General features: G+C 38.9%; 7 protein-coding genes across 15 annotated transcripts; 3 read left to right on the forward strand and 4 right to left on the reverse strand.

The window, feature by feature from the left end:
- Positions 1-4,065: 4,065 nt before the first annotated feature.
- On the reverse strand, positions 4,066-5,784 carry LOC103714164 (heat stress transcription factor B-2b). The gene is made up of 2 exons (XM_008801328.5): positions 5,149-5,784; positions 4,066-5,033 (listed from the first exon to the last, which is right to left on the reverse strand). Exons 1-2 carry the CDS (start codon positions 5,413-5,415, stop codon positions 4,338-4,340), a joined length of 963 nt encoding a protein of 320 aa, XP_008799550.2. The 5' UTR covers positions 5,416-5,784; the 3' UTR covers positions 4,066-4,337.
- A 6,373-nt stretch (positions 5,785-12,157) lies between these two features.
- On the forward strand, positions 12,158-15,524 carry LOC103714165 (uncharacterized). 2 transcript variants are annotated; one of them, XM_088718557.2, is made up of 3 exons: positions 12,158-12,591; positions 13,175-13,257; positions 15,028-15,310. In XM_088718557.2, the coding sequence occupies exons 1-3, from the start codon at positions 12,264-12,266 to the stop codon at positions 15,166-15,168; spliced, it is 552 nt and encodes a 183-aa protein (XP_088574683.1). In that variant the 5' UTR covers positions 12,158-12,263; the 3' UTR covers positions 15,169-15,310. The 2 variants fall into 2 exon arrangements, with proteins under 2 accessions (XP_088574683.1, XP_008799551.2); XM_008801329.6 differs by having other exon boundaries at positions 12,167-12,591; positions 15,016-15,524.
- A 5,378-nt stretch (positions 15,525-20,902) lies between these two features.
- Positions 20,903-24,402, reverse strand: LOC103714166 (uncharacterized). The gene is made up of 3 exons (XM_008801333.3): positions 24,081-24,402; positions 23,818-23,961; positions 20,903-21,222 (listed from the first exon to the last, which is right to left on the reverse strand). The coding sequence occupies exons 1-3, from the start codon at positions 24,279-24,281 to the stop codon at positions 21,079-21,081; spliced, it is 489 nt and encodes a 162-aa protein (XP_008799555.1). The 5' UTR covers positions 24,282-24,402; the 3' UTR covers positions 20,903-21,078.
- Positions 24,403-26,426: 2,024 nt separating this feature from the next.
- LOC103714167 (bifunctional UDP-glucose 4-epimerase and UDP-xylose 4-epimerase 1) lies at positions 26,427-33,588 on the reverse strand. Its single transcript, XM_008801334.5, has 9 exons — positions 33,210-33,588; positions 33,084-33,133; positions 31,409-31,544; positions 29,773-29,874; positions 29,357-29,584; positions 27,390-27,471; positions 27,220-27,302; positions 27,057-27,148; positions 26,427-26,766 (listed from the first exon to the last, which is right to left on the reverse strand). The coding sequence occupies exons 1-9, from the start codon at positions 33,408-33,410 to the stop codon at positions 26,682-26,684; spliced, it is 1,059 nt and encodes a 352-aa protein (XP_008799556.1). The 5' UTR covers positions 33,411-33,588; the 3' UTR covers positions 26,427-26,681.
- A 7,820-nt stretch (positions 33,589-41,408) lies between these two features.
- Positions 41,409-50,663, forward strand: LOC103714169 (putative trehalase). 3 transcript variants are annotated; one of them, XM_088718554.2, is made up of 12 exons: positions 41,410-42,105; positions 43,344-43,463; positions 45,176-45,291; positions 45,416-45,516; positions 45,612-45,721; positions 46,206-46,278; positions 47,364-47,531; positions 47,636-47,723; positions 48,426-48,537; positions 48,686-48,899; positions 49,603-49,685; positions 50,171-50,663. In XM_088718554.2, the coding sequence occupies exons 1-12, from the start codon at positions 41,498-41,500 to the stop codon at positions 50,376-50,378; spliced, it is 2,001 nt and encodes a 666-aa protein (XP_088574680.1). In that variant the 5' UTR covers positions 41,410-41,497; the 3' UTR covers positions 50,379-50,663. The 3 variants fall into 3 exon arrangements, with proteins under 3 accessions (XP_088574682.1, XP_088574680.1, XP_088574681.1); XM_088718555.2 differs by having other exon boundaries at positions 41,411-42,105; positions 49,603-49,735; positions 50,169-50,292; XM_088718556.2 differs by lacking the exon at positions 49,603-49,685 and having other exon boundaries at positions 41,409-42,105.
- A 3,412-nt stretch (positions 50,664-54,075) lies between these two features.
- On the forward strand, positions 54,076-64,473 carry LOC103714168 (putative trehalase). Of its 3 annotated transcripts, XM_039121973.2 has the most exons (12): positions 54,076-54,809; positions 57,724-57,843; positions 59,471-59,586; positions 59,712-59,812; positions 59,908-60,017; positions 60,506-60,578; positions 61,665-61,832; positions 61,936-62,023; positions 62,725-62,836; positions 62,986-63,199; positions 63,897-64,030; positions 64,416-64,473. In XM_039121973.2, the coding sequence occupies exons 1-11, from the start codon at positions 54,193-54,195 to the stop codon at positions 63,981-63,983; spliced, it is 1,806 nt and encodes a 601-aa protein (XP_038977901.2). In that variant the 5' UTR covers positions 54,076-54,192; the 3' UTR covers positions 63,984-64,030; positions 64,416-64,473. The 3 variants fall into 3 exon arrangements, with proteins under 3 accessions (XP_038977901.2, XP_038977909.2, XP_038977904.2); XM_039121976.2 differs by lacking the exons at positions 57,724-57,843; positions 64,416-64,473 and having other exon boundaries at positions 54,147-54,809; positions 63,897-64,401; XM_039121981.2 differs by lacking the exons at positions 59,471-59,586; positions 59,712-59,812; positions 59,908-60,017; positions 64,416-64,473 and having other exon boundaries at positions 54,140-54,809; positions 63,897-64,401.
- A 1,888-nt stretch (positions 64,474-66,361) lies between these two features.
- On the reverse strand, positions 66,362-68,644 carry LOC103714170 (short-chain dehydrogenase TIC 32 B, chloroplastic-like). 4 transcript variants are annotated; one of them, XR_016399908.1, is made up of 8 exons: positions 68,450-68,644; positions 68,141-68,372; positions 67,961-68,040; positions 67,719-67,875; positions 67,555-67,636; positions 67,253-67,475; positions 66,788-67,152; positions 66,362-66,674 (listed from the first exon to the last, which is right to left on the reverse strand). XR_016399908.1 is itself a non-coding variant. In XM_026807316.4 (8 exons), exons 1-8 carry the CDS (start codon positions 68,571-68,573, stop codon positions 66,961-66,963), a joined length of 1,002 nt encoding a protein of 333 aa, XP_026663117.2. In that variant the 5' UTR covers positions 68,574-68,644; the 3' UTR covers positions 66,705-66,960. The 4 variants fall into 4 exon arrangements, 3 of the variants coding, with proteins under 3 accessions (XP_026663117.2, XP_008799560.2, XP_026663116.2); XM_026807316.4 differs by lacking the exon at positions 66,362-66,674 and having other exon boundaries at positions 66,705-67,152; positions 67,253-67,299; positions 67,388-67,475; XM_008801338.5 differs by lacking the exon at positions 66,362-66,674 and having other exon boundaries at positions 66,705-67,152; positions 67,388-67,475.
- Positions 68,645-69,775: the final 1,131 nt, after the last annotated feature.

Raw genomic sequence — 69,775 nt, forward strand, 5'->3', positions numbered from 1 at the left:
TTTGTAACAACCTAGGATCTTACCCAAAATGGCTAGCCGAAAGGTATTATTTAGGTTCCTTGATCATGTATAAGTATCCAAGATCTACCAGCGAATAACCGATGTTGGACTAAATACACGCCCGTACGGGTCCTCACAGAATCTATCCCTTCTAGCAAGACAAATTCTATGCCTCCAAGTCTGCGTCATGCCCAAGCATGCAAGCAAATGAGATATCTTTGCAATGAACAAGTCTTTTGCAATCATAGAAATTACATACATCCTTGAAAGAACCATCCTCTCTTACAACCTTAAAACTGTGTCAAAATTACAATGACATCTCAAAATGTGAAACCATTTTCATCCATAAAATTTCTAAAATCCAACATGAGTTCATGCACTATTTGCACTACCACTTACAAAACCACAATGCAACAAACATGTCTCATAATGCTATATTGCATTTATGATATTCCAACAAAACCTGCTAGTAGAAAAATTACAAAAAACACACATATTCTAGCAATTAAAGAATATCAAGCATCCATGGACTAATGCAATCCAACCACAAACATAATCCTCCGAAACACCCATATACTTCCCACACCCTGATAGAGTATCTAACTTATCATAACGATATTATTATATTATATTATTATATTATACAATCGCATGATATTAAAATAATATTTTATTTTTATTAAATATAATTATATTACTATATTACTGTATCATATCACATAATGAAGAATTAGCATGGGTATTTTGCCTTTGCAGATTTTTTATTAAAATAGAAATAGCTTCCTATATTTTCTCAAGTAAAAATCTTGCCCACAAACTTCACATTGGAGTTTTCCTAATAGATCCTTTTTGTTTTTGAAGAGGACACAAAGCTATTTTTATTAAACACATTAAATTCGTTCAAAAGAGTTCTTTGCCCTCAGCCTCCATCCACAATACCAAATAGGGCTTTGGTATATTATTAATATATTATAGCCATATTGCTATAAGACAATTAATGTTATACTACATACTGTATAGAGAATTATGTTTATATTACTATGGTGCATATAATATATTGTAACTATCATATCACAAAGTTTAAATGTCTTATAATATCACATATTTATACCAACAAAAATGTATAAAGTAAACTATTATAATATGTTTTTTTCTAGATTTTGTTAATATGCCGTTCATCTTTGTGTGTACAAAATATTTGCATAAGTGATTATTGTACTGAATATGATATCATTGATGTATAATAATATAGTAACATAGGTATATATTTATATTACTAAAATTGCACTATAATATTAGTGCATATGTTCAATTTGAGTAATTGAAATGCATTTGATGATCCGATTTTGGTCGTCCAACTATATATCAATCTGTCTTGCAAGCTATTAACATCCTCATTCCTCTAAATGGTAGGAGTTTAATTCTATGCAACCTTATAAACCACATCAGATATTTAAACTTGCTAGTCCAATCTCAAAAACCTCATATAAATTCTTAAATTCTTTAAAATATTAAGTTTTAATATATATTCACATTCCCCCGAGGTATTGTTAAAGCCTTGGATTTGTCCTCACCCCAATTTTGGCTACGATTTCTCCTATTATAGTTTTAAAATAAAACATATTCTTAATTTTAACTATTACAAAATGTTACATGTGATTTAAAATCAAATAAGCTAGTTTTGCGGCCATCAATGTCTAACTTCTTGCATTTTAGTAAACTATACCGTTGAATTTATCGTATATCTTTCTTTTTCAGAGTACTCTTTTTGACTTCGTGGCTTTTTCGCAAATTGGATGGTCAAGACTACCAAAGTGGACAATTATATAATATATTGCTAATATATTAATATAATGAATACAATATATATTAATATAATTAATATATTAATTATTTAAGATAATTAATATGATAGTAATATAATATAAGTGGGAATATTCCCATCCAACAATGACAATTTCGGGCTCTTGGTAATCCGCCGTAGAAAAAAAATACCACATCTGAAGTGGTATCTGTTTTACCTCCTCTCTTAATAGAATAAATATAGAATCGACCATTTATTTTATATTTTTTCATCCTGTCTTCATATCAAACATGGTAATCTAATGCAGAATTTGTTTTCTTATGCTAGATTACCTCCCATCAAACAAACCCTAAATCTTTTGGTCATACATCGAAATAAATGTGTTAGTTTGATAAAAAGTTTTTGACTTTAAAGTATTTCTTAATTCAAACCTAACTATGGTCTTAATAAATAAAGATATCTTAAGCATTCTTTATGCTCTAAATCAATTTCCGTATGTGTTAATCTAAATCACTCTATTCGAATTTGAAAGAACACAAGTTCATGGATGGGGTCAACAAAATCGCTCTTCTAGCAAGTTACAATATGTCAAGCAAAAGATATCTCTATCTTGACTTTGAATAAATTATGGAGGACTAGGGAGTATAGGATGCTATCAAACTGCCATGAAGACATTTGATTCGGCCATATTTCATGTAGATGACACGTTTCTACATGATCAGTAAACAAACCATTCTTACAACGGATAACCCTCATGACCAACCTCCAACACAGAAGACATTTATGTCTATAAAATCAGAAAGTTTTGAAGGTTATATGTGGAGGTTGTTTGTTATCATATTATTATTCTTTTGATAAGGACGCATACATCTTGGCTTCAGCAGGACCACCTAGAACATTATTTTGCTAACCTTATCGCAGCCAATGCCCAACCCTTATCAGCCGAAGATAATCTTATCTAAAATGCGCTAAATATAATTGACATAAAATCTTATAAATCTGGTAAAATGGATATGCCCTTAACTTTAACATTCAAAGCAAGGTCGTATATAGAAATTCTCAATGGACCAACGGCTCATTTTTTCTTATCCAACTTCACTGAATCAGAACCATATCGGTTACTAGGGCTGTTAACGAGCCGGAGCCTGAAAGAGCTCGGCTCGGCTCGTTTCACAGAAGCTCGGGCTCGAGCTCGATAACGAGCTCTATATTGGGCTCGAGCTCGGGCTTGTTTGGCAAAGCAAAAGCTCGGACTTGAGCTCGTAAAGCTCGTTTCAATTACGAGCTCTAGAACGAGCCCGAGCTCGGGCTCGAACTCGATAACAGGCTATTTTTCTCTATGTGGTCAGATTTTTATGAATTATAGTGCTGAAATAAGATTTTTTAGTGGGAAACTAGAACTTATTTGGGCTAGTGAGCTGCTCGGGCTCGGATGTAAACGAGCCTCATACTACGCTCAGGCTCGGGCTCGTTTGACTAACGAGCCAAGCCTAACGAGCCAAGCCCGAGCCGAGCTTTTCCCGAGCCAAGCCCGAGCAACTCGGCTCATTAACAGCCCTATCGGTTACATGTAGATTTAGGTTTCATGAGACTTGACATGCACAAATTTCAAAAGAAAATTCAATCTACTAAAACAAATACCATACTCTCTACGAGCGACATGAAAAATTCCACGGTTACATGGAAAGAAGGTAATCTGACCGGTTCAACCCGAATAATCGGAGAGGACGTTAAAAGGATTGAAGCGTGAACCTCACCACCAATATATCTCAGAAAGAGCACCGAATCCACAACCGCGAGTCACCACTCCAGCCGGTAAAACTACGCAGTCAAAAACCAGCCCTTATCTTTTTTTCTCCCACACGACACGAACTGCTGGAAACCAGCCAAAGTCAACACTTCCAGAAGTTCCATTCCTTTCAATTCATTTTTTCCGCAATAAAGACATGCAAGCCAACAAAGCGAGTGACAAGAAAAGCCCGACATCCCACGTCCTGGAATGTCCCATGAACCTCCAATCCAATATTTCTTTAAGTTTTCTCCGGTCGCACGGTGAACGGGCCCATGCTCCTCCAAATTCCACCGTCACAGAGCTGATCAGATGACAGCCTACCCTTAGATAGCACAACAAGCTACGATTTGTCATAGAAAAAGAAACATCAAATAGGATCGCCAAAAAAAACTACGCAATAGCAAACTTTTCCCCAATCTCATACGACTAAAATTACTTTTCTGGAGTCATCACAGAGAGGGGAGAAAAATCAACCAAAGGCAGTCGTATCTCAGAATCTTTTTGATCAGATGCCAAAGAGGGAGCCTTTTCCGTTCTATCAGCGCGTCAGCGACAGCAGCATTTACCGCGACGTTGATGGAGTGCGGAAAGCACTCTGCTTTCTTGTTTCTTTCCAAGAAAGGTCGAATAATAATTCTACATGATGGGGAAAAAAAAAAACAAATTCCAGGAAGTTCTCTAGGCTTGTGATTTAGGAAGCGCGCCAGGCACGTGATTAAGTCCTTGGATCACGTGCTCCGGCTACCCGTTGCACACCCGCTGGTTCGGTCGAGGGCAGCAGAGCCACCGGCGGTGGTCGGCCGACGAGTCCTGCGGATCGGCTCCCGGATCCAACGGCTCAGGTTTCACCTCCGGACCCGAAGGGTTCGCCTCCTCGGCAGCGTCGCGCAGGGAGCGCTTCAGTCCGATCGGGACGCCGAAGAGCCTCGTGCTGGGCCCCACCTCCGCTTTCACACGCTCCTCCTCCGGCGACCGCCTCGCCGGCATCAGCTCCAGGGGCGGAGCCACCTCTAGCGGTGGCCCGCCACCGGCGGCGGCGCCCAGTTGCTGGCTGGAGGCGTACTTGGACATGAGGAGGAGGATGTTGTTGCAGAGATTCTTCATCTGCCCGAGCTCGTGTGAGAGCTGCATATTCTCTCTCCGGAGCCGCTCGTTCTCTTCCATCAACTCCGGCACGCTGCTGCACCCCGGCGGCGCCGCTGGCCGTCCCACCGCCGCGGGCGGCTGCTGCTGCTCCCTTCCAGGGGAGGAGTTTGAGGAGAGGGCCTGCTCGTCGCCCGAGTTCCCCGGCGACAAGCCCTGGTTCGCCGGGGCCGCTACCTGGACCGCCGCCGGAGTTATCTTCCGGCGATGGATGTCGCACAAAAGCCGCTTCTCTCCTCTTCTAAAGCACTCGTTCGCGAACTCCCATCTATCCGGCACGATCTTCCGGAATCCCTACAATCCAAATCAAAGTATACATAAAAAATAATAAAGAAAAAGAAACAAGGGGGAAAAAACGATCAAAACCAGAAAGCTAAACAACGCGCGATGACTGAATGAATGAACTCACGTAGGTATTGAGCTGGCGGACGAAACTGGAGAAGTTGTTGTGTTTGAAGTACTTGGGAAGAAGATCCCGGGCGAACTCGGCGGGGCGCCAGACGACGAACGTGTTCCCATCCTCGTTCCACGAGATCACATCGTCGATGGCCGGATCGTCGACAAGCTGGTACGTCTTCGTCAGGAACGGCGTGGGCATCGACCTCTGCCCGTCCGCCACCACCGTCGCCGACGCCGGCTGTTCCCCCTCCACCGGCGGCGGCGGAGGACGAGGCATCGCTCCCAGCGCCGATCCCTCCACGGATCTCAACCCAAGACAAGTCCTCCTCTTCTCTCGGAAAAAACCCTCCAGGGAAAGGAAAGATGACGGAGATCGGAAGATGGATTTATTTTCTTGGTCAAGGAAGTTTCTGAAGAGAGGAGGGGAAGGCGTGCGGTAGGTTCGAGGATTCAAAGATTCTGGAAGGTTCGGTCCAGGGTTATATTACATCGAGTTGCGAGAGGGGAAGCGGAGAGGAGGAAGAGGGAGGAATTGGAAGAAGAAAGAAAAAGGAGGAGGGTGGTGGGGGAGAAAGAAGGCAATCCGTAAGCCATCCCATCAACCGAAAAGGACGGAAACTGAAGGAAAGCGCGAGAAGCACCCCCCAGACGTTTTTTCCAGAACGTTCCCAGAAGGCGTTTCACACCATGCTCGTCGAGACACGTTTCGGTCGCCAAGTGGACGCTGGAAGAGATAAGGTTACTGCGACCGGAGTGCCGGAATTAAAGCGGAGAGAGAGGAGAACTGAACGTCGGGCGAGGCGGATGAACAGAACCGGATCAGCTCCCTTACCAACTATAATCCAAGTCTTACATGGAGGTCCGAGATTAGGAACACGAATCACGAAGTCCAGTTTGGTGGAAAATAGGCGCGAATGTTTTGTATTTGTGTGGGTCGGGGCGGAGATGATCCGAGACCGCAAACGGAGGTAAGAAAGGCAAACAGAAACGAACACGTGTAAAAATGCGATAAAAGGGAGGTGGGATCTAAAAGGCCGGCGCTTTCTTTGTTTCGGACTCCCGAGAGAGACCGTCTAGAAGTTTTCCTCTTTTAGGTTTCCAATCAGCTGGGTATCGCAAAACGCCAAACATCATTTTCTACGATGGGAATCATCGCACGTGCGACGGATCGTCAACGTTGCAAGCGTTGATTTGATGCGTAAGTTCTTCGGGTTTTTGATCGATGCAGCTGATCTTCGCCTTTTGCCGCGCAGGCTGATTGGCGTTTGTTTCGTCCTCACACTTCTAGAAGCGGTTCGTTCACGTGCACGTTACCTGAGAAAGGAGCTTCTGATTACGATCAGACGGGCACGGAGCGACGAATCCTCCCAAATATATTAAAATATATTAGAAGGCGGCAACGGCGACCGCCATGCTTAATTGTAGATTATGAACGTGACAAAAACGCAAGGTCGCAAGTTACAAGCTGAAAGATCACATCACACATTGGAAAATTCACTCGGTCTGTGACTGTGAGGAGGAAAGATTTATGTCGCTTGGAGAAATAATATCTAGAAAAGAGATGACTGAGCTACATTATCCTGACTCCATTAATATATCTGGAATAGGGGTTGGCATGTTTTATTCGTAGGGCTTTGAAGATCAAAATTTTTATTGAATAGCTTGAGATTGGTCCAGAGAATCTCTCATCTTGTTCCACTCTAGGGGCTGAAAGTTGTCTCATTTGCATTGAAATTAAAAGTAAGAGCATGATCAACGACTAACCCTCGACGAAATTAAATAGGAATCTATGTCCTGAATTATCCACATTGCTTTGTATGGAAGGACTGACCATCTTTGATGTGTAAAGCCTAGAAATGGTGTAACTGCCTCTCTTTAATCCTCCAAACAAGTTCTCTAATAAATACATAACTTGCCTTAACGGAAAGGAAGGTAAGTTACCAACAATTATGATTTTGTTCAAAGGAAGGTAAGTTATAGTTTGCTAAAAGGTGATGATCCATACTAATATAATGAGTATTTAAAATACAACTTGACTTGTTTGGTTAGTTGAGCATTAGACCGGTCCAAAGTACCACAAATTTAAGTCAAACGAGTTGAGGAAAGGGGGAAAAAAAATTGAATATATCCTTATATAATATGATATTGGTAGAGAGATTTTTCTGCCATATAAACAACCGGATGTAGTAGAGGAATAAGAACGTTAAGCAAGTGTTGTAGTTGTCTATTAGACCAATTGGATGGCTATTATTGGATACTTTCTGTTAGGGGGAAAAAACATCGCCGTAGTTCGGTGAGCAGACCCCCGAGCGGGGGCCGACCGAGCAGACCCCCTTTAGCTTGAAGTTATCTCCTCTCCAGACAATCAAAGGGTTACGTCTTGCGTTTGCCATCAATTAATGCGTGTGGGCTGCGCAGACACCTGATTCACTCAACAATTAAAGTGCATGGCCTCCATCACCTACGGACACCGAGCCTCTTACGGCAGATACGCATGCCTTCAAATGATGGCATGACTCTTCGATGGCTTAAGGCTCCGGCCTGATTTTGTACAATAATAGCATTGACTTACATGATCGAGCATTAATGGCCAAGTGAGCAAACGTACGACCTGCTCTGTCACAGTCACAGGTAATCCGGCCCTCCCTATAAAAGGAAGATTTCTCCACTCACAGGAACAGGGCTCTCTCCCTCTGGCTCTAATCTCTCTCTCGCTCCCCCCTCCTTCCTCATATAGACTTCTTGCTGACTTAAGCATCGGAGGGCCGGCGCCGGACTGTCCGGCCACCGGCTTCTTGCAGGCCTCTGGGAAGACACAGCTCGCCGACAAGCCGCCGTCCGCCACTCAGGCAGCGGAGCCTCCCCCTTCCAGCCGACGGTCGCCCCCAGGTCCAATTTCCAGCAACACTTTCGTTATTATTTATCCTCGGGTACACTCTTGGTGTTCATCTCTTGGTGTTGATTATTTGCTCCTCTTGGTTTCTAATTTTCGACGGATACGGCTGACCTTTCTAAAAGATCTCATAACCATGACTTACATTTCATAATCTTGGACAGAACTGTACCAACATGTGGAAAAAAGGATCAATTGCCTAGAAAATAAGTTAGTCATATGTTCGTACCTTTTGGACCATAAAGTGTGAAAATGAAGGGAGAAATCTCCTGAGCCATAAGAAGGCTATAGATAGAGCGCTACCAATATGACACCCACCTCCACTATCTTATTACTATCTAAACCTGATACGTCTTGAAACTAACCACACTTGACGTGGTGGCCCGCCCAACTAGAGCTTACCATGGTCCCCCAATCAACCAATCATAGCCTAACACATGGCTAGCCTAGAGGCACACGGAGAACCACATCGACCTCATCACCTTGGAGGTACATTGTGATCTTCCGCCAACCTCTATGGTATGAACATTCAGTTGTCAAATCCTTTAGCAACTTAATTAGCTCGGTGCCTCGATCAAACTGATTCCCAATAGCAACACAGCCCTTATATTTGTTTGATATTCAGATTAGCCACCTTCTGGGCTTCTGATAACCTCTTGTTATATATTTCACATTAATTATTATAAAAATCTTAAAATCTATTTTCACATGCGCTCTCATCATATAAAGTAATTGTATGATAAAAGCTGAAAGAGATGCGCCATTATATTCAAGAGTTTTTTTTGCATAAATACCTTCCTAAATATCGAATTTTGCATGAATACCCTTTCAAAATTAAAATTTGCATGTATATCCTCGTAAAACACTTATTTTGCTACTCTGCCCTATTTTTATTTTTGTTTTTACGTATATACCCATGCTATCTAACGACGCTAAAAAATTAACGATTTTAACTAAAATACCTTTAATGGGTAGGTATGCAAATAGAACACGATTCTAATAATAGAAGAAAAAGACAGGAACAATAGCATAATTTTAAATTTTTTATTTTTAATATATATATATATTTTAAATACCGTTAGAACAACTATTATATTAAGCGCATTTGTACAATAACAAAGTTTTATAAGGGTATACATGCAAATATCGATTTTGGAAAGGTATTCATATAAAATTCAATATTTAAAAGGATATCCATGCAAAAAAAAAACCCTTTATTCACCAACGAATCAACATTCATATTTTCTAGTAATTTAAAGCATCCCAATGGAGGGGTCAAACCAAGAAAACAAACTATCGCAATCGAATTTGCTAACTTTTTTAGCTTTGTTTAGAAAAATTAAAATAGATCGTGACCTTGCTTTGCAAGGGTGTTCGATTAAAATAAGAGGCAACTGGTTAACTGCCGGATATCCTTTTTTTTTTTAATTCAAAAATTCTCCATGACACCCAAGGTTGCGGGAGAAACCTGGTGAGATCTTTTCCGGCGAGGCACCATGGAAGGGAGGTGGAGCAGAGCTGATTCTAAATCATTTGAAACCAGAGAAGTTTGAACAAGCGGGCACCTGTGGTTCACACAATTTTAACAAATTATCCCAGTTTTATAGATGGGATGGTTTAAAGGCTTTAGCTGGACCATCAACATGGTGGCTGAAACCGACCACTGGTCCAATTTCTAAAATATTGCTTAGAATTTCCGGTTGCAGGGTAAAAGGGACAAGCCCCACTTCATATTTTTCATTCAGGCAAATTAAATTTGGTTTTTGGTGTGACCACCATTTTATGATTTATGTCCGGCCTTTTAATTTAACAATTAGTTTTTCACTGATAAATATGGTTTTTAGACACTCTTGTTTTTTTTTTTGTACTTATTATAACTTATTTAAAAATCAAATAAAAAATAATTAAATATTGAGAACAAAGTTGTTGGCCAATAAATCCGAAACATAAAACAGCAAACAAATTGATGGGACATACCTCATATTCCCCTAATATTTATATAACTATGTTTCTTACCTAGTAAATATCATGTGGGCTGCACTTACGCACGAGTGACATAAGATAGGTTACGTGGTTCTCTCTCTCTCTCTTTCTCTAGCTCAATTAATGAGATCCATGTGATTCATGTGGAACCTAGATATTTAGATAGATGAACTTAAAAGTATATAAATACTGCAAGAATTGTTAACCTATCCGATATAAGACTATCATTCCTCAACACTTCTTATGTGTAGAGCCTGAAAGATATGGATGGGCTTAAAAGTATATAAGTCCCACAAAAATTCTTAACCTGTATGATATAAGACCATTCCTCAAGACCCTCTCATGTGTAGAGCCTGAAAGTTGGAATCCATCGCTACAGCGATGGATAAAAGGCTTGCCAAATGATCAAGGCAATTCAATTCTAAGATATTATGTTTCTATTTTAAAATCTAGATATTTAGATGAATGAGCTTAGGAGTATATAAATATTGCAAGAGTTCTTAACCTATTCGATGTAGAACTATTATTTTTCAACATCCTCTCTCACGTGTAGAGCCCTCTGATTTCATTTTAAGATCCTAACTAAAAATTCAGGCATTTAAATGGATGGATTCAAGAGTATATAAATACCATAAGAGTTTTTAGCCTATCCGATATCATATAAGGAAAAGTAAAAACAAGCAATTCAAGAATTTCCATTTGTGAATTTTTGTTTGAGCCCTCTGATTGCAGGTGAAGATCCTAACTAAAACTTTAGATATTTAAATGGATGGATCAAGTGTATATAAATACCATAAGAGTTTTTAACCTATCCGATATGTCCCGTATGATGCAAAGAAAAGTAAAAACAATCAATTCGAGAATTTCCGTTTGTGAATTTTTGTTGTTGCAGTGGTATCAAAACTACCGTCGAAGCATGGGCTTGGGCCTTTCTTTTCTACCTTCCAGCTCAGTTCCCAACGAACAGTGCGTGGATTAAGGACGGCTTCTACCCGCTTAATTACACGATCAATGGAAATGCGACATCTCACGATTCCAATCTCTCTGATTTTTGGGTCGTACATCGCGGTTGGCCAGAGGCGCTTGATCTATCAACCGTGCGACCAAGTTCAGGTATGAGTGGTGTGCCTTGGTGACGTCTTTCTTACTCGGAATGGCTGGCCGATAAATATCGGATATCTCGGGAAGATGAAGCCTGAAAAAAAAAAAAAAAACTCCAGGCACCAAGGAATATAAACATCAAATTTTCTGAGGCATGGCGAACCATCTTAAATTCCTTTCTCGAGGAGTGCACGCCATCTTAAAATCTTAATTCCAAATTGCTTGATGTCGTTGTAGAGATTAAAATAAAGAGTGTCCAAAATGATCAATTTTTGGCCTCCGTAGGCTGGTCCTCGTAGCGAGAAAATGAAAGCCTAACTGCAGCATGTTCGTATAGCTACAGTATTAAGAGCTACAGGGACATGCCCGCTTCTAAGTAGGGGTGCCAAGAGTCTACCCCGCACGTAATGTTTTCTCGCCTTGGGCCCCAATTAGATCAGATAAGAATATCAAGAAATTGGACTTTGGCATAATAAGTACACTATAATTTTAGAAATCACGTAACAAACTATACCACTCAACCTATATGATTCTGTATCAACCTATATAATTTTTCTTTATTAGCATGATTTTATTAGAGTAATTTTAGAAATTATATAATAATTTATATCACTCAATAATATTTTTTTATTAGTGTGATTTTATATCAGTTTATATTATTTTTTTTGTATAGAGTCTATATACATGTATATATAACCTCTGAGATATATCGAATTTGATGGAATAGAGAAATGAAATATTTTTTTAAAAAAAATAATTTTTTTCTTTCTCAATAAATATTTTAATAATAAGGAACACAGAGTCCTGAGTTTTGGAAACATTGACCCAAGCAAGCCAAAAGAATAGTTAATACTCAATACAACCCAAAATGAGGTCCATTCTGGCCCAGACCTACTAAATCATGGGTGATGCCATCAGGGTCCAAATGTTGGGAACCGATCTGCACCCGCGCGCATTGGACCGATAAATTGGTCATCAGGTTCGGCCGCCATGATGCAAAGGGAGGAACGAAAAAAAAAATCTAGAGGACACGTGGCAAGAGACTCCCAGATATTTCCCTCCCAATGGACGCCATCGGCTCGTAATAATTATTAGTATCGCCAACGTTGAGACTTCGCCTAGTTCCGTAGCTCTTCATCGTCGGATCGATGGACCTGCAGGCGATGATGGACGGCGGCTCCGGTGGCAGGGGCGGTCCCTGGACCGAGGAGCGCCACTCGTCCTTCCTCAACTGGATGGAGGAGTCCTTCGTCCGCCGCATGCTCGCCGGCGCCGGCTTCCAAGCGTCTTGCTCTGCCACTTGTAATTGCCGCAGCCGCCGCTGCCGCTGCCGCTGCCGCCACCTACCGCTCGACCGCTACCTCCCCGACAGCGCCACAGAGTCCACCCGTGACTTCCATGGCCCACGGCGGAGCTCCGGCACCGGCCGGCCGATGCGATCGCCGGTGTCGGTGGATGAGGAGGAAGAGGAGCCAGGTAGGGCCTAGGAATCCCACCCCAACGCTCTTTTTGAGTTCTTGAACCTTCGATGGCTTCGAATGGATCCCATCACCGCCTCATCCTCCTCCTCCGTCGCGGAGCGTGGTGCTTTCCTACTGCATCGAGGACGGGGGTAGGGGACGGGATACTTTCCCGGGTCGCCTTACCATCCATCCGGTGATTCCGGTGGACAGCGGTGATCGATCCGAGCAAAAAAAAAAAAAGAAGAAAGAAAGAAATAGCAAAAATTACGAAACTAGCCTCAGATATTTTTGCGTACGTCGCCAGGCTTTCGCTCTAGGAAAAGATAGAAATGGGAAGTTTTGGGGATTTGGGAATTGAATTGTGTCATCCGAATCCGATAAAACATCCTACTCATTTTGAAATATGCACTCAACTTTTATCGTAGCTCACCCGCTGTGGGGAAGAGAGACTGAGAGAGAGTGTGTGCAGTTTAGAAAGCGATCAGGAAAAAAAGAAAGCAAAGGCTACTTACACCGATCTTTTTGATATTTTAATATTATATTGGAAGGAACTTTTTGCCTTATCTAGTTGGGGTATGCTGTTCCCTTTGTATCAGCATCTGGGAACCTGGCAATCACAGGTGACGGCAGGAGGGCGAGGAAGCGGCCTCTTCCACGGTACGATGCATCGCAGGATCAGGTTTGCATTGCATCTCTGCTCCTCTTCGCTTATCTTTTTGCAATTTGAAAACATTCGGGATAATTGACCCCAAAAAAAAACCAAGACGTTCCGGATAAGAACACGTCAGTGATCTTAGAAACTGCTTCGCCACCGTAGGCTTTTAGGATCGGATAAAAGAAAAAAAAAGGCAAAAAAAAAAAAGATACTGAGCTCTTGGGGTAGGGCCCATGGCTTTCCTCTCACCAGGAGAACAAAAAATATCCAAGTAGAAAAGTGAACTAATTTTCTCTTTCTTTTCTTTAATGCAGCCAGCTAACTATTCTGAGCTCTTCTGCTCAAGGAAGTGCCACCTTAAGATTTAAGAACAACCTGAGAGGGCTCTTAAAATATGCTATGTTGCAGCAAGAAAATATTGTTTTATTATCAAGTAGAGATTAAAAAAGGAAAAAAAAAAGAGAAATTGCTACAAGAGATAGATAGTACGTAAAGATGATTGCATGAGTCTTCATCAAAATAATGACACATATTATAGCCAAAAAATAAGGACACAAATCGTGTCACCAATTACAAAGCAATTAAAAAAAGGACCATGGCCCAGGGCAGCGGCCCTCATTGCACATTTGCACTTGGGAGGGAGCGCTGCTATAATTAGAAGATGCCTTTATATATGTAGCAGCTCCTCCTGTTATGCATGGCCTTGTAACTTATGATACTTTGTAACGCTAGACGAAAGAAATCCTTTTGCCTAAACTTTGTTGCAGTGATTTTCTTATTTTGCTTGTCTTTTTGTTTTTTTTTTTTTGGGGGGGGGGGGGAGGCTTGTTTGTTCTCAACGTGCATGCACAACTCAGGATTGCAATTTTATGGTATTATCCACCTTTGCTGCTTCCCATCATGCATAAGCAAAGCTATCGCATATGTGTAAAAGAAGAGAAGTCTTAAAAATATTGTTAAGGTGCGAGCTGGTGGTAAAGTAACTAGGTATATGGATCAGTGACCTCAGTTAACTTGGTTGTCACCTCGTTTTTTTCTGCAACCTACCATTCATTATATTCCAAATTCCCTGTACCACCCAGTGAAATTGTTGTTGCTTTAAGTAAGACAGTTTTACTGCCTTACATATGCATTTGAACCTGCGGTAAATAGATTGCTGGTTGTCTTTACTTCTTAAGCCTAAGCATTGTTAAATTGAAATTTTATGGATCTTAATATTGTTTGTGATGCATCACAATCATTGAGATAGATAAGACAAAATATAGAACATGAGGTCTGTGCTTCAACCCAGATGCCTGCGTCCAAATGGAGCAAAATATCCTCACCTCCTTAAAATTATCAACAAATTAACAATAAGGCTTATGCAATGGCCAAAATCAGAAATAACTTCCGTCCCTCAAATATCTGCTTTTTCCCAGTATTCTACCCTTTGCTCAGTGACTCCAAAAAAGTAGTCAGTGAAATACTCTCTCCATCCCTTACCCACCTACCTGGACATTACTTTGGTGGGAAGCAGCAAATTGTTGCCTATATATACTTCCTACCACTTGTAAGTTCTTGGTAAGCATGAAGGGTCAAGATATTGATATAACGAGGCTAGTTCGCAAATTTGAGTTGGCTGGACTAAACGCAAAGCATATAGCAGAAAGCCTGTTTAATCGAAGAGACTAGTCAGCAACTTTGATTTCTTTATTATCCTCATCTGGTATGGTTCTTTTTCTATTCTCTTTGCTGCTCCGTGTTATCTACTGCTTTGTTCTAATACATGGTTACTCTTTTAAGGTGGTCCCACAGCTTGGAAACGCCGAGGTAGATGACAGCAATTCTAAGAACCAAACAGAAGCGGAAGGAGGGATTCTTACAGTCTCTCCAACCAGCCACAGTTGGGGGAAGAAAGGGAGAGGACGACGTGATCACTCTCATGATGCCTTTTAGCAGTAGTTTTCTTCTCATCTCTGGACTATGTAGAGAAGAAAGAGGAGTTTCTGATGGCAGTTCCACCTCTGAATTTCCTCATCTTGCAGGAGGGATTTACATTGGTTCTAGTATATCTGTAATCAGTTGATGAGTGGGTCTGCACCTACGCGTACATAAGTCTAGTATCTTGTAAAGCTAGTCCTCGTGAAGATGAATTTGTCGTTCAGCATGCCGTTGTCCCGAGTAACGCAAGTAAGGATCGATCGGGCTATAAGAGGAGATGTTTTAAATATAGATTAGCACATTCAAATGAAGCCTGTCGATCAGCAAAGAACTGGAGGTTTTTAAGTGACTAAGAAGACATGCTTTTGAGACATTCCAGTGTGTGCAAACAATGCTTTTACTGATCTCGCTGTATGTTGGTGATGGTTTATTGGCGCCTGTTATTCTTCCACTAATTTATTCTGGTAATATTAAAAAGAAATGAATGCTATCATGCTTATAAAGGTGGCATCAGGCAAAGTCTTGCAGTACTTGGTTGCTTAAGCAATAGATAAATTCTATTAATAATATATGCACATAAATATAGTGCTAAAACTGGAATGATTTATGTAATTTTTTAAGTTCTAATCATTGATGAAGGCACTCAAAAATATTTGAGAAGTTTTTGCAAAAATTGGAAGGATTCATGTGCATTCACAAACAGTATTCTACCTGTTAATCTTGTTTTCTTTAAATTTTTTTTGGTTGGGGGGGGGGGGGGGGGGTGCAAAAAGCCACCCAGAATTTTTTTTTATTAAAAAGAAAAAATTATTACAGAAAAATGGGAAGGATTTGCGCATGTTGCAGTATTGTATCTATATCTTCCAGAGAGCAATTAAAATTTCTATCCAACAGGAAAAAAGTCCAATCCTACCAAATAAAATAACATACTTGGCCCACAAAACAAAAAAAGGTGAAAGCTGAAGGAGTCGTTAGGTAGAGATGATTTTGGTCAATAAAGCTAAACATAGGTGTGCTGATGGCTTTTTTTTTTTTGCTAAACATGCTGATGGCTTTTGAGCAGAGCATCCTCTCCAAGCAAGTTTTCAATATGAATATTTTTAAGCGTGCCAAGGAGACTTTGAGGGGTTGGAGTTGGTAAAAACTTTGGGAATGGTCTGAGTAGAATAATTTTTTAACCTGATTAAGAGCACCGATACTGCTGCCAAAGGAGGTTAGCCTTTTTACCAAAAAAAAAAGAGGTTAGCCTGAAGGTTAGATTTACAAACAACAGTTGATTCTAAAATGATTACTTCCATGTTAGATACGGTCCAAAATATTTAAAAATTGAGGGTGGATTGTGGTTTCTAACAATTCCATCTCTGCAAGTTTGGATTGGTTTGGTCGCAGAATAACTAGGATTTTTTTTTTTAATTTCTCCGACTTATTCTACCAAACATCATTCTAGCAGCCTCGAATTGGTTTGTCACGCCTTAGGTGATATCCCCTCATCCCATGGTATGAATTTTTTCTGCCATTCCCCTCAAATATGTTTATATCAGTGGTGCTCTGTATTGTTAAATATTATTTGGAGAGGAAGACATATTCATTTTTGTAGCACATGATAATGATTATCCTCCACGCTTTGCCATTTTACAATAATTGGAACAAGGGAATTTTGGAGCCAAGAAAAAAATCAAGCCCAAGATGGGGGAGTTGAGGGGGTGGGGGATAGAGGAGGAGCCTAGGAGAGAGGGAGGGTGAGTAGTGTAAGAATGTAGTAAGTAGGATAACGGCATGTTGTCATGAAAATATACGTGCATACGAAGATATGTTTTTGCAAAATTGGAACAATATTTTCGTACTAACTAAAAACTTTAAGAAAAATTATTGTTGGGGTACGTAGCTCTTAATCGGCAGTGATTAGGAAGGTAGGTGGGTGGGGTGGGGTGGTGATTATGCTGGTTGTTCATGTTTTGATAAGATAAAATTTTTATACTAGTTATTTTTTTCAATACCTAAGAGACATTTTTATTCACATCTATCCACTCTACTTGTTCTAGAAAAGGAACTCATGACATGAAATCCCTTCAAACCTATTTTTTTTCCGATCAAATATTATAATTTTTCATCCCATGAAATAAGTTTTATACTATACCTCTACTACTCCAATTGAACACATATACTAGCGCCCACAGGTGTCAAGATTCGCACATCCTTCCCCATAGCAAGTATGCACGTATACGGTTGTTTCTAGCATTAAATCTTAGACAATGCATGGTACGTTATTAGTGAGCAAGTATTCGTGCACACAAAACAAAAGAATCACCGCACCAATTTTTAGGGATGTTGCTATGTGGTGTGGACGACTATATCATTCATTTTGAAAGTTGGCAGCTTTTTTATATCGATATGATATATATTTCTGACGCTAAAAAATATTTAGATTTATTTATAAGAAAAAAATAAAAGTCACTTATCATTGAAGTAGATGATATAGTAGATAGTAGTAGATAATTGTATACCATAGAGAATTCGAACCCAGCCCGAGCCAATACATTTTGTGTGCTATTTTGAGCAGTCAAATACTTTATTTGTAGAGGGGAAGCTTGTTATTCCCGCTGGATGGTGGCGCTAAGGACAACCTACAAAGGAAATTAGATATCACACCTTCTTCTCATATCTACCTTTGTGCCACATGAAGTAAAGAAATTTAGTATAAACAAAGCAAGCATCATTTATTCAAGGCTTACCACAACCTCGTGAGGATCGTCATTAAGTTTGCCGATTAGTTCGCTAAAAAGATGAGAGATGTCAGAGAAGAGGTGCACATGGGATGTCCAACTTTTCCATTGAAAGCATCATGCACGAACAGTACTAAACACAGTACAAGTATCAATGATGGGACCCGTGATAAAATACGGATTGGTAATTCATTTCCCAAGAAACCTCTTACTAATAATTTCTTCTGCTCTAGAGAGATTGATTCAGTGAGAAAGCGACCGGGGCATTGGGTTCTAAAGATTTTTCTCTTGGGTTGATGTTTGCTGTTTGCATGGTTGTATTACTCCAGGACAATGATGAAATTTTCTTTTCTTGATGGAAAAGAAATAGACACCAGCTTGAAAGGTTTCATATATGGAGAGGCAAATGTAAATTTTGGTGCAGCTTGGTTTATTGCTTCCAGGTAGTTATTTATGAAATTATCAAAAAAATGACAGGTTTCCTCCCCAAGAACTCGTGAAAAGAAACTAAGCTCAATCTATTCACTTAAAATATTTATACAGTATTTACTAGAGTCAAAAAAATCATTCCCTCCCTCCCCTCTTTCTTGGAGGAACCACCTTGTGTGGAGGCAATAAACTACATTTGCCTCTGCACATAATTCATATATTTCCAAAATTATATGTAAAGCTGCCGTGTTGCTAAAAAATTAATTTGCATGGTTTTGGAATTTGGCAAGCAGATATAAAGAAGGTATCTATTAATTTTCATTCGCGTATCAATTATATTTTTTTTAATAGCACTTTTTGTCGGAGCATTTATTATTCTTTTCTATAAATAAATCTAATAAGTAATCTTGGGCTACGTGGAGGTTTTCTAGAACTTCCTCGCACCAAAGAACGTAGGATTTGATCGGTTTATGACCACTGAAAGACATTAATTATGTAACCAAAAAAAAAGAGGCATTAATTACAAGTTGTCCAAGTACCTTTAGTTAAGCAAGTGAATTAGTCTAATCAAAAAGAGTCAAAGTTGTCGGATTTCCGTTGCATTAATACTTCCTCCTCCCTGGTTAAAAATTAATAAACCTGCTAGAAAGGTTTTATAAGACGGCAGAATGTAATTTTCCTTACAAATTAGTCAACTCATTTCTTTCCAAAATTTATTTAGGAGATTGTCAGGATAGAGAGAGATTTATCTAAAGTGAAGGACTCACGGAAAGACACTAATTTGACATGCTGCCAATGGAAAAAACACTACCGCGACTACTTGGTATTAATACCTCTGCCTTCTAGATCTTCGGGCTTTTGCCTTTGAGCTCGTACAAGCCAAGTTACATGAGCTAATTTTGGTCACCTTTAGCTAATACATTATGATACTTGCTTCTTTTTCTCTCTCTCTCTCTCTCTCTCTCTCTCTCTCTCTCTCTCTCTCTCTCTCTCTCTCTCTCATTATTATTATTTTAATAAAAACGATAATTTATATAGCTCTAACATGAGTACACCCTGCCAAGTCATAAAAAAGTAAAAAGTACAATAAAAACAGTAAATCTACTGTGGATGTCCAAAAGATCTTTTTGGAATGCCGCGCAACATAGAAGGCGACCCAATCTGCTGCCCTGTTCGCTTCCCGAAATACATGTGTCACCTGAAATTCCTCTAATTCCATAACCAGCTTACGAGTCTCACGAATAAAAGGGTGACCATCTCCATACCTGTCCGCACCCAGGATCCAATCGATCACCACCGATGAGTCCCCCTCGAAGTACACCCGCTCGGCACTAAGTGCTCGCCTCGCATAGGATATACCCTCCCAAGCTACTCGCAGCTCTGCCCCAACTACAGTAAGTCCTGGCGTACGGCGACCCCCTGGCTGCAACCAGCCTACCAAAGTAGTCTCTGATCACAAATCCCACACCTCCGAATATTCCATCCATCGATATGCTATCGTTAAAGTTTATCTTGAGATGGCCAAGGGGTGGAGGCACCCAAGAAACAAGAACGAATCTGGGTTCGGCTTTTCTATAGGGCCATATTTCAGGTAGGTGCCTCCTTATCCAGGATCTTGCCATAACTTCATTTTCCCCGTTTTCAGCCCTGAATATTTACATATATACTCCATGATTCAAAACTTGGACCTACTCCATCAGACGGGAAAAAACTTCCCTGGATTTCTTGGTTTATGTGAATTATGTCCAGAGGATGGAGTATAGCGAGGCTTCATAACTGTATCCCGAGGCAACACATTTATGGCAAATCCTCGCCTCGCGTATAATTGATTCTGTTCTAGAATCCAATTTGAGATCCTAAGATTCATGTTAGTAGAGCAGCGTTGGGTCCAAGTCATATCTCCGAATGGTTAAAAAAATTACATACATAATGCAAGTTAATCGCCAAGGACAGCTATCTTGAGTAAAACTTCCCTAATCTTGGATAAAAGAAACCAGATTATGCTATCCCATTACCCTCCATACAAATATGGAAGACGTGCTAAAAACTTCCCTAATCTTCTATACTCAAAATTCAAGTTGAGGTTAATCAACATATGATTGACACTAAAATTAATGACTGGGAAAACGAATTGTTCATATTTGTCTATATTTGTATGCACATATTTTCATTGAAAGGGAGAGGGAGATCCCCAGGCAGTATTTACATCCGATGTTGTAACCAAATAAAACTGGTGACCGCCGACTAACGTATTATGTATTTATCTATTCGTTTATATTTCAAGTTATATCTATCCTGGTATGTCACAACCCAGTATGCAAATATTTCTTTCAACAACAACTGATAAACTTCTTGTGGTAAGTGTTAGCCATGAGGGCTTAAGGCCATATTTAGGAGTCAAGATACCCTAGCAATAATGAAATAATAAAAAAAAAAGATACACAGAGGTAACAAAGAAATTGGTAATATGGTAAGGCAAAGCTTTATGCTAGACTGGAGACATCAACTGCCATTGTTAACCATAAGAATGTGCGCTATAGAATGTAGGCAAGCAATGATCCATGGAGGACATTTTAGTTAGGTTTAAAGATAAGATGTTGCATAAAAAAGCAGTTCAAGACATTTGTTGTCATCAGCTTTATATGCTCAGCAACAATCATGACATGAGAAATGGCAAAGGCAGAATTCATATCCAAGAAAATAATGCATCTGCTCCATTGCAGTTTTACAGCTGCATATTTATACTCGACATAAATATCACCAACAAGTGAATTCATAGACTTGCAACGGGCATTACGTAAAAGGTGGCACGAGAAGCGTAATACAGCTTTCCAGTTTTCTTTCTCTTGAACTCCACAGAAGTTACCACCACACTTCTCCCCTGCCTCAGCATACATCCATCAACTTCCACTTCTTCCTGCGAGTAGGCACGTCTAACATGCATTAGTGACCATTTGACCAAAGTCATTTAGATTAAAACAAACCTAGACCTCTCATAATTTATGTTATAATAATATAGCATGGGAAAAGCAGGAGCTTGGTGCCATCACTTGCCAATACCATCATGCAGCAAGGATGAACAAGAAACACATGGCAAGAGTCCACAATGTCTTCAGTTCAATTCTCTGCAGCATACCCTGCCAAAATCTAAGATCTCAGCTAGCACAGTGTGAAGATCCTACCTCTTCTGACCTTTAGCATCCAAATGGTCTTCCAAACCCATGGCCTCTTCCAACATTCATCCACCATGACCTCCTTACTCGTTTTTGACCCCACTAACAAGAATCTCTACAATTGATCCACTTCATCTCTTCCATGCCATTCTGCTAAAGCATGGCTACCGTGCCAAACTATCAGATATCAGCTAGCTTGGTGTGAAGACCCTACCTCTTCTGACCTTTAGCATCCATATAGTCTTCCAATCCCATGGCCTCTTCCAACATTCATCAACCATTTGATCCCACTGACAAGAACCTCTATGTACGATCCACTTTTCATCTCTTCTTCTATGCCAAGCTTGTAGGCCATACCAATTGTGTCTTCGAATTCTCCTCTTATTGCACTACCTTGCTTCACCTTTGATGGCTAAAATAAAGTCTGCATTGCCTCCCAACTTATAACTCTCTCTAGCCATGTTTATTATGCTTTCTATTGTGTCTCTTATCCAATATGATACTGCTTCCACGAGAAGTCCTTATCTCAACCAAACTGATTTGAAATTAAGAAAGAAAATAGGAAGAACAATAAACAGAACACCCTCCTTAACAGACCATTTCTACCCTTTCTTTATCCAAACAATGCCTAGGATAAGTAACTGCAGATTTTAGTACCTATGGGATGTATCGGCATCCCGCAAGTTGGCTTCCTATGGATTTATAAAATATAGGTAATTTCTCCAAATTAGCCAAATAGATCTTAAAGAGTTTCCAATCACTAAAATTGGTCAAAAAAATTGAAACCTTTGTGACACAAAATATAAGGCTTGCAAGCCCATAGAAGATATTCAAGACCAAGAAATAAAAAGATGGTACATAATGGTTAATAAAGAAAGCCATATATGTTATGACATGAATCTTTGGACATGCTCATACAGAAATATCAAACCATAAATAGTGATAGAAAATTTGAACTTCCCTAGTCACAATATAAGCTCAATTAGCCATATTAGGCTTGTTGATGGCAATATCAATATGATGCTGCAAACCTCTAGTGTAATCCATTAATGCTCAGTTTTATAGTGCTTCAGAATTCCAGATCTTACCCAATTTGATGTTGAACATCTTTTTACAGGATTGTGATTGAATAGCTCTAATTTTTCAAGACCCCTGACCATGGAGATGCTATGTGACACAGAATGGCAAAACTAAGCAAATGATGCTCCAAAGCCTAATGGTATCCATCATTTAGAGGTTTCCTATGATTATTTCTTTAAAAAAAAAAATCAAATCGCACCTGCTGTTGCCTATTTATGTCTCAATTGAATAAGGGGGTTCCTTCTTAGTTTTTTTACTATCGTCATCATCAAGATCATGCAATCCTTGGCCCAGATGTTGCACACAAATAGAATCCGCTAGTGACTCTTATAAGTTTTTTACACTGAGGAACATATGCAAAAAGGTACTAGGATTGAGAGGGGCATTTCTTGCTATCAAGCTTTTCAGATATTCCATTCAACATCTAATGGTACCCACTACAGTTGAATAACTTAAGGAGAGTCAGTGAATAAACACATAATTTTGGAAATAGAAGAGACATTAGCAATTCTAGGTACCAAGAAAGTCTAAAAGGGAACAGGGCAGGCTTATTTATTTGAAAATAGGGTATTTCTGTCACATAGAAATAGGATCAAATATTATAAATATACCTGTTCCTAACGTCACCTTAGAATCCACATATTGGACATGGAAAAGATCTAGCATGCATATGAAAGATGTGACAATTCTATAATACATATCTCCAATCAGTCATATTTAAAAGCAGAAGACAAATTTTCCATGCAATACTTTCAAAAAAGGAGCGAAGATCCACTCCTGTCAATCCTCAAGAAACATTGGTAGAACCTCCATAAACCTCACCCACAAAGAATCCATATGAAAACAACCCTAGAATCAATTGCTTCTGTTTAGCATGACCATTATCAGAACCACAATCAACAAAATTTCTACTAGGTTTACAGTGACGAAAAGAACCTCCTCAAGCTATTCAAGAAGTTCCGATCTCATTTCCCATAATTAACCAATCAGTAAATCCATAATTGCCAAAACAAGCAAATCTAGCAAGAAATGAATCCCCATATCTTCCTTTGAACAAAAGGGTAAAGTTCTTAGGGCGATCCAGCATAGGTTTTCCCTCGCAACTATTACTACTAAAATCTTCGGATGCTAGCGGGTAACAAAGCTCAAATGGCAGGTATCACTCAGTCCACATCTAACCATCAAAGTAACAAAATATAGTATCTAATTCTTGAAACCAGATTTTGCAGTGAAGCATTTACTGGGGGAAATTTCCTTACATCCAATCTTGCAGCGGAGAGATAAGACGTGCTAAACTCCCCGAGGAAGAACTCCTTATCGCCGGCGACCGTCCTCACGCATGCCAGCGCCACCGCCTCCGCCACCGCCGCCACCACGCCCCCGTGCAGCGTGTTGTACGTATTCTAAACTCGCAGAAATTGGAAAGAAGGAAAGAGGAAAAAAAATTCTCAGACGTAATTGATCGCGGGAAAAAGAAAAGGAGGAGACGGTAAGGGGGAGAGGGGAAGAAAAGGAATAATACGGTGACGGCGGAGTTGACGGAGAGGGAGCAGGTGATGCGGCCGCTCTCGATGCGGTCGACCTTCAGGAGGCTGCGGATGAGATCGGAGTAGAAGTCTTTCTTCTCGCAGGCTTCGGGGAAGGATTCTTGGAAGAGGCCGAGCCGGCGGAAGAAGCGCTCGGTGTTGGCGACGTACGAAGATTTCTGCTGCTCCTCCGCCATCGCACGGACACGGACGGAGAGGGTTTCTTCGCCGTTCGAGATATCGGATTCGTCCGTAGAGTCAAACTTGGGAGCATCATAAATTTCTCTCTCCTTTTTTTATTAGAAAGAAAAAACACACCGCCCGGCGTCAACCGATATCCAAACCACGGCTAAAGCCCCGGGAATTTTTCCGGAAGTTCTTCGCGGTTACCGTCCGATTTGCACCCACGGCCGCTGGGATGCATCCGCCCCCGTATAATGCAGGTCCTCTGTACGGTGTACAGCATGGGCCCATACCTATCGCGCGAAAAAAAAGAGAAAGGTTCACTTTTTTTTTTTTTTTTTTTTTTTTTTTTTTTTTTTTTTTTTTTTTTTTTTTTTTTTTTTTGCGCTAGTGCGGGTCGATCATACCCGGCGAGAGCGGATAGACCCAATAAAGTCGAAAAATAAAATACCTCGGAGTGCCAAGGGCAACTCCCCATCACCAAGCCATAAGGTGTCTCCGGAGTGACAAGCTACAAACGCAGCTACCCAATCCACAGCACCGTTACCTTCACGGTAAATATGCGTGGCCTGAAAGGCCCATCCATCCCTCGCCATGGCCCAGATGTCCCGGAGCAGGGGATGGTCACACCCGCCACCCCTCGGACCCCTCTGGATCCAACTAATAACGGTGGCTGAGTCGCCCTCCAGGATGATAGACCTAGCCCGTAGGACGCATCGGGCATAGCGAACGCCCGCCCAGGCTGCACTCAGCTCCGCACATGGAACCGAAGTATCAAATAACTGACTGCCACCAGCAGCCACGACTCTAGCAGACGGATCCCGAATAACAAAACCCGCGCCTCCCCTCAAACCACCATCCAGAACAGACCCATCAAAGTTGACCTTAAGGAAACACGGGGGTGGGGGTTCCAAGGTGAAAAACACCGTAGGGTTCACCTTCTTTAGCGCGAAAAAAAAAAAAAGGTTCACCTTCCTTCGCGCGAACCACCATTGGATCGTGTTCGAGATTTGTGCAGGCGGATCATTTCAATTTGCTTTGAGAGTTGTTCGGGATATGATCCACCTGCACACATTGTGAAAGATTTTTTTTTTTTTTTTTTTTTTTTTGTGAATCCGACCACCCTACAAAGCCCATGTATAAATACATCCGGTCGCATTTGCCATCAGCTGACCAGTTAGCCTATCTAAAAGCATACTGAATTACATATGGCGTGATACTCGATATAGGTCTTCAAATATCCATCATTAGTGGATGAATAAATTCCTTTCTATCCAAGGAAACAATCATTTTTGAGTGCCCTTTCAATATGATATTCTCCATCTTTAGAACAGTAATGGTATATACCTGGCCAATCATTCTTCAACGCCAAAGATACAACCCAAACTCCATCATCAACATTGTCCCAAACTTGAAAGGATATGGCTCAGAATTGAAGTGAGGGCTGGTATCCCGGGAAGAGCCCCCGCCTCCCGTTTACAATGGCAAAAGATGATGCGATTCAAACCAATGTTTGGTAATGATCTGCCATCATACTTATCGTCCAGATCCCCATCTCTTGGATCCACTTGGCTTAATATCTTTAGGACTCAAACTCCACGTATGTATAGTAAGAGATTAAACCAATGTATTACGGTTAAGGCCTGTTGCTGCCCGAATTAGTTGTGTTAGAGCTAATTGTGGATGCTGTTAAGATGCACTCATTATTCTCGATTACGATCGACAGAACCACCATCCTGGTGTTTCATTATAAAGATGACTATCTTGTGCTCTCTTTTTTTTTTTGCATGGTAAGAACAGAAAAAACACCACGTTGATGAAATTATATGTGAAGTCAATGTCTCGACTGCTTGGAACTTCCAAGAGCCAATGCTTTTGAAACCCCCCTGGGGGCGAAGACAGATGTTTATCTTTTTCCCCTCGTCTGGAAGAGGCAGTTGTCTTTATCTTTTTCCCTCAATCAGATGTTTAGCTCAGCGGATAGGCACAAAGTTTCACATGAACATGGACTTGGACGTTGCTCTACCGCAGATAATGCGAGAATAGTCTTTCATAGCCTGGACAGCCATCCTATAAATAGATTTTTTTAGAATAAAATTGCAGGAGCTCCCCTCTTAACTAGCCAGCCACCACTCTGGAGAAGTAGAAATATAGTAGGATTTCCATGAAGGATGATGAGCTAGAGTTTCTGTATATTGAATCAATTGTTCACACAACATGAATAAAAGAACTTCAGCATGGGTTTGATGACAAAGTAATGTTCTCTTGCCAAGCTTATGATAAATCCTTTTTTTGTAATTTGATAATGTCATTTGAACATCGAACATGCTAAGACAAGGACCCTTGAATGGGAATAGCAAAATTTGCAGAAAAAAATTATTAGGTCAACCAACATCACCCATCCTTTTATTCTTTTAAGGTCGGCGCTGATAACCATATGGATACTTGCTTGCCCAGTTCCACTGGTCTCTGCACATCTCCTCTATGCCATATTTTGCTCTGCAATTAAAATATCACACCCATTTAGCAAACAGTAAATCACATACTCCTTGAAAAAATATTGATATTATCGCAAGCAAACAAATAAAAGACCAAGAATACGAAAGTTATTCGAGCTATTATGATTGCGTTAAATCACATTCTAATAACAAACCAAAGATGTATGTATTAGACAATTTTCAATCATTAACCAAATAAAAACTTTTATACAGAATGGTTCTTATTTATAAGTGTCTCAGAAAAAGAAATTGTAAAACCATAACCCATTCATCTACAGGTGAAGAATATACCTCCAGCCAAGTTCCTTTTGAGCTTTCTCTGTAGAAGCATAGACAGCTGTAGCATCACCTGGCCTCCTCGGGCATAACTTGATGGGTATTTTCTAAAGAATTACCGAGATGAGAGGAGTGTGTTTCAAATATGAAGCAGTAAAGCCAACCATGTACAACTCACCTTTCCAGAAGCCTTTTCAAAAGCAGCAACCATTTCGAGAACAGATGTGCCATATCCAGTTCCTAAGTTGTAGGCTACGCATCCTGAAAATAGAAAACTTTTTATTTCATTCATCATAAAGAAAAAAGAAATTAGCTGAATCAGAATTAATCATGTGAGAAGGAGAATACCGATGTTTTCTGTAGAGAAAAGCTTACGGAGTGCCGCTATATGACCATCAGCCAAGTCCATGACATGTATGTAATCACGAACCTAAATGGCAAAAGCATAAATTATATCTTAAAGTGAATGATGAATGCATGAATTTTTGATCTCCCGAAAACAGGCTTGAATATCCAAATAATAATTAAACAAGTTTCTCAAAAAGATAATGGTTAAACGTTATAATACGAAAAGTAAGAGAAAGGTAAAGAAAGTATTTACCCTTGTCAAGACTTGATATTGTTTTTTTTTTTTTTTAAATAGATTAGGGGGGACTAATCCTCACCTGCTGCCCTATACCAAACTTACCCCTTCAGGGCGATGCCAACTAGAAGGGAACCCCCGCCCCCTTGTCCAAGTGGCATGGTTCTTGATTATTATGGTTTAATACTTTAAATGATGTATTAAACAACATGTATTTTCTACGTTGGAATGGTTAGTAACATCTTTGTTTGCAATCACATATGGGGCACTCAAACAGGCACATAAACATGCCATATTGCAGTTGTGCTATACATATTTCAATAAGGTGCCTGCAGACTTGCACGACTTCTAGGGAGGAAAATTTCAAATGTATAGGGTTCTGCAAACAACTAAAAAAAATTCATGTATCAATCAAATTTATCTTGTAAGGTTTTAAATTGTTTTTACGTATCAAATATTGCCCCACACAAATGCCACTACCAAAGCCACTTTTGCTATTTGAAACTGGCAGAGAGAAATAAACTACCATGCATAAAATGTCGAAAGGAAATATATAAACTACAATATACCACAATGCAAAAACAAAAATAACAAGAGATGATGATGCCATTGACCTGCTAGAAGACTATAATAGTATATCATCTTAACAAGATGAAGAAACGAAATGCTATGCGAAACTTAAACTTAACTATTCAAATCAGTTACCTGTAAATTGTACTCTCAGACTAAAGAAAATCAAATTACCTTTTCTGAGAAAGGGATACAAACCCTAAAAATTTGCCAATAGCTCCGCTCTTACATATTTAACTTTTAACTTTCTGCTATCATTTCTTGTTAACTAGTTAAATGTCAAGAAAAATGGTCTATTTAGTTAAAATTTGCCTTAATACATCAAAAATTAGTATCTATTTGACTACAGGTTTTCAGTGGTTTCTTGGACATAATAGCTCTTGGCTTCACATGCCAAAGAAAATAGCAGTTGTTGAAGTTTATCATGTCACGACTTGAAACAAAACCAGCTATATCATGATAAACCAACAGGAAGATGAATATCTGAACTAAAATTACACCACATCAATCTTTCCCTAAGTCACATTAGTTTGGGTGCCATTATAAGAAAACTATCCATGGGCCCTGCCAAGCATTAAATAGAACGTGTGACAGTACATCATAAGCTACTCTCGAACGTGCCATGATGGAGGCATACCATTATTGACCTTTCCCTGGTGTTGTGGCCTGGAGGGTATTAACAAAAAAACATACAATATACCTATGGAAATGTTCTTTTAATTTTCCTTTTTTTTCTTTTCTTTTTTCCCAGAGAAGGAACTGTCCAATTGAGCACGAGAAAAACAATGAGATTTCGGTAGTAAAAGATAAAATGACAATGTAACAGTAAGCACTAGTTTACATCCATTTTCAGTTGAGAGATTAAATTATCAAAACAAAATAATTTAGATAAGAGTTCTTGCATTGTAACGAAATCAAATAGAGTTGCTGGTGAAGTGTCAACTAGGACGTATTTTCTGTTTATTTAATATTTCATAGGGTCACGTAGGTGCAGCTTACTACTTGAACTGATTAATTGGTGTAAATGCAAATTCAAACTTCTTAGAAATATAATATTGAGAAGCAAGAACAGAAGTTTAAATACAAGAGTTTAATAACCAACTGCATTCCAAAAAAAGAATATTTGCATTATATATAAATGGATATGGCCACAGCTGCTTACTGCACTACCATCCTTTGTTGGATAATCATGACCATAGACATTCAACTCACACAACCTGCCAACAGCAACTTGCTGAATGTAAGGCATAAGATTATTTGGAATTCCCTTGGGATCTTCACCAATTTGACCACTCTCATGAGCTCCAACAGGGTTGAAGTATCTTAAGAGTATGATTCTCCAGTCTGGATCAGCCTTGTGAACATCACGAGCTATCTCTTCAAGAAAAAGCTGATAAGCCAAGTGTTGCAACAATATTAGAAGCTTAAATAGTACAGGCAAGTGTTGCGACAATGTTAGAAGCTTAAATAGTACAGGCAAAGATGTCGGTGCACAGGTGTTACATGAAGTCCTGGTCTTTTCAATGATCTAAAACATGAACTATATCCCATAAATTCTACTAAAAAACTGGCACTTACCTTAGTCCGACCATATGGATTCATTGCCTCCAGCTCAAAATCTTCAACACACGGAATTTTTTCAGGTTGCCCATAAACAGTAGCAGATGACGAGAAGACCATCTATGGCATGCAAAATAATATTGCACCACTTAGTCAAAAGAACCAGAATATTCAAAGTAAAGTAAAATTTGCATTTAACTAGCAGATAGATGCAACTATAATAATGCTCAATAATTATTCAATAAAGAGAAAAAAACTTGTTTATGTACAAGCAGCACCACTTGTATAGTTTCTACCATCCAACAAACAGACAATATGGTTCATGTGTTGTTATTTTCCTCCATTGTTTTGGAGTACGTTATCTCTTGAAAAGCATTATAATTACTTTAGTAAACCAATAAGCTAAAATATAGTTGGACCATTATCAAGAAAAAGAACAGAAGGTAAGTGAAACTACAATGAAGTTATCAAGAATCGAACTATAGAGGAAAATCAAATTAAATATTGCCCAAGTTCCTAGCAAAGTCTAGAAGCAAGAAAAACAACCGAATCTTTTATTTCAACGTGACTTTTACCTTATAGAGAGTGGTAGTGATGAGAAAAAATGTGTTGCATACCAGAGTAGTTATAATTGGAGATACTATTGTCTCTGGTAGTGAAGTTCCTACATCAACAGAAAACGGCACAACCTTCATAAATATTACTATAAATGAACCTACAGGTACTCCTCATCTATTTGAGGTCGGGTTTATAAAATGTTTTCCCCCTATCAATGTCTAGATCATCATCTTTAATATCCTTAAAAGAAGTTAACCAATAATTTGGATGACTTGTGAGTCTGCCTGGCATTGTATTAGCATTTCGACAATGATTTCAGAAAGTTGGGAGTTGTAAGATAGTTGTGAGGTTTAAGTTTCTAAGTGCTTTAAAATTAGATTTCCGAAAGATTTCAGGATCAGGGTGAGAGAGTTGTCCCTTTTTAATCCCACCACCATTTGATTAGACAGAAAAGAGAAGTTTGGAATTTTGGCTAGCTGAGAGTGTCCAAAATTAAGGCTTTTCTCAGAAGTGCTTTTGTGAACAAAACAGTGATCAGGCATTATCAAGAAGTTTGGCATATGGTGCAAAGTTTTCATGGTGAGAGGTTAGATATAGAAAAATGCTATATTCTAAAATTTCTTCTCTTGATGCAGATGAACTGGGATCCTGATAATTCCTGTTCACTTGGCTTTTTAGCCTCGTCATGGCTTTTATTTGACTTATAATTTTATTTTTGTTCTAAATGCCAGTCTGGGGTACATTTCATTTTTCTTTCTTGATTATTTTGTGTCTACTGACCAACTGTCACCACTAACATGATTATTGCCCTACATGGTGGAAGTTAATTTAGAAATATACTCTCAATAATGAGTAGACAGCATTGCTTGATTGAAAAGTGGAATTACATGCATTCTAGATTTCTGCCAAATGTTAATAAAGTTCCATATGCAATGGCAACTCTATACTTCTATCACCTACAGGAATATAAAATAAAAATGTTGTTAGTGTAGCTTCATCAAGAAAAGGCAACTCTATGTTTCTGTCCTTCTAGGAAAATAGAATCAAAAACTGCTAGCAAATCAAGACATAAGGCCAAATAAAAAGATAACTTTACCTTTTTACAACCATATTTCCCCATCAATTCATATAAGTTTATGGTGCTTATCAAATTGTTGTTGTAGTACATCAATGGCTTCGCAACACTCTCACCAACAGCCTTCAATCCAGCAAAATGGATTACAGCATCAAATCTGTCTCATAACACTGATAGAATAAGTTAATCACAATAAGAGAAACAAAGCCAAGGATGCCAGAGTAATATAATACCATTCAAAATAAGAATAGCTAATGACGAAATAAACTACAGAAAATATACATTGAGAAGATGGTAATTATAAGACTACATTTCATAATAGGATCGGCATTTTGTTAAATGCTGTTTAGTTTTGATCTTAATGCACAGACCCAAACGATAGCAAGTAGTATGTTAGAACAAAATGAAAAGTACCAAATAATTATCAGACCATGAGATATTTGCAGGCACCCTCTTGCAGATAACTACTTCAGCTAGAAATATGGCACTGATTGGTGATGTCAGGTTAAGAGTACGTTGTCAAAAGTTATCCAATAAGCAAATATATGGGGCTAGAATTGAGGTCAGCTGTATGGATTAGGATATGACCAACAATATTTAAGAACAATATAATATCACTCCATTGCATTTATACATAACTGATGCTCTGTACAACTCATAAGAAGAAAATGAAAAATACTAATCATGATATTTCACATGAGGATTTGTTTATGTGCAAAACACCTAGATCCCCATGAAAAGAATAATTTCTGAGTACGAATATTTAGGTAACTGAATATCTAGACATCTGCCCTCTGCTACTGTCTACTGGTATTATCCCCTTATTTAAAGGCAACTCCGAGAGCAGCGTAACTGACCATACACTTGTTCATGTTCTTCCATAAACTAATATGGTCTCCCACGTCTTCACATTTTTTGCTGGCTGACAAAGTATTCTTATTGTTCTTGGCGAGCTAAGCAAGCTTAAGATACACAGTTGACAACCTATAACATTTTAAGCTGAAAATTGGAGCACAAACATCCAATTCCATATGCACATTAAAATTTCTTGTGGTGTTACTTTCTTTGAGCAGTTTCCCCTATTATGCTTCTCCTTCTTTCCCCTTTGGTTCCATCATCAATTTGTCTAGACATACCTAAGCTTTTTGGCTAAAGCAATGCTTCTTTTCGTGCATGACCTGTTATTGATACCTCAGTGATAATTCTATTTGCAAACAATGAATCCAACATCTGTTATTCGATCTAAAACTGATGACATAACCTGGCTGTTATTACTTATGAGGATCTCCACCATCCCTGCAATTGCAGTCGACCATGAAACCTTATCAATATCAAATTTGGCAACGAAACCAACCCACATTTACCCATTTTTCAATGAAGAAGTTTATTACATTAGCAGATGAACACCAATCATCCTAAACGCTTGCACAAGTACAACCACAGTATATCATCACAGATCAACTCATGCAGCTTTCTGAAGTAGCTCTCCACCTAAAAAGAATATATCTTTTTTTAGGTACTGCATATGGTGATTCTGAATTGGTATTCGACCCTTGTCAAATCAATTGCTTATGCAACAAACAAATGAGTCAATGCAGCATGCATTTAAACAATCAAACAAACAAGATGCACTCCCTTCAAAAAAAAAAAAAAGAAAGATGCACAAGAACGATCCATCATTGCAATAAAATTTCACCTTGTCTGGGAAAAGATCTTCTCCAAGGCCTCCTTGTTCCGGAGATCAATCTGCAACCAAAGATTAAGATTGAAACTGTACCAAATTCCCAAGACAGACAGCCACTAGAAGGAATAGGAGCCTCACCAGATGGAAATGGAGGTTCTTGGACAGATCAGGGCCGGCCAGAGCCCTCACCCGGTCGACGGCCTCCTCGACGGAGTTGTCGAGGTTGTCGACGATGGAGACGCGGAATCCCTCCCTAAGGAGCTGGAGCACGGTGTGGGTGCCGATGAAGCCGGCCCCTCCCGTCACCAATACGCTCTCGCCTTTCGACAGGGAACCCATTGGAAAGAGCTATAGAGAAACGAGGGGAGAAGGTAAAGAGAACGTGAAGGAGAGGATTTGGGAAGGGGTTCATACAAATAAAGCGAATCGCTTTGGGGAGTGCGTTGCGTGATGGAAAGGGATAACGGCTACCAGAGATAGAGATTGAGAGAGAGCAAAATACGGCGAGTTGTAATTTGGTGACTTTGTCCACCATGGAGGGAGGAAGTAAGCCGGGGGACCGGATCCTGTTGCCGTTACGGAGATTTGGTATGCCGTTACGGCGCCATCCACCAAAAGATTTGGTGTGATCCACCGACGAGCAGGTGCGCGGGATCTAAGATCTAATATCGCCATCACAAGAATCCGGCAGCATCCGCGAATGACCACTGACCATATAATATCAAAATTATTCTTAATATATTCTATAAATATATATTTATTAATCATATAAAATATATTATAGTAAATTATTAATATGTTTCATAAAAATATACTTGTTAATCTTATAAATTATTAATTCTATAAAAATATACCAATCGTTATCATGATATTAATCTTTTCATTTTTACTTATAATTTGTTATTATTTTAATACTAATATTTATTTTGATTAGAAAAAATATGGCAAATAGAAGTAATGTTTTAAATAATTTTATAATACAAATATAAAGTATGACAATATATTTTTATTATACTTTAAAAATATAATTGAATAATAATATGATTAATGAGATATTATAATATATATCATAAATACTATACATGTAATATCAATATAATATAATTTAATATATAATATTAATATAATATATTAATGGTATATTGATATGCTTTTTTTTGCTGGATTTTGGGACATTTTTGTCCTCAACCTAAGATCACTCCCCTGGGGTAATCTTGGATATAATATATTTTCTATCGTTGAGTTGGATGGTGATTTAAGAAATGAAAGTAATTTGGAATCAATATTACGTAGGTGATCTTGTCACCACTACCCACATTACTCTTGATCCTGAAGCCATCACCTTATACCATACCCCCTCTTACATTCAACCTACTAAAATATCTAGTGCCCTCTTTTTGGTAAAAGAATCTAGTGTCCTTCACGAGGAATAATTACTTCGTTCTTTTTGTGTGTAATTAATATTTTAAGAATTTTAGATTATAATTTTCTCAAAATCAAACAAAATAAAGGGTGGAATGTGTAACACAATATATTATGAAAAATAATATTTTTATGATTTTATATTTTTTAATGTTTTATATTTTTTCAAGTTTCAAGATTTAAACATCTTTAGTTTTAAGTTGAAAACTAAATAATAGTCTTAAAATTTAAGAACACCGAGTAACAGAGTAGTTTCTAAAACTGTAAAATGAAACTCAAAATTCCTTATGCAACACTAGAACATTGAACTTAAGGTTACCAAAATTAGATACTTGAAATAACATGTGAGGATCCATGGTAGAGCCTATGTAGGAGCTTATGTCAATATGTTCCACATCTTTTAATGGACTCATAAATCTCACCCCAAGTGAGACTATTCTTGATTTAGGTGCACTTGTTAATACTTACATTATGCAGCATTGCTCATATGCGCTCTTTCTATGAATTAAAGAAAACGAATTTTATAGATTTTGATACAACTTGTCACATCATAATACTTTTTCTTAAATACAAAGAATTTTATTTCTTTAATAGCAAAATTTGAAGTACAATGCCCAAAGAATTTACATGGCCACACCATGTAGTTATATTTGGCCATTAGGTAGGAGAATGGTTTATTGTCATTGTCGCTGCACCGAACAAAGTTTGCATGGGTAGTTGATAGAGTAGGACGAGCTTCTGCAAGATGCAATTGATTGCGTAAAGAACTCTCATTTAGAGAATAGATTGTTCACCTAAAAAAAATTAATTGCAAGTAAACTATGGAGCGATTGAGATAGAGAATACCCTAATTTGATTTATATAGGAATATTCCTTTATTGTTTGCTTTTGCATTCACTTGCAGTTGTCGCTACAAGCATCAAATTCGTTTCTGCATTTACTTTCAAAAGGAATAATTACTTGTGAAAGATTATAGTACCAAGCAACACAAGTAATCCCTTGAGTTGACATGATTTTATTTTCAACGTCATTTCAAACTTGACTGAACTAATTCTACAGATAGAAATGCACGGACCTCCAACTTCACATAATTAATGTGATCCCAAGTTTAAGCAAAATTGAGTCATATAACTAACGTAAAGGAGGGAGAAATGATGGAGAAAGAGAGACATTTATGTTTCTTTTCCAACTGACAATGTACGATGTGTACATGCAAATGTTTTTCATTTGCAATTCCTTTTTACCTCATACTGTAAATTATGATATATGAATATTGAAAAGACTATGCTTTCGTGTCTTCTACTTATACATAATTATATAAAAGATGTTATTTTTTATTAGATTATCATCCTCTTTTTCTTAATCCATGTCAAGATAAAAGTGAGATTTTTGTATCATGATAGATGAGATCTCAAATTTTATAGCCTAGTCAGTAAGTAAATTCTCCATTACTTCGAATTAATTTGATACAAAAAATTACATGTTTTAAGCTTCCACAAATTATAGTATATCATGCTTCTTTCCATCTCTCTATGAACCACGAGTTTCTTGGTGCTCTCATAAACTATAGGTAACCTAACATGGTTACCTGAAGTAAGGGACACTAGCTAATAAGACTTGGCCAAACAAGGCAAAATGGAATAGCATTTTCCAAAACAATATGCCACAAACCTTGAATTAGGATGCCATCATAAAGCAAAAGTAATATTTTTTTTTTGTTTATTCTTGTTGCGATAAAAAAGCAAAGTGATTAAATAAACTTTTATCAATAACTTGATAATATATCATTTTCAAGTTGCCACATCTAGGAGGTAGTTTTACATCCTGGGCCTAAGCACATTCCCAACTTGATACTAGCTTGACTTGACATTAGGGGTTGTCACTCTAACTCGCAAACCCAGTACATGATGCTCGACCCGACCACAATATGGACCTGACCTGAACCCGATATTGAATAGGTTGGATATGGTCCAAAGTCAAATCCATTGAAACATACTATATGGCTTATTGCATATATATATAAGCAAGCATGCATGCATGTATGCACCCATCCTCACTTATATAGTATTTGTTTTATTTTTATAGTTTTTAACTTATAAATTTTATGAATATAATATTTTATTCAATAAATTAGAGGGTCAAAAAGAATAACATGTAAAGGGGGTATACGTGCAAAAAGGAATCATTTATAATGATATACATATGAGTAATAATTTTATGAGGGTGCACATGTAATTTTAGATTTATAAAGGTATCTATGCAAAAGAATAATTATAAAGATATACAAGTAAATAGTAACTTTGCGAGAGTATTCACATAATTTTAAATATTTATAAAGGTATATATGAAAAAAACATATTGTAATGATATGCTAGGGTATGTTTTGGTGTTTATACTTGAGTTTGAAGTAAAGTATATTTCTTCAATTTTTAGTAAATCATCATTGTATAGTTAATCATCAAGTGTTTGTTATTTATCGCTTAATTTTTGTAGCTTCTATTGGATATTCTATTTATAAACTTATCAAAGTATAGGTTGTTTTAACACAATTAATTCTTTAAGATATAATATTTGATACCCGATAGGTACCGGAACCCAACCGGATCTCCACCTGACTCAAATACAATATATATAATTACTACCCATATCTGGGTCTAACCTGATCCATTAATGGACTGAATATGGAATAAAAACGGGACCCAAAACCTCAACAAGTACAGATCTAGTGTTAATGAAATTGAAACCCGACTTGACTTGATGGCACCCCTACTTGGCATGAGCAAGAATCCCATCCAAAAAAGATCACCATTGACTAACTTGGATGAATGAAACCAATTCCCCTAATGTCATATTGGATGCTGACCATGATATGAAACTTTCTTGCAACAAAGTTCATCTCTTAGAGTCAACCTTTTTTCTATAGAAAAAGAAAAAGAAAAAGAAAGGGATCTAGGATGTTCATCCACAAAATCTTCTTTATATGTATGTTGGTTCCTCAATTTTAACTTTACACATTAGTCCCTGAAAACTTTTATTTGTTGCTTATATTAGTTGTTTTACTTGCATAACCTAACTGGCTAGCTCTAGTTGTAAGATAATCCTTATATCCTTTGTTTGTCTTCTACAGGTTAGATTATTCTCAAGTGGAAACTATAGTATTTTTTATCCCTTCAGTCCTGTCCATGCCTATCTTCTTTTCTCTTCCATCCTTGTAGAAAACTCCAATGATTATCTTTAAATCATTTTCAACAAATATTCTGAAAAAAGGATAGGAGAATGAGCAACTGCGTGACTAAAGGAACTTAGAACTCGAACTTTCACATTAATGAACCAATTATAAGGCTTCAGGTTATGTAAAAAAATTGGAGAGCACTTTTCGAAAAAAGTTGAATAGGAGTTACCCTTCTAACCATAATTAACTTAAACTGATTAGGGATGCTCTTTATCACACATAGATGGACACATACATAGACACACACAAAAAGAACAGGGAACAAACCAAGGGAACAATATGCAGCTTGTTATTTGCTCATACGAATTAATATGCATAGCTAATAAATTAATCAATTAACATGGCAATCAACAAGATTTTAGGAGTAAAAAATAAATTATATATTTCAGAACTCTAGTAACTTAACATATGCTAGAATATTTCGTGAATATCTATTCAACTGCCATTAATTAGTTTGTAGTAACCTAAATCCAACAGATTGCATAATTCTATGGATTAATATATAATTCCAAAGAGCTGAGAAACTAATATATATTATATATCAAGAGGACATCATGAATACTATACCAAAAATAAAAGATAATGTGCAAAACATATTTAAATACGTGCAAATAAACAAGAAATTGAAGCTTTTCAAGATCTGTTACTCAGTGACCGATAGTACTTGTTCATGAAGGATCTTTGTTCCCGAAGTACTGGATTTTCGCCTGTTGGGGGAAAAATATAAGGCATCCTAGGGCGATAGGCCCCGACCAGAAAGCGCCGACCAGGAAGCTCCCGACTAGAAAGCGCCGACCAGAAAGCTCCCGACCAGGAAGCTCCCGACCAGGAAGCGCCGACCAGGAAGCGCCGACCAGGAAGCGTCCAGCTTGGCAACTGGCTCGGCACCCGACCAGGTGCCGAATTCCGAAATGCCTTATCCAAATATTTGACCCCGGCCTAACTCCTTAAGGAAGTCTGACTCCAGATACGCAACCTCCCCGTATCCTGCCACTGTCGTCAAATTATTATTGCGCATGGCCTCTGCAGGCCTCCAGCACACTCAACCATTAAATGGGCATGGTTCATGATGATCTCCGGTTCACTCAACCATCAAAGCGTATGACCTCCGGTTCACTCAACAATTAAAGCGTATGGCTTCTGTCGTCTACGGACATTGAGCCTCTTACGGCAAACCTACTTGACAACTGATGATAGCATGATTCAACGATGACTCGAGAGCTTCAACCTAGTCTCCAACAGTAACAGCATTGACTCACACGATCGGGCATTAATTTCCATTCCATACCAGATTGTACGACAGGCCGTTTGCCCCATTACATCACAGGTAACCCAGCTCCCTCTATAAAATGGGGACTCCCCCATTTTAAGAGGGAGGAAGCAAAAAACCCAAATTCTCTACTATTGTCTCCATTCTCACACTTGCCCCCTTTGACTTAAGCATTGGAGGGCCGGCGCCGGAAATCCCGGCCACCGGCTTCCTGCAGGTCTTCCGGAGGACGTCACGCGTCGACGGACCGCCGCCGATCACCGCCGATTCTCACCGGAGCTCCCCCTTTCTAGCCCAGCAGTCGCTTCCGGGTCCAATTTCCAGCAACATCGCCATTGCTGGCCTTCCATTTCCTTTGACCATTCCTCGGCAGGACGTGAATCGCCAAAAAAGAGTCTTTCTCGAGTCAAGCCTCCGAGGCTCCGACTCAAACCTGAGTTGGAAAGCCTATCGCTCTATCATCTTCCCCCGCCGGCTACAACACCTGTTCATCGCTTGTCCTTCTCTGCTCCTACGTCACAGCGCCGCGCCAAAAGCTTCCTTCCAATCCCCCTGGAAACATCCGAGCTTGGTGTTCGTCTTAGCGTGACGGCAGGTGACCACATCACACCCATCCCCCCGTCCCCGCCAAAAGAAAAGGCCGATTCAAGCCGGCACCTCCAAAGGCTAAAAACAGCCGGAGTGTGCAAGAAAATCCGCCAATTAGAAAGTCGACCCGGACTAAATTATTTCAGTGCAGTTTGGATCGAGTTTTTCCGTATTCAGCTCACTTCTAGTTTGAAATTTTTTGGAACCAAAAAATCAGTCTAATTTAGATTTAAGTTTTTCTATATATATAAAAAAAAGAGCTTAAATCGAGCTGACCTGCATATTTGTAACCAAATTGGAATGGATGAGCCAGCCTAGCGCACCGGTCGCACCCAAACCCACAAAAATAACCGGACTTAAAAAGACCCATCCAAATGCCCCAGCTTTAGCAGCTTGCCTCATCCCCGTTAGTAAAGATTTTCTTTTAAAGTGATATAGGGTGAATCAGAGGCTAGCTTACGAGCAGGTGCATCAGAGACTAGCTTCCCTGCTTATAGGGTGAATATCAAGTCATTTTTCTTTATATCTTTAATCGGAGATCCAATTACTGTTTTGATGGAAGTGCTGTTTTTAGGGTATGATTGGATCAACATTTTGTTCTTTGCTGTCTATTAGGCATTTTTAACATTTTTTTTCCAATTTTGTATGAGCATGGCATCTACTTGCAAAAGATCTAATTTTTATTGGTGATGGATGTTTTACTTGTTCTTCTATAATTGCATATTCTCGTTTCCTCTCTCCTCCCTTCATCCCCACCACCATCTTGTCGGAGAGGGAGCTCCATTTTCGAGGAGGCGATAACGCTATAGTGGATTTGATAAAACAAACCAAATTGAATCGAATTTTTTTTTTTTTTTCAGTTGGTTTAAACCGGATTTTGCATATAAGATCGATTCAGTTTCATTTTTGGTTTTAGAAAATAATTTAAATCATTTGGCTTTAAAATATTTTTAAGTCGGCAAATCTGAATCGTGCACACTGATACGACTCAGATTCATCATTCTTAAAATCTCATCTAATGGCTCATCCCACAAACTTGACGACGATACATGTCCCACAAAATCAATGACTTATTAAATCTCAGAATAATCAGCTCAATTGGTTATATCTCAGTACGATCTTAACATACCTAAAAAGTAATGTCATAACCAACCATGTTAGCTGATAAAGAATGCGCCCTATCTCGGTGCATCTGGAAAGAAATATTTTAACAATTCCGATTAACATATAAGAAAAGATCTCAACTGCTCGTCCTCAAAATCGCACGTTCCTAACTGTGCAGATTCGTTCGTAGTTTTTCCTCAATAAATATCAAGTACGAAGATCCTCTAAGTATGAGAGAATCTGAATGCCATATTTTCATACTTTAATCTCTCTTGTTTTCTTTGGAAACTCTATTTGATTCAAGCATTTGAGAGAAAACCCTATCTGATTTAAGCATTAGAGGATTCTTAGTCGGATATGTCCTTAGTCAGATAACTTTTCTAGGTGCAACAGAAGCGTGGTGGGCCCATACCCCACAGCGGTGCTTAGAAATCATGCAAGACTTAAGATGAACAATATCTAAACAATTTTAGGAATTTAAAACAATAATTAATAGTCAATTTAATCCAATGAAACCACTATAAATAAAAAAAATAATTTACTTAATTATAAAATTTTAGATGTCCATCGGTATTAAAAATAAATAACTAACTAAGAATTCTGACTATGCACCATTATGTCTGATTGTGTTTTTTTTTTTGATACAATACTTTTGCCGTCCCACCAAACAGTCCAGCTTCGCTATCAGCCCGTCCATGCCTCTGATTTTTAGCGGCATCCCACACCTTAAAACCAATTGCCCCACACCCGCGGGAAGCGCAGATTGGAATCCGAACTCACGGTCCAACCCCGCAAATTCCTCGGGTGAAAATGGTGCGTCCCACAACGCCAAAGCACGCCTCCAATGCTGAAGTCTCGACTTCCTTGCTCCTCTTGCTCCTCCTCCTGTTCTTCCCCTCGTTCGCGATGCCGGTCTCCGCTGCCCCTTGCAGCGAGCCCGTGAAGCCCACCACCCCGCTCGTCTCCTTCCTCCAGCGCCTCCAGTCCGCCGCTTTCGCGACCCTCGGCCCCGACGGCTTCGACCCCAAGCTCTACGTCGACATCCCCCTCAAGACCGACCTCGCCGCCACCGAAGAGGCCTTCGCGAGGCTCCCGCGGCCGGGAGGTGTGATCCCGGTCTCGGATTTGGAGAGGTTTCTAGGAGACTATTTTGGGGAGGCCGGGTCGGATTTGGTGCATGCGGAACCAGCGGATTTCGTGGCGGAGCCGGAGGGGTTCTTGCCGAAGGTGGAGAACCCGAAGGTGCGGGCCTGGGCACTGGAGGTGCACTCTCTGTGGAAGAATTTGAGCAGAAGGGTGTCGGATGAGGTGAGGGAGAGGCCGGAGCAGCACACGTTGCTGCCGTTGCCCTGGCCGGTGGTGGTGCCGGGCTCCCGATTTAGAGAGGTTTATTACTGGGATTCCTACTGGATTATAAGGTAGCTTGATCTTATAACTCTGGTTCTTTTTTGGGTTCTTTTCTTTTCGAATTCTGCTTGAAAATTAGAATTTTTGGATGATTCTTGAGATGGTATTTTGTCTCCCTTGTTGTTGTCGATGATGAGCGTTACATGTTAATGGTTTTCTGATGGAAAATAGGATCGTGGATTATTTAATTTACAATATACGGATATATTGATGCCACCTCTTACTTTGATACGTCAAATTCAACATAGCGGTATTTTCAAAAGCGATCGGGATCCTCTGCAGTACGCGTGCTGTGCATCCATGGAGAGCAGATGGGTGGCTTTCAAATAATATGGCACTGTATATAATAAGATGGTACATGTTCGTAGATTATTCAGTTTGATGGCCATCTATCTTGCGGAGCTGTTCATCCATGAAGAGATGGTGCCGCCATCAAAAGATGGATGGCTATCAAACAATATGATACTATATATAATAAATATGGTACATATTTATAGATCATTTGGTTTGATAGCTATCCATTTTTTGATAGCAGCCATTCACAGAACAGTATATTAGGGAGCTGTCCATAGGTCCAACTTGATGATAGATTGCTCGAACTTGTTTATCATAAAATAACCAAACTCGGACACTTTCCACTAAGCTCGAGTTGAGCTCAAGAAACCCTTTCATCTAACAAGCCGAAGTGTCGCAGCCCTATTAGAACGCTCATTATATGGTTTCCTTGCTCTCATCTTAGGTGATCACAATGCCTCTCATCCGTTTTACCCATCCAAACGAAGCCATTTCTGCAAGCACGAAAACGGGAATCCCCACTCGGAAATGGTGCTCTTGCAGTCACAAAACCCTAATCCCGATCCTCTATATCTTCCTCATCTCTCTTGTTCTTCTACTCGTCGGCGAAGATGCTGGCTTCTGCCCCGCAAAGCTCTCCACCCCTCTCCTCTCCTTCCTCCAGCGTCTCCACGTTGACCCTCGCCACCCTCGGCCCTGTCTACTTAGTAGTCAAGACAATTACTAGTAGCTTACTCTGCTGCTGAGGTCAAGATAATCGAATTTGCCTTTTTTTAACCATACCCAACTCCATGGCCCAATTATCTTTCTGAAACACCAGTCACTAGTATTCACTTTTAGTGGCATATGTACTTAATTATGTTATGACTAATGTTTTTTTTTTTAATCTTTCCATCAAGACTGAATGACATGTATAAATTATTTGTTTATTTAAAGTAAATGTCTTGTCATGCAGGGGCTTACTAGCAAGCAAAATGTATGATACTGCAAAGTCCATAGTGAATAATCTAATTTCGCTCATTGAAATTTATGGCTATGTGCTGAATGGTGCAAGGACACACTATAGTAATCGAAGGTGACAAACTCTTTACATATTCATGTTGATCTTATTGTTTCATAAGTCACTTATGCGAAACCTACTGAGAAGTTAATGCAAAGTTTTCCTATCTAACTGCATTCTGTTGCTAGTATGTTTATTTTTTGTTAACATTGATTTAGTCATACTCATTTATATTTGCTATAATGTTGCAGTGACTTTAGTACATCCATAGTAGTAGGTAAGTTAACAGCAGAGATCAAGAACTTCTAATATGGGCGTGATTGTTATGTGGGAGTCTTGTGTCAGCTTTTCTTTAACAAGAAAAAGAAAACATATTTTGAGGCAGAATAGCATACCCAATGACTAGCTTGATAGAGCTGGACTATTAGTAGGCAATGGGAGACCATGATACTTGGTGGGGCATGAGAAATTAGACGTTTCGCCATCATTTTCTTTTCTAATGGCCATTTACTGTTAGACAATTCATGAACATTTCGTGCATCTCTTCTAGTAAAAAACACCATAATTCCAAATCATATTCAAGTTTTGTTTTCTTTCCTTCAACAATTTATGCTGAAAAATTGTTACAATGCATCAACATATTCTTAGGAATGCATAATTTCGTTCCATTTCATATAACCTCGGCATGTCTTAATTTTGTTCCATATCATATAACATCTAGAACTTTTCTTCTAGTATCTACAGCTTTGGGATAGTCTCCAAGTGTTTGTTAACATAGTAGATGAACTTCAGGGCGATGTCCATGTTGCTGTCTCACTAGAACCAACTGTAGAAATTCACATACTTGTGGAACATATCTACTTCCAAGCAAAAGTTGAGAATCTTCTATCCCATGCTCCCTAGTACACCTTTATAATACAAATCCATTCTACATTTCCTGGTCCACTCCCAAGCTCTGTACTCCAGATACATGTCTAGGCTCTAGCCCTATGAGATTAGTATGTCTGCTCTGGACGTTCCTGAACAAGTTTCCAGCCTTCAACTAAATTGTACACCCTTTTCTCAGACAACTTGATGTGCTAATTTACATCTGACATGGAGTGGTATTATTTTGGAGTACAATTTTGTGGATCAAAGTGGCATTTATAAGTTAGGTGTTAAGCCTTTGAATATGCATGCTCTTCCCATCTTTCTTGAAATAGAAATTTGGGTATTTATGAATGATAGTGGATCAAAAAGAAAAAGATGAATAATACAACTGCAGTGATGTGCGCAGGCAGTATTCAGGTGAATTGATGTTGGTTTGGTGATGCCACTGTATTGATGGAACATCTAGCTTGTGAAATTATATTTAGAGGCCGTTCATTTTACTTCACACTTTCCTTTAGTTAGGAATTCTTACATCAGAATTAAAATGTTTGAGAATTATATGATAGTCCATAATTCTGTAAAATTTATACATCCTAATTAAAAATACCTTTTCTACATTTGTTAATGACAGAAGTTTCAGAAGCCTATGAAAGCCCATCATTCTGTAAATTCAGTTGCATGCCATGCTGTGCCATTTTTTCTACTAGGAAATATATAGATCTAGGGCAGCACCAAATGGACTGTTGTTTTACTTCTTGAATAGTATGACAATTTACCATCTTGATGTAAGTTTCACCTAGTTGGTGCTGTTATATGGTCACAGGCATTTCTATATGGAACATATTCTTGTAGATACCCTTAAATATTTATGACTGCAGCCTCTTAACTGAAATTTAACTCGGTGGAATTTTCTGCAGCCAACCTCCACTTCTTAGTTCAATGGTATTTGAAATATACATGAGAACTGGTGATTTGGCATTTGTGAAGAAATCACTCCCTTCATTGCTGAAAGAGCATAGCTTTTGGAATTCAGGTTATCTTGTTTGGTGCACTTTAATATGCTTGACTTTATTTGCTTTGTTATTTTGTTCTGATGATGAATTTGATCCTTTTTGCTTTGCATTTATCCTTTTTCCATTCATGAAACAATGCTACAGCTATACACAAAGTAATCATTCAAGATCTCCAAGGATGCAAACACTCTGTTAGTCACTATTATGCAATGTGGAACAAACCCAGGCCAGAAAGTGCAACAATTGTGTGTAGCCCTGTCCATTTTGACTATATGCATTTGATAACAAAAAATGAAAAGCCATATTGAAGATCAAAAATTTCTTAATTACCCTCTTGTAGGATGAGGAATCAGCTTCTAATCTTACAACTGCTTCTCAGAAAGAAAATTTTTACCGCCAAGTTGCTTCAACAGCTGAATCTGGATGGGACTTCAGTTCTCGCTGGATGAGGTTGTATTACTCTTCTGTTGCATAGCATTCTGAAATTGCAGCATACTTTATATTGATTTCATTTAAAAATATACTACATCATGTATTATTTAGTGGTTTGATATTGTATTAACCATGGTCTCGCAATGGATTTTTTCTTATATATCTCAACAATCTTCATTCTCTTTGGTTTTACCTGTTTAAGCTAAATTTGTGCATCCAAGTTCTATTATAAATTTTCTTTGAGAGAGAAAAAGGGTGGGATACCCACTGGCATTATAATTACCTAGGTCTAGATTTATGGCATGTAATATCCAAGAATCGAAACCAGAACCTCTAGTTGCTTATGGAGATGTGCAACCACTGGGACAAGCCTCGATTTACCTAGAATTTTATAGATATTCTTATTCGATTCTAAGTCACGTTGATGATTCCAAGCTTTTTTTTTTTTTTTATGTTTTAGCTTCAACTGTTCCTTTCTAATGGTGTTGCCTGTCTATTGCAGTAATTCATCTGACCTCACAACATTAGCAACAACATCAATCATACCTGTGGACCTGAACGCATTCATATACAAGGTGCTGTATGGTGGATATGAGAATATTTTTCTTTACTGTCGAATGGTTAGATACTTTGGTTGAATAGTTTCCTATTTATTTTCTAAGCCTCGTATTTTGTAGTCTTATTCTTGCATTGCGATGTCTGACATTAGCAAAAAAATTAGTTTAATCAATGCAAAATACGATAATTATTTTATCTAAATGCTCGACCCAAAAGCTTAAGCTGTTAGCGAATAGGTCTATAATATAAATCATGCTTAACAAGCTACCTCCCCCTCACCATAACATCAAAACTAAAAAAGACAAAAAAAAAGAGAAGAAAAGACTGACTGCTCGAAAAATCTTGATCCATTAGCGAGTAGGTCAACAATATATATCAGGCTTAATATGTTATTTTTTGCTTCAGCATTATTCATTAGTCTTATTATTCTTTCAAATTTCCCTTTTAAACTACTGATAAAGGGGCATTCTTGTCACTATATGGGAAAAGTCATGACTTTGTGTAAGAATAATTGAAAAAAATCCCAGAATAAAGATATTTGTGCATTATCTCTGATATTAAATTTGTTGAACACAACTGTCATACTGTGCGTTGAAAATTCTGAGCCATACAAGAATGAAAATGGGAGATGAGTAGTTGCAAATGCATGAAATAGTGTGAAATAAACTTCAGGCAACCAATTTTTGGTGTTCTAATAGCTTCCTCTTGTGCACAGCCTTGTTGGACTTTGCTTTTAAATAAACTCTTTAGTGTTCCCTAGGGCCTTATGCACATTTCGAACAATTTTTTTTTCTTCTTCAGTTTATAGAACTTGCATTGCCTGATATTTTCCTGTAATTATGTTGGTGTGTGCAATACAAGTGTTCTATGCTGGAAAGCCAACTGAATATTTGGTTAAAAAAAAAATGTTAGATATGCTAAAATGTACTCCAAAGATCTTATTTCTATTATAAGATGCTTACTAGGTTAATCCCTCAAACATGGAGTTCAGTTTGCTGGTGTGTAATTGTGTATATATAAGTATAAATGTGTTTTTGGAACCAGTAGTGTAATCCTTATTCTTAATGAACATCTAAATCCATATGGTAGTTATTTGGAACAGATGGAACTTGACATTGCCTTCTTTGCGAAGCTCATTGGGGATAATTCAACCTCAGAGAAATTCTTGGCAGCTTCAAAAGCACGACAGGCAGCAATAAAGTCCATTTTCTGGAACTCAGAAATGGAACAATGGCTTGACTACTGGCTTATCAGTAAGAGCAACTGTGAGGTGAGTAATTAAATATCAGAGTAAAGCTTACCTCCTGTAACATGCTACAGATATTAAATATACTTCAGTTGGCAATATATTTATTTTCCCTCTCATACATCCAGGAAGTTTACCAGTGGGAAGCTCACTATCAGAACCGTAATATTTTTGCATCCAACTTCATTCCTTTGTGGATTGAGACATACAACACAGGTTTGTCATCGTCTTTCTATGATGCACAAGTTTTTGGCTTTTATTGAAAGAACATCTTTTATGCTAACTCGCATGATATGCATTTTCCTGAAATGGCTCGGTACAACTAAGATTGTTTCAAACAACTTGTTTTAAGATGCAATCTAAACCTCTGATATTGCTGCTTGTGCTTGTAATATGCTTTAGGACAAACATTTTAAATATTCCAGAGAAGAACAGCTGCTTTTGGAATTTTGACTAACTTTTATTGCATTCAATAAAAATGAGATTTAGATTCTAACATTTTTATTTTCTCTCCTGTATCTGACTATTTGGTTCAGCAAATAAAATACCTGGTAGTTTGACCAAATGACTCTCTTATTACAATTATATATGGTTACACAGTTTATTAGTTGGGGCAAGCTTTTCTGGTGGAGTTTGTCCCAATTGTGATTCATAGTCAAAATGTGTTATTTTAATAATTCTGGCTTTACACCATAATATGTTGGAGAAAGTGATTAATCGATCAAACAGAATTAAGAACAATATACCCATGCATATGCTGAGGACATATTTAAGTGTATCTTAATGTGTTTTGGCAGGAAATCTCATATCTTAAGAACCATAAAATCCATGCCATGGTTGTTAAGAATTAGCTCTTCTAAGCTTCCAACATGCATTCCAAATTAATGCTGATTCAATCCTTGTAAAATTTGTAATCAGATTTATGTAAAGATGGGACAATGGTAGAGAAAGTGCTGAAAAGCCTCCAAAGCTCGGGTCTACTTCATGTTGCTGGTATTGCAACTTCATTGTCAAATACTGGGGAACAATGGTAGGTTGTTGTAATGCAGTTATCTGGTTGTTGAATTATCTGAAGTGATCATGATATACGGAAGAAATAGTGAACAGATCGGATATCTTAATTTTCTTACTTTTTGTTATAAAAAAGAGAGTAAATGATTGTTGATTCTGTTGAGCAGGGATTTTCCAAATGGTTGGGCGCCCTTACAACATATGATTGTGGAAGGATTGACAAAGTCTGGTTCAAAAGAAGCAAAGTCTGTGGCCGAGGATATTGCTATAAGGTGGATCAGAACAAATTATGCTGCTTATATGAAAACTGGTGCAATGCATGAAAAATATGATGTAGAAGCCTGTGGAAAGATTGGAGGTGGCGGCGAGTACAAACCTCAGGTAAGGTTATACTCATACTCTTGCACAAGTGACCACATACAACAATTTGATGCAGTAGTGATTGTTTACAACCTTGCAGTGACATTGATTCACATCAAGGGCCACATTTTCTATAAACATTCCTCAAATTACCTTCTTTCTAGTTTTCCTATGCCTTCCTTTTTTTCTTTCTGATCCTTGAACTATGATTAGCACCTCTCTCATTGGCAAGAGTGACACTGTTGTACCTATCTCAGGCCTCCAACTTTGACATTAAGAAACAAGACATTTTACTGTGTAACACACATGAAAAGAATTTTATTTCTCTTATAGTGAAATATAGTTTAAGGTTCATGTACCTTGTGAAAGTATCTTTCAATTCCTTCTGCTGAAATGTTGCAGCATGCCCTTTTGGGTATAATAAGTACCTTAATACCAGCACTGGATGATGTCCCATTGAATCCCCAGCTCCAATAGTTGTATATCTTATCAGGAGGCCTATGATTGTAATTCCTTGCTGGCATTTTTCAAAGGATTCCAATCAGACAGATCTAATAAGAAACTGCTATAGGAGCCGTCATCTTTTTTTTTTTTTTTAATTGGGTTCATTGCCATCTTTTACTCTACTAAAATTCTCCTTGTTTTGTGCTTCCTGTGGTATCGGATAAGTTGTATACATTCCTGTGCTACTGATCGCAGTTATTTGTTTTATATCTTGGTGCAGACTGGTTTTGGTTGGTCAAATGGTGTGGTGCTGGCGTTTTTGGAAGAGTTTGGGTGGCCTCGTGACAGGGAAATAGAGTGCCAGTAAGAGAGAAGAAACTGTATAGCAGCTATAGTATATTTGAGCAAATTCAAGATAATGCAAGTTATATACAGAGCTGCCATTAAATTCATTGGCAGGTTTTCCTCAACACACACACACACACACACACAGAGAGAGAGAGAGAGAGAGAGAGAGAGAGAGAGAGAGAGAGAGAGATAAGGGAAAAAACATCAGCAAGGGATGAGAACAAATTTGGATAGTAGGCGGTCTGATGTCAAGACGAGATTGAAGGGGAGTCCCAAATGAAGCAAAGCATAACATTAGTAATTTGTAGAGGAAAATTTTACAAGTTGTCTGTGTTATCTTTATATCTATAGGACAACATATCCAATAGTTTGCATAAGCTGAATTTTTTCAGTAACATCTTATGAAGTTACTCTTGTGCTTCTGATGACTGAGCATTCCATAAGCTGCATCAATTGAAAGCTTCAGTGGTGACGTCTTTCTTTTTATTTTCTTTCTTCAGGGAAAGGGAGGTCAGCGCCCAATTTATTAAAGAAAAGAGAGAATGCATAAAAGGGACAGAAAAACAAAACAACAGAAAGATGAACCCCTCAGGAACAAAGCAACAGACACAACAAAGAGATTTAGATGTTAGATTCCTAATCCAATCCCCCAACTTAGCAACACCCCGCTTTCGGCTGCAGATGAGACCGGTCGTTGGACACTCTTAAACTATAGCCGAAGGCCAGGTCTTACAAGGAGGATTTGTTGACTAAATGGTCATCTCTCTTTCAAGGTGGACCAAAGGACCATCAGCCCAGCGAGAGCCTGACGAAGATCTTGAGGGATCTTTTAAGCATCTCCATGCAGTCCCTGAGGCAGGTGGACGCAGTATCATAGTATGTGGAAGGCATTTCCTAAGAGCATTGTAAATTATGATATATGAATATTGAAAAGACTATGCTTTCGTGTCTTCTACTTATACATAATTATATAAAAGATGTTATTTTTTATTAGATTATCATCCTTTTTTTCTTAATCCATGTCAAGATAAAAGTGAGATTTCAGCTATATTTGTATCATGATAGATGAGATCTCAAATTTTATAGCCTAGTCAGTAAGTAAATTCTCCATTACTTCGAATTAATTTGATACAAAAAATTACATGTTTTAAGCTTGCACAAATTATAGTATATCATGCTTCTTCCCACCTCTCTATGAACCACATGAGTTTCTTGTTGCTCTCATAAACTATATGTAACCTAACATGGTTACCTGAAGTAAAGGACACTAGCTAATAAGACTTGGCCAAACAAGGCAAGATGGAATAGCATTTTCCAAAACAATATGCCACAAATCTTGAATTAGGATGCCTGACAGGTTAGTATGGTTGCCGATGGGTCAGTAGTAGGTGCGAGCTAGAGATCTCCACGCTTTGATTAATAGGGTGCCAGATCGGCAGATCGAGGAAGGATGAATATGGAGGATGCGGTATCATCGCAGGTGGCGCTCTTCTTCTGAAAGGTGTCATGGGGCCGTCTACCGACTAGAAGTATTCTAGTCAGTCGGGCATGCGGATCTCTCAGTGTTGTGATCTGTGTATGGATATCGAGGAGACCATGGATCATGTTCTACTGCAGTGTCTCAGGGCTAGAGAGATATGGAGCAGGTCTCTTGTTCCATTACCCCATTCGGTGGAGCCGGCACTGGATCTGATTTACGTGCTGAGAGCATATATGCGGAGTCCCAGTTTTGTCGAGGCGGGCATACTGTAAGCGCACTTGGCTTATTATATTTGGTTGGATAGGAATGCTGGCCTATTTGAGGGTAGGAGGTGGTCTTCGAGGATGGTGGTGGATCGAGCTGTGCTACATGCAGGGGAGATCATCACTGCCACTACTTTGTTCACTTCTAGGATGGCCAGAGACATCTAGGATACTCTTTCCACTGTTATAGCGCCCAAGTTTGCCCTTGTTTTATGGGTGCCCCCACCTCTTGGTCATCTCAAGGTGACTTTGATGGTAGTCGGTCGGTGGACGGTATTTCTGGAGGTGTGAGATTTGTGATCAGAGACTCTTTGGGCAGGTTGATAGCCGCTGGTGGCCATCGCATGCTAGGCTCACCGTTGTTGGAGCAGAGCTGCGAGCTGCTTGGGAGGGTTTATCCTATGCGAGGAGAGTTCTCGGCGCCAAGTGGGTGCATCTGAAAGGGGATTCTTCTATGGTGATTGACTGGATCCGGGATGTGGACAGGTACGGTGACGGTCACCCTCTCATCCTAGAGACCCGGAGGTTGGTTCAAGAGATGAGTGATTTTTAGGCAGCACATGTGTACCGGGAGGCGAACAGAGCAGCTGATTGGGTCGCCTTCTACGTCGCATGGCACTCCAGAGAACTCCTTTGGACATCTGTAGTTGATAGTTCCACTCCTTTAGAGTTATATGAATTGTCATTTTAACCAAAAAAAAATAAAAAATAAAAAAATAAACCTTTTTCTAATTTTATGCAGGCCATCACGTCATTGGTTTAGCACTGCTAGTTTTGACTCATGGCAGGCACATACATAGTTGGACCATTGAACTGCTAAAGTAGCTTCCATTCTCTGTGCATTAGATTAGATAGCTTCCATAAATTTATACCGACGCGGTTCTTACCACCTTATTCTCCGGAAAACAAAAGTGGTAGGTAAGTACGACTTCATGCGTTTGGTCTTTTGTTATATGATATAATAGAAGTCATCTTGTGCCATGTTCTTGCCCCTCTCACTCAGTCCCATGTTCAACTCTCATCTAGTGCGTCGCAGGGCGAACAATGCTGGCTTGGGGAAGTCATCGGGTTGCAGGTTTGTTGGTGGGGAATATGTGGGATCCAATGGCGAGGAGAGCGATGGCGAGGATGGATCCGGAGGAGGTGACGAGGGTGGGGAACGAGCAATACAAAAGAAGCCATTTTGCATATGCTAGGCCGTACGATCGGACAACGCCATGCGCCCCAACAATGTCGCATGCCACGGTAATCGGGTGGCGGCTCTCATGAGGCTGAAGAGATTGGGGGAGGCCATGAAGAAGTGCAAGGAAGCTGTTCGGCTTGATCTAGCTTACGAGCAGGTGCATCAGAGGCTAGCTTCCCTACTTATAAGGTGAATATCGAGTCATTTTTCTTTAATTGTTTGATTGGAAATTGAATTACTGTTTTGATGGAAGTGTTGTCCTTAGAGTACGATTGGATCAACATTTTGTTCTTTATTGTCTATTAGGCATTTTTTTTTCAATTTTGTATGAGTATGGCATCTATTTGCAAAAGATCTGATGATTTTTATTGGTGGTAGATGTTTTGCTTGGTCTTCTATAATTGCATATTCTTGTTCCTCCTCTCCTCCCTGCCACCATCTTGTCGGCGTGGGAGCTCCATTTTCAAGGAGGCGATGATGTTGCAGTAGATCTGATAAAACAAACCGGATTAAATCAAGGTTTAAACGGGATTTTGCATAAGATTGATTCAATTCCATTTTTGTTTTAGAAAAATAATTTAAATCATTTGGCTTTAAAATATTTATAAGTTGGCCAACCTGAATCATGTACACTGATAAGGCTTGGATTCGTTATTCTTAAAATCTCGCCGACGATGATACGTGTCCCACGAAATCAATGATCTATTAAATCTCTGAATAATCAACTCAATTGGTTATAGCTCAATACGGTCTTAACGTGCCTGGAAAGTAATGTCGTAACCAACTAGGTTAGCAAATAAGGAAAACACTTGATATTGGCGCATCCGAACAGAAATATTTTAACCGTCCTGAATATCAGTAGATAAGAAAAGAGCTCAATTGCTTGTTCGTAAAATTGCATGATCCTAACTATGTAGATTCATTCATAGTTTCTCCTCTATAAATATCAAGCACGGAGATCTTCTAGGTATGAGAAAATTTGAATGCCATACTTTCATACTTCAATCTCTCTTTTATCTCTCTTGTTTCCTCTCAAAACCCTATCTGATCTAAGCATCGAGGGTTCTTAGTCCGTTAGTCGGATATCTTTCTTAGGTGCAGTAAAAGCATGGTGGGCCCGATTGAAATCTGGCTTCTGATATCACTTATGTCACGTCTCGACCCTAACACTTAGGTTGATCACATGGCAAGGCTACATGAACCTTAGAACGATGCTTAGAAATCCTGCGAGACTTAAGATGAACAATATTCACATAATTTTAGAAATTTAAAATAACAATTGATAGTCAATTTAATCCAATGAAACCACTATAAATAAAAAAACTAATTTGCCCAATTATAAAATTTTAGATGTTCATCAGTATCAAAAATAAATAACTAACTAATAATTCTGACTATGCGCCATATGTCTGATTGTGTTTTTTTTTTAATACAATACTTCTGCCGTCCAACAAAACAGTGCAGCTTCGCTATCAGCCCATCCATCCTCTGATTTTGAGCGGCATCTCCCACCTTAAAACCAATTGGCCCGCACCCACGGGAAGCGAAGATTGAAATTGGAATTCACGGTCCAAACCCGCAAATTCCTCCGGTGAAATGGTGCGCCCCACAAGGCCAGAGCACGCCTCCAATACTATAGTCTCGAGTTCCTTGCTCCTCTTGCTCCCCCTCCTGTTCTTCCCCTCGTTCGCGATGTCGGTCTCCGCTGCCCCTTGCGGCGAGGCCTCCGCCCCCGTGAAGCCTACGACGCCGCTCCTCTCCTTCCTCCAGCGCCTCCAGTCCGCCGCTTTCGCGACCCTCGGCCCCGACGGCTTCGACCCCAAGCTCTACGTCGACGTTCCCTTCAAGACCGACCTCGCCGCCACCGAAGAGGCCTTCGCGAGGCTCCCGCGGTCGGGCGGTGTGATCCCGGTCTCGAACTTGGAGAGATTTCTAGGAGACTATTTTGGAGAGGCCGGGTCGGATTTGGTGCATGCGGAACCGGCGGATTTCGTGGTGCAGCCGGAGGGGTTCTTGCCGAAGGTGGAGAACCCGAAGGTGCGGGCCTGGGCGCTGGAGGTGCACTCGCTGTGGAAGAATTTGAGCCGAAGGGTGTCGGATGAGGTGAGGGAGAGGCCGGAGCAGCACACGTTGCTGCCGTTGCCCTGGCCGGGGGTGGTGCCGGGCTCCCGATTTAGAGAGGTTTATTACTGGGATTCCTACTGGAGTATAAGGTAGCTTGATCTTATAACTCTGGTTCTATTTTGAGTTCTTTTCTTTTCGAATTTTGCTTGAAAATTAGAATTTTTGGATGATTCTTGAGTTGGTATTTTGTCTCCCTTGTTGTTGTCGATGATGAGCGTTACATGTTAATGGTTTCCTGATGGAAAATAGGGTCGTATATTATTTAATTTACAATATACGGATATATTGATGCCACCTCTTACTTTGATACGTCAAATTCAACATAGAGGTATTTTCAAAAGCGATCGGGATCCTCTGCAGTACGCGTGCTGTGCATCCATGGAGAGCAGATGGGTGGCTATCAAATAATATGGCACTGTATATAATAAGATGGTACATGTTCGTAGATTATTTAGTTTGATGGCCATCTATTGCGGAGCTGTTCATCCATGGAGAGATGGTGCCGCCATCAAAAGATGGACGGCTATCAAACAATATGATACTATATATAATAAATATGGTATATATTTATAGATTATTTGGTTTGACAGCTACCCGTTTTTTGATAGCAGCCGTTCACAGCATGGTATCTTGCGGTGCCATCCATAGGGATCCATGCTTTTTTTTAAAAAAAAAATTGGATACAAGAGGATCTGTGCTCTTTCAAAAGCAACATATCTTGCTTATTAGGCGTCGTTCTTTGGATCCACATTTTGCAGTGTACCAGGTTTCTCTAACTGTGGCCTCATAACAAAAGCTGTTTTGCCTTTTCACGTTCCAGTGGAGTTGATATCTCCTTGGTGAAAGGTAATGGAGGACGACGAAATGAAGAAATACAGAAGATGACCTTAGATCCATCATAGAGAAGATTTTACTGGATATGACAATATACAATTAATTTGTTTAAATAGTTTGAATTATCAAAAAGGTGGTTTATCCTTACCATTGCACTAATATATAGCTTGGCATCATCTAATCAAGGCTGGAAATTGCAGTAATCTGCTTGGGTCAAGTCTCCTCCGGACAGGCTCCATGGAGAGGGAAATTTCTAGATGCAATTTACTTCTAGTTTTCTAATTAAAACTATAGTAATGAACTCTCCCACCTATCCAAAATCATCGGTTTGCATTTATATATAAATCTGTTTAGATAATATTTAGTCATTTAAATATTTTTTTTTGATTTTTGGTTGGGAAAGTTCAGCCATTAGAGCATTTACTTCTTACTGGTTCAATAAATTTTAGTCTCATATTGAAAAATTAATGGAAGTAGAGTTACATTTGATACTTCTCCAACTAATAAATTTTAGTTGGATGTATGGACTTTTGGGCTGCTCACAGCTCACTCGGCTCGGCTTGGCTGGCCATGCGATGTGCATGGGTCACGAGCACATTTTGTTGTATTTCAAAATTATTTCAAAGTTTAAATTAGATTTTGCATGATTTGTTTTGCCTTCTGTTGGAAAGGTCTCTATAGCTAGATTAGCCATTCAAGGAGGCATACAATCCAACAAGAAGTTATTTGAGCTATTACATGACTAGCCTTTGTACAAAGGCTATGGTCTAGGCTCCTGCGATAGCCATCTTCTACTCTATTTTCTCTTTTTACTCACCTACTTTTTTTCACTATTTCTATTATTATTATTTTTTATATTTTATATTACGTTAAAGTATTGATTTTGGGCAACTGAAGAAACCGACTGGATTAAACCTTCCACATACTTGTGATGCATTAGAAAGAAGCCAGCTAAGTCGAGATTGGTTGTACCTTGAGGGGATTAGAACTATATACTCTGCACGAGACGAGTAATAATGCTCTTAGGAAATGCCTAGTGTGCATCCATCTAGGTTCTTCTAGTTTCTACTTTTTTACTTATAAATTATTTTCTTCGAATTTTATTTAGATTGTTTTGTCATTACAAATATGGAAATATTCTCTTTATATATAGGGCTAAGGCTATGTACATATAATCCTCTCTAGACACCATAATAGCAGGAGCTTAGGGCATTGACATGTCTTTTTTTATTTATTTTGTCATACAAAGTTTTGATTTTCTAAATTTAGTAATATTTATCTTCAACAAAATTTATTTCAAATATACTCAGATTTATTTTATTACTACATAGGGTTACAAATAAACCAAGCTGTTCGTGGACAATTAAGGGCTGACTTGTATAATACATGAGCTTATGTAATTAGAAATTAAGCCATGCTTAGGTCCCATTTTGAGGCTTGACTCATAAACCAGCGAGGCCAAATGCTTCGAGCTCATAAGCATAAGTTTCAGGTCAGGCCCAACTCAATGATAGATTGCCTGAACTTGTTTATCATAAGATAACCAAACTCAGATACTTTCCGCTAAGCTCGAGTTGAGCTTAAGAAACCCTTTCATCCAACACGACGAAGTGCCACAGCCCTATCAGAACGCTCGTTTTATGGTTTCCTTACTCTCATCTTCGGTGACCACAACGCCTCTCTTCCGTTTTACCCGCCCAAATGGAGCCATTTCTGCAAGCACGAAAACGGGAATCCCCACCCGAAAATGGCGCTCTCGCAGTCACAATACCCTAATCCCAATCCTCTATCTCTTCCTCATCTCTCTTGCTCTTCTCCTCGCTGGCCAAGATGCTGGCTTCCACCCTGCGAAGCTCTCTACTCCTCTCCTTCCTCCAGCGTCTCCACGCCGCCGCCCTTGCCACTCTTGGCCCTGTCTACTTCGAAGTCAAGTTAATCACCAGTAGCTTACTTTGCCGCTGAGGTCAAGATAATCGAAATTACCTTTTTTTAACCATACCCAACTCCATGGCCCAATTACCTTTCTGAAACACTAATCACTAGTATTCACTTTTAGTGGCATATGTACTTAATTATGTTATGAGTAATGGTTTTTTTTGTTCTTTCCATCAAGTCTGTATGACATGTATAAATTATTTGTTTATTTAAAGTAAATGTCTCATCATGCAGGGGCTTGCTAGCAAGCAAAATGTATGATACTGCAAAGTCCATAGTGAATAATCTAATTTCGCTCATTGAAATTTATGGCTATGTGCTGAATGGTGCGAGGACGTACTATAGTAATCGAAGGTGACGAACTCTTTACATATTCATGTTGCTCTCGTTGCTTCATAAGTCACTTATGCAAAACCTACTGAGAATTTAATGCAAAGTTTCCTATCTAACTGCATTCTGTTGCTAGTATGTTTATTTTTTGTTAACATTGATTTAGTCTTACTCATTTATATTTGCTATAATGTTGCAGTGACTTTAGTACACCCATAGTAGCATGTAAGTTAACAACAGAGATCAAGAACTTCTAATATGGGCGTGATTGTTATGTGGGAGACTGTGATACCTGGTGGGGCGTGAGAAATTAGACGTTTCCCCATCATTTTCTTTTCTAATGGCCATTTACTGTTAGACAATTCATAAACATTTCTTGCATCTCTTCTAGTAAAAAACACCATAATTCCAAATCATATTCAAGTTTTGTTTTCTTTCCTTCAACAATTTATTCTGAAAATTTGTTACAGTACATCAACATATTCTTAAGCATGCATAATTTCATTCCATTTCATATAGCCTTGGCTTGTCTTAATTTTGTTCCATATCATATAACATCTAGAACTTTTCTTCTAGTATCTACAGCTTTGGGATAGTCCCCAGGTGTTCGTTTACATAATGGATGAACTTCAGGGCGATGTCCATGCTACTGTCTCACTAGAACCAACTGTAGAAAGTCACATACTTGTGGAACATATCTACTTCCAAGCAAAAGTTGAGAATCTTCTATCCCATGCTCCCTAGTACACCTTTATAATACAAATCCATTCTACATTTCCTGGTCCACTCCCAAGCTCTGTACTCCAGATACACATCTAGCCCTATGAGATTAGAATGTCTGCTCTGGACATTCCTGAACAAGTTTCTAGCCTTCAACTAAGTTGTACACCCTTTTCTCAGACGCCTTGATGTGCTAATTTACATCTGACATGGAGAGGTATTATTTTGGATTACAAGTTTTGTGGATCAAAGTGGCATTTATAAGTTAAGTGTTAAGCCTTTGAATATGCATGCTCTTCCCATCTTTCTTGAAATAGAAATTTGGGTATTTATGAATGATAGTGGACCAAAAAGAAAAAGATGAATAATACAACTGCAGTGATGTGTGCAGGCAGTATTTAGGTGAATTGGTGTTGGTTTGGTGATCCCACTGTATTGATGGAACATGTAGCTTGGTGAAATTATATTTAGAGGCTTTTCATTTTATTTCACACTTTCCTTTAGTTAGCAATTCTTACATCGGAATTAAAATGACTTTCTCTACATTTGTTACTGAGAGAAGTTTGAGAATTATATGATAGTCCATAATTCTGTAAAATTTATACATCCTAATTAAAAATAATTTTTCTACATTTGTTAATGACAGAAGTTTCAGAAGCCTATGAAAGTCCATCATTCTGTAAATTCAGTTGCATGCCGTGCTGTGGCACTTTTCTACTAGGAAATATATAGATCCAGGGCAGCACCAAATGGACCCATGTTTTACTTCTTGAATAGTATGACAATTTACCATCTTGATGTAAGTTTCACCTAGTTGGTGATGTTATATGGTCGCAGGCATTTCTATATGGAACATATACTTGTAGATACCCTTAAATATTTATGACTGCAGCCTCTTAACTGAAATTTAACTTCGTGGAATTTTCTGCAGCCAACCTCCACTTCTTAGTTCAATGGTATTTGAAATATACATGAGAACTGGTGATTTGGCATTTGTGAAGAAATCACTCCCTTCATTGCTGAAAGAGCATAGCTTTTGGAATTCAGGTTTATTTTGTTTGGTGCACTTTAATATGCTTGGCTTTATTTGCTTTGTTATTTTGTTCTGATGATGAATTGGATCCTTTTTGCTTTGCATTTATCCTTTTTCCATTCATGAAACAATGCTACAGATATCCACAAAGTAATCATTCAAGATCTTCAAGGATGCAAACATTCTGTTAGTCACTATTATGCAATGTGGAACAAACCCAGGCCAGAAAGTGCAACAATTGTGTGTAACCCTGTCCATTTTGACTATATGCATTTGATAACAAAAAATGAAAAGCCATATTTAAGATCAAAGACTTCTTAATTACCCTCTTGTAGGACGAGGAATCAGCTTCTAATCTTACAAGTGCTTCTCAGAAAGAAAATTTTTACCGCCAAGTTGCTTCAACAGCTGAATCTGGATGGGACTTCAGTTCTCGCTGGATGAGGTTGTATTACTCTGCTGTTGCATAGCATTCTGAAATTGCAGTATGCTTTATATTGATTTGATTTTAAAATAGACCACATCATGTATTATTCTGTATTATTTAGTGGTTTGATATTGTATTAACCATGGTCTCGCAATGGATTTTTTCTTATATATCTCGACAATCTTCATTCTCTTTGGTTTTACCTGTTTAAGCTAAATTTGTGCATCCAAGTTCTACAATAAATTTTCTTTGAGAGAGAAAAAGGGTGGGAAACCCACTGGCATTATAGTTACCCAGGTCTAGATTTATGGGATGTAATATCCAAGAATCGAAAGCAGAACCTCTAGTTGCTTATGGAGATGTGCAACCACTGGGGCAAGCCTTGGTTTACCTAGAATTATATAGATATTCTTATTCTATTCTAAGTCATGCTGATGATTCAGAGATTGTTTTTTATATTTTAGCTTCAACTGTTCATTGCTAATGGTGTTGCCTGTCTATTGCAGTAATTCATCTGACCTCACAACATTAGCAACAACATCAATCATACCTGTGGACCTGAACGCATTCATATACAAGGTGCTGTATGGAGGATATCTGATTTTTTTTTTTTTTATTGTCGAATGGTTAGATACTTTGGTTTAATAGTTTCCTATTAATTTTCTAAGCCTAGTATTTTATAATCTTATTCTTGCATTGCGATGTCTGATGTTAGCAAAAATATTAGTTTAATCAATGCAAAATACGATAATTATTTTATCTAAATGCTTGGCCCAAAAGCTTAAGCTGTTAGAGAATAGGTCTATAATATAAATCATGCTTAACAAGCTACCTCTCCCCAACCACAACAACAAAACAAAAAAGAGAAAAAAAAAAAAGAAAAGACTGACTGCATGACTCTAAAATCTTGACCAGTTAGCGAGTAGGTCAACAATATATATCAGGCTTAATATATTATTTTTTGCTTCAGCGTTATACATTAGTCTTATTATTCTTTCAAATTTCTCTTTTAAACTACTGTATTGATAAAGGGGCATTCTTGTCACTATATGGGAAAAGCCACAACTTTGCGTAAGAATGATTGAAAAAATTCCCAGAATAAAGATATTTGTGCATTATCTCTGATATTAAATTTGTTGAACACAACTATCATACTGTGCATTGAAAATTCGGAGCCACACAAGAATGACAATGGGAGATGAGTAGTTGCAAATGCATGAAATAGTGTGAAATAAACTTCAGGCAACAAATTTTTGTTGTTCTAATTAGTTTCCTCTTGTGCACATCCTTGTTGGACTTTGCTTTTAAATAAACTCTTTGGTGTTCCCTAGGGCCTTATGCACATTTCAAACCTTTTTTTTTTTCAGGTTATAGAACTTACATTGCCAGATATTTTCCTGTAATTATGTTGGAGTGTGCAATACAAGTGTTCTATGCTGGAATGCCAACTGAATTGGTTAAAAAAAAAATGTTAGATATGCTAAAATATACTCTGAAGATCTTATTTCTATTATAAGATGCCTACTAGGTTGATCCCTCAAACATGGAGTTCAGTTCGCTGGTGTGTAATTGTGTATGTATAAGTATAAGTGTGTTTTTGGAACCAGTAGTGTAATCCTTATTCTTAAAGAACATCTAAATCCATATGGTAGTTATTTGGAACAGATGGAACTTGACATTGCCTTCTTTGCGAAACTCATTGGGGATAATTCAACCTCAGAGAAATTCTTGGCAGCTTCAAAAGCACGACAGGCAGCAATAAGATCCATTTTCTGGAACTCAGAAATGGAACAATGGCTTGACTACTGGCTTATCAGTAAGAGCAACTGTGAGGTGAGTAATTAAATATCAGAGTAAATCTTACCTCCTGTAACATGCTACAGATATTAATATACTTCAGTTGGCAATATATTTATTTTTCCTCTCATACATCCAGGAAGTTTACCAGTGGGAAGCTCACTATCAGAACCGTAATATTTTTGCATCCAACTTCATTCCTTTGTGGATTGAGACATACAACACAGGTTTGTCATCGTCTTTCTATGATGCACAAGTTTTTGGCTTTTATTGAAAGAACATCTTTTATGCTAACTCGCATGATATGCATTTTCCTGAAATGGCTCAGTACAACTAAGATTGTTTCAAACAACTTGTTTTAAGATGCAATCTAAACCTCTGATTTGCTGCTTGTGCTTGTAATATGCTTTAGGACAAACATTTTAGATATTCCAGAGAAGAACAGCTGCTTTTGGAATTTTGACTAACTTTTATTGCATTCAATAAAAATGAGATTTAGATTCTAACATTTTTATTTTCTCTTCTGTATCTGACTATTCGGTTCAGCAAATAAAATACCTGGTAGTTTGACCAAATGACTCTCCCATTATAATTATATATGGTTACACAGTTTATTAGTCGGGGCAAGCTTTTCTGGTGGAGTTTGTCCCAATTGTGATTCATAGTCAAAATGTGTTATTTTAATAATTCTGGCTTTACACCATAATATGTTGGAGAAAGTGATTAATCGATCAAACAGAATTAAGAACAATATACCCATGCATATGCTGAGGACATATTTAAGTGTATCTTAATGTGTTTTGGCAAGAAATCTCATATCTTAAGAACCATGAAATCCATGCCATGGTTGTTAAGAATTAGCTCTTCTAAGCTTCCAACATGCATTCCAAATTAATGCTGATTCAATCCTTGTAAAATTTGTAATCAGATTTATGTAAAGATGGGACAATGGTAGAGAAAGTGCTGAAAAGCCTCCAAAGCTCGGGTCTACTTCATGTTGCTGGTATTGCAACTTCATTGTCAAATACTGGGGAACAATGGTAGGTTGTTGTAATGCAGTTATCTGGTTGTTGAATTATCTGAAGTGATCATGATATACGGAAGAAATAGTGAACAGATCGGATATCTTAATTTTCTTACTTTTTGTTATAAAAAAAGAGAGTAAATGATTGTTGATTCTGTTGAGCAGGGATTTTCCAAATGGTTGGGCACCCTTACAACATATGATTGTGGAAGGATTGACAAAGTCTGGTTCAAAAGAAGCAAAGTCTGTGGCCGAGGATATTGCTATAAGGTGGATCAGAACAAATTATGCTGCTTATATGAAAACTGGTGCAATGCATGAAAAATATGATGTAGAAGCCTGTGGAAAGATTGGAGGTGGCGGCGAGTACAAACCTCAGGTAAGGTTATACTCATACTCTTGCACAAGTGACCACATACAACAATTTGATGCAGTAGTGATTGTTTACAACCTTGCAGTGACATTGATTCACATCAAGGGCCACATTTTCTATAAACATTCCTCAAATTACCTTCTTTCTAGTTTTCCTATGCCTTCCTTTTTTCTTTCTGATCCTTGAACTATGATTAGCACCTCTCTCATTGGCAAGAGTGACACTGTTGTACCTATCTCAGGCCTCCAACTTCGACATTAAGAAACAAGACATTTTACTGTGTAACACACATGAAAAGAATTTTATTTCTCTTATAGTGAAATATAGTTTAAGGTTCATGTACCTTGTGAAAGTATCTTTCAATTCCTTCTGCTGAAATGTTGCAGCATGCCCTTTTGGGTATAATAAGTATCTTAATACCAGCACTGGAGGATGTCCCATTGAATCCCCAGCTCCAGTAGTTGTATATCTTATCAGGAGGCCTATGATTGTAATTCCTTGCTGGCATTTTTCCAAGGATTCCAATAAGACAGATCTAATAAGTATCTGCTATAGGATCCGTCATCTCTTTTTTTTTATTGGGTTCATTGCCATGTTTTACTCTACTAAAATACTCCTTGTTTTGTGCTTCCTGTGTTATTGGATAAGTTGTATACATTCCTGTGCTACTGATCGCAGTTATTTGTTTTTTGTCTTGGTGCAGACTGGTTTTGGTTGGTCAAATGGTGTGGTGCTGGCGTTTTTGGAAGAGTTTGGGTGGCCTCGTGACAGGGAAATAGAGTGCCAGTAAGAGAGAAGAAACTGTGTGGCAGCTTAGTATATTTGAGCAAATTCAAGGTAATGCAAGTTATATACAGAGCTGCCATTAAATTCATCGGCAGGGTTTCCTCAAGAAAGAGAGAGAGAGAGAAGGGAAAAAGCATCAGCAAGGGATGAGAACAAATTTGGATAGGAGGCAGTCCGATGTCAAGACAAGAGATTGAAGGGGAGTCCCAATTGAAGCAAAGCATAACATTAGTAATTTGTAGAGGAAAATTTTACAGGTTGTCTGTGTTATCTTTATATCTATAGGACAACATATCCAATAGTTTGTATAAGCTGAATTTTTTCAGTAACATCTTATGAAGTTGCTCTTGTGCTTCTGATGACTGAGCATTCCATAAGCTGCATCAATTGAAAGCTTCAGTGGTGACGTCTTTTTCTTTTTATTTTCTTTCTTCAGGGAAAGGGAGGTCAGCACCCAATTTGTTAAAGAAAAGAGAGAATGCATAAAAGGGACATTAATGAACTTGCACCTCATGAAGAGGTGGTCATGAGTTTGAATGAGCCCCCACTGTGTGCATCCTCCTAAATATCTTCGTGTCTTCCGGTAGAGGCTGTGCCTGTTCAGTCTAGTCCAACAGAGAGACCTTAATTTTTAGGGGCAGAAGCATTTTCTAGATATGCTCGGAAAAGAGGCATTCAGCACCATTGGTAATTAGAAATTGGGGTGACAACCGTCTAGGCCAGACAATATATAGATCGGATGGGATACATAATAGATCGAAAATTTGTGAACCTAAATTTGATTTATTTATTAAATGGGTCAAATTACAGATCCGAATCTGAATATTTTATTAAATATGTAATCTACCTCGACCTATAACAGGCTGAAATAAGTTTAGTAGGTTAAACATTTAAGTATTGCCACACTCTATTTAGGAATTTGTAGAAAAAGTCCACAAAGTGATTAGGGTACTAAGGTGACAAATTGAAATGGATCAATTAGAAGTAATAGGGTGGAACAGCTTGATATTCCACTAAGTTTTTCTAAAGGTCCAACGGATTAAGGCCTCACTACTATGACGAGAAGCAAGACTAGGTCCTCTCTTTATACAATATAGTATTCACATAACTTTGTGTCTTCTCAGAAATGCATGCCCTTGCCCAACTTATACTTTTCTGTTCTAAATGGTTGACAACAAAGCAACCATGACTTGACGGCAGCGGGGCAAGCAACGGTCTGTCCGGTGGTTGCAGTGCATGTACGTGAGTTGAAAATAAGCTAATACCTATACAAAATGTAAATGATGCCTTATGCTATCTATTAGAATATAATTATAAACATGGCCGAAAAATTATTATTAGATTCCTCCAATAAAGTAATTAAAATAAGGAAAGATGTCGAGAAATACAAACATGTGAAATTCTCCCACTTGAGGGTGCTACTACGATAAATGGAGACTAAATGAACTATTTAAAGGGATTGAATAACTAAGATCATTTTGGTTGATGTTAGCTAAATCTTGGTATACAAACGATTCGAAAGGCTGCATCTCAAGAAAAGATGATCGTGTAGAAGGATAACGACATAATTAGATTCTTTGTATGCGAATATGTTAGTCCATGATATGCATTCTCATTCTAATAAACTTAACAGTATGATGGGTAGCAATTAACACTCGTCTTAAAATTCAAACTAGCATTTGATGTGTATTATGCCTTCTTTTTTATGTTAGTTGCAGAAGATGACTGCTTTTTTATATATTTGCGGATCAAAATGTCTTTTATCCAAAAAAAATATCGAAGTTAACTTCCTAACAATCATCATGGAATATTTATTATATTATTTTCTTTTCCTACCCATTTCTCCCCTTAATTGATCTGTTAGAGCACCTAGGAGAGGTTGTGCTTCCCGACACCATCAACATTGAATTCAATATATTCATCGCTATACAATTGAGATCTCTATGTTGAATTTGGAGACACCCAGGATTGAGGAGCTAGAATCTCTAAAAATCTGAATGAGAGAACGGATGAGAAGAATCATGATATATGTTTTTGTCATGACCAATGGAAAGTTAATATAGGATTTTATTGACAAATTTCTATAACAAATATGGTCTTGATTTGCAAACATATAAAAAAGAATATTTTTTACAATTAACCTGTAATAGGAGCGATCATATGCAAAAAAAAAAAAACCCTTCCATTATCTTTAGCCAGTCATATGTTCCCAGATTGGTACCTTGGTCAAACAGCTCGACAAGATTTGAATGATCTTGTGCAATAATTGGTTAATGTTCTTTGGAATCCACTAAAGCCCAATAAAAATAGTTCCTCCCGTATTTAACCTACCTGCCTTGTTTAATAAAAAAATACAAAAAAGAGCAAAAACTATTAAATATATCAGTAATTTTTTTTTGCACTAAAAATAAGAGTATCATACATAACATGCACGGATACAACCAAGAAAATCAAAAAGCAGTAGTACATCATGGAGTGCACAGCGTCTCTTCCATTCAAAAGTGGTCCACCGAGTGGTTGGCAATAAAAGAGGCCATTCAATATGCGGTCTTATTGACCTCTCTAAACGAGTGCTTCACTTAGATCCGCAATTTCAATTTTATTTGAACATAAATATTGTTCCCCGAGGCAAATTTCTCTTTTGTGCACGTGGTAGGAACGATCCACCCATCTCTTCGCCCAATGAAATATATACCTAAATATAACACACAATATAATATCTGTGTCACATAAGCTCCCATGGTTTATATTTATGTATAATAATGACAACATAATATACTGCTAGTGTCTAATTTTTACAGCACGTACGGGTCCTAAATCCCTATAAAGCCTGCCACTCCTCCGTACCAAAAGGGCGTCCGCAGAAGCCCCCTTTCTCTTCCGAAGCCAATCGGCGCATTAAACAACTGTGTGTACTCGACTCCCTTTTCCTTTTTATTTTCCTTGTCATTTTCTTCCTAGAAAACTGTTTATCGGTCACCCTACGTCACGTCCCGTCCGGCCGGCTGCGGCCTCTCGGCGGCCAGGGCCTCCGACACGCGCCACAGCCGCGCGGACTCTTGCCGGTTGGCGGCCAGCGACGATGGCGACGCCTCGTTGCAGTCCACGAAGTACTTCCCCGACACGCCCGCCACACTCGGGTGCGTCGCCACGTAGCACGTCGTCGCCGCCGCCTGCGGTGCACCAGAACGCAAAATGTTATCTTATCTAGATACCAATTTCTATTAAAAGATTCTTTTTAGCGTATAAATAAAGCCGGTCGTTCCTTCTCGCCTGGGGAATCTTCTTGAGGAGCTTGGATGCGAGGAAGAAGGTCAGATCTGCCATCCAGAGAGAAATCAAGAGCCACGGGGATCAGATCGCACGGTCTTTTTTCTTCCCTGCTTTCATTATTACATGCGTGATTACCTGTGACGAAGCCCTCGCGGTCTCGGGTGAGCCCGGTTCGCACGACTCCCGGATGGACGCAATTCACGGTCACGTTCGCGTCCATATCCTACGATGTAATCAAGCGGAAAAATCGTTAATAAGATGGTGATGCGGAACACCGAAACGAGAGGTGGTAGTTCGGAAACCTTGAGCCGCTCGGCGAGCTCCCTGGTGTGGAGCACGTTAGCGAGCTTCGATAGCGCGTACACTCGCGTGGCATCGTACGGTCTGGAGAGAAGACAATTTCATATCAAAATGATTAGCGTTATTATTATTATTATAAGTTGATGGAATCGCGACGCTTGCTCACATTTTCCTGCGGGTGACGAGATCAAGGTAACGGATCACGTCGCCTGAGAACCAGCCATGGATGCTGGAGGACACGTTCACGATCCGGCCTTGGATCCCCGTCTCCCTCGCCGTCTCCGCCATCTTTTCCAGGAGCAGCTTCGTCAACAGGAAGTGACCTAAAATAAATTTGATTTCCAGGAAAACATATCAGAACGAAGTCAATTTGTTGTAAGCTTCTAGAATTTTATTGTTCTCGCTCACCCAAGTAGTTGGTGGCGAAGGTCATCTCGATGCCGTCCTCCGATATAGCGAGATCGTGGGGAAATTTGCCCGCGTTGTTTCTGTAATTATTCTTTAAATTTTAGAGGTTTGAAGAGTATAAAAAACGGTCGAGATAAAAAAAAAAAAAAAAAGGGAGGAGTCGCAACGGTCGATAGATACATGAGGAGGTGGAGGGGGAGGCGGAGGGAGAGGAAGCGGGAGGCGAAGGAACGGACGGAGGAGAGGGAGCTGAGGTCGAGGGGGAGGACGATGATGTGGGATCCGGGGGAGTCGGCGGCGATCCGGGCCTTGATCTCCTCGGCTGCCTTGAGGTTCCGGGCGGGGAGGACCAGCGTCGCCCCGCGTTTCGCCAGCACCCGCGCCGTCTCCGCTCCAATCCCCGACGTCGCTCCTGACGCGAGAAGAAGAAGAGGACGTTAGATCGAGATCGAGATCCAGCAAAAAAATTATTTCTAGTAGTGGTGGTACCAGTTATGATGGCGGTGATGGAGCGGAGGTCGGGGGAGGTTCCGGTGACCTCCTCCGCCGTTGACTTGGATCCGAACCCGCTGGCGCCGGCCGAGCCCATCAGGTACCGCACCGTCTCCAGCATTTCTTTCTTCCTTTCCTTTTTCTTCTCCTCTTGATTAGTTTCCTCTATAAATTTCTCTGTTACAATCAAGTGGAAGAGAGGTGGGGGTACGAGGAAGAAGGCAAACAAACTAAGCGGTGTCAGGCGTGAGAAGGAAGGCGCCGCCCGGAATTTATAGTCAAAGCGAATGCGACATGGACGAATTTAATGTGAGACAAAGAGGAGACAGGACAGAGGGATTAAGAAAGCTTAAATCTATGTGTGTGCGAGAGAGAAGTGAGGCAGGTAGTTGCAGAGTTTCTTTCTTTTAAACGGAGGAATGGGATGGCAGTATGTTGGATGTGTGCAGAAATAAATCGACCACCCGTATAAAATTTAGCAAATCTATTACTGTATCCAGGATTTCAAAATTTAAAACTCCAGAGCATCATTAGGAGCATATAAAAATTCCATGACGAATATTTTTTGGTAATCCAACAAATGGCAAAAATTTAAAGCTTATATCTCAACTAAACCTACTCTTTTTGACTCTAGCTAGGATAGAACCTATTTGTACCCCAAATCCTAATTCCATTTTGAAACTAGGCCTAAAAAGCAAGCCTAGCGAAAAGCACAATTGCATGCATGGACCCTAATCTTTCATTATCCTATATGATTGCATGCACCGGCTATATATCATCTGCTAATGAATTGGATGTCACGGCTCGTTTCTGGTGGCTCCATCAGGAGACGACAAGGATTCGCCACCATCACCATAAAACGAGCCCATACTTGGTCCACCACCTTCTTGACTAAGGTCCCTCTACCTCCTGTGGGATGGAAGCAAGGGTCGAGAAGGGGATAGCATCCTTTCGACAAATCCAGTCCTCTTATCATAGATCAACTTACGTAATAGAACGATAGAAACATACATGGACCATAGATTTCCACTCGAGAAGCCCCTCTCTCTCTCTCTCTCTCTCTCTCTCTCTCCTTGTTATCCTTCCCCATGACATGACGATCTCTTTGTTCTTTTCCGAAGATATGAGGCTTTTGGACTTTAGCCTGGCATTTAGCCGTGTTCTCTTGGTAATTTAGCCTGGCATTTAGCCATGTTTGTAGCTAGGACCGATGAGTCCTGGATGGCAGTCCTTGGAATCTTCTCTTGCTGATGGAATGTGGACAAACCAAAGTCACAAGGAGAGGATAAAAATCCTACGGCTGGCCCTCAGGATATCAGATAA

The sequence above is a fragment of the Phoenix dactylifera genome, chromosome 3, assembly GCF_051530095.1.
Source record: "Phoenix dactylifera cultivar Ajwa chromosome 3, Ajwa_hap1_PhDact_Kaust_v1.1, whole genome shotgun sequence".
Lineage (NCBI taxonomy): Eukaryota > Viridiplantae > Streptophyta > Magnoliopsida > Arecales > Arecaceae > Phoenix > Phoenix dactylifera.

Bases quoted from the DNA above. Each gene is read 5' to 3' on its own strand.
- LOC103714164 (XM_008801328.5), bottom strand. From the start codon at position 5,415: ATGCCTCGTCCTCCGCCGCCGCCGGTGGAGGGGGAACAGCCGGCGTCG. The intron at 5,034-5,148 runs GTGAGTTCATTC...TTTGGATTGTAG, and splicing joins TCCGCCAGCTCAATACCTAC to GGATTCCGGAAGATCGTGCC.
- LOC103714165 (XM_008801329.6), top strand. From the start codon at position 12,264: ATGGACCTGCAGGCGATGATGGACGGCGGCTCCGGTGGCAGGGGCGGT. The intron at 12,592-13,174 runs GTAGGGCCTAGG...CCTTTGTATCAG, and splicing joins TGAGGAGGAAGAGGAGCCAG to CATCTGGGAACCTGGCAATC. The intron at 13,258-15,015 runs GTTTGCATTGCA...TACTCTTTTAAG, and splicing joins ACGATGCATCGCAGGATCAG to GTGGTCCCACAGCTTGGAAA.
- LOC103714166 (XM_008801333.3), bottom strand. From the start codon at position 24,281: ATGGCGGAGGAGCAGCAGAAATCTTCGTACGTCGCCAACACCGAGCGC. The intron at 23,962-24,080 runs GTATTATTCCTT...CTGCGAGTTTAG, and splicing joins CCGTCAACTCCGCCGTCACC to AATACGTACAACACGCTGCA. The intron at 21,223-23,817 runs GTAAGGAAATTT...GCCTACTCGCAG, and splicing joins TCTCCGCTGCAAGATTGGAT to GAAGAAGTGGAAGTTGATGG.
- LOC103714167 (XM_008801334.5), bottom strand. From the start codon at position 33,410: ATGGGTTCCCTGTCGAAAGGCGAGAGCGTATTGGTGACGGGAGGGGCC. The intron at 29,875-31,408 runs GTAAAGTTATCT...TGCATGCCATAG, and splicing joins GGAAATATGGTTGTAAAAAG to ATGGTCTTCTCGTCATCTGC. The intron at 26,767-27,056 runs GTATATTCTTCA...TTTTAATTGCAG, and splicing joins CAAAAGGAACTTGGCTGGAG to AGCAAAATATGGCATAGAGG.
- LOC103714169 (XM_088718554.2), top strand. From the start codon at position 41,498: ATGGTGCGTCCCACAACGCCAAAGCACGCCTCCAATGCTGAAGTCTCG. The intron at 43,464-45,175 runs GTGACAAACTCT...AATTTTCTGCAG, and splicing joins ACACACTATAGTAATCGAAG to CCAACCTCCACTTCTTAGTT. The intron at 48,538-48,685 runs GTAGGTTGTTGT...TCTGTTGAGCAG, and splicing joins TCAAATACTGGGGAACAATG to GGATTTTCCAAATGGTTGGG.
- LOC103714168 (XM_039121973.2), top strand. From the start codon at position 54,193: ATGGTGCGCCCCACAAGGCCAGAGCACGCCTCCAATACTATAGTCTCG. The intron at 57,844-59,470 runs GTGACGAACTCT...AATTTTCTGCAG, and splicing joins ACGTACTATAGTAATCGAAG to CCAACCTCCACTTCTTAGTT. The intron at 59,813-59,907 runs GTGTGTAACCCT...ACCCTCTTGTAG, and splicing joins GGCCAGAAAGTGCAACAATT to GACGAGGAATCAGCTTCTAA.
- LOC103714170 (XM_026807315.4), bottom strand. From the start codon at position 68,573: ATGCTGGAGACGGTGCGGTACCTGATGGGCTCGGCCGGCGCCAGCGGG. The intron at 67,476-67,554 runs GTTTCCGAACTA...ATTACATCGTAG, and splicing joins AGCTCGCCGAGCGGCTCAAG to GATATGGACGCGAACGTGAC. The intron at 67,153-67,252 runs GCGAGAAGGAAC...GGTGCACCGCAG, and splicing joins TCCTCAAGAAGATTCCCCAG to GCGGCGGCGACGACGTGCTA.